Genomic DNA, 56758 nt, shown 5'->3' on the forward strand with positions numbered 1-56758 from the left:
GGGTTGCGGTCTCTGGAACTGGCTCGGGCCTTGTCTCAGCCATCGGGGCTTGGTACACCCCAATGGTAGACATTAGCGGGCTAGACACAAGATGGCTTGCCCCATTCACAAAGAAAATAGCCCCCCAAACAAGGTCTTCTCCCAGGCATACACAGTCAGGGCCCAAACACCGCAAGCTTGTGATCCCATCAGTGAGTACATCCAGGAAACCTTCTGGCAGCGAGTAATAGGCAAAGTCCATATCGCCTGCTCTTACTTTATGTATACACGGGCACAAAAGAAAGGGGTAACTCACTCCTCTGGCCCGCCATGTTCCATCAGTCTGAGGTTGCGGAAGCTCGCATCCAGCTCCTCCTTCAGTTTGGGTAAAGCTCTGGGATTGTCTCTCATTGTGCCCCCTCCCTCTGGTGGAGATTAGAGGAGGGGCACTCGGTAGTAAGGCGTGACTCTGGCTTTCACTGTGACCCCTCCCTCTGGTGGAGATTAGAGGAGGGTCACTGGGTGTTACCTCATGACGTGGATTCTTTGCTGAGCCAGTCACAGGACAGGGGGTCGCGGCTCCTGCTTTCGTGCCACTTCCTGCACATAGGCGGGGCTCTAGCTTTCGCGCCAGACCCGGCCAAATCTCTGCAATTACTCTGCTCACAGTCTTTTTGCACGCAGCACGTGCGCCATCCAGACTCGGCGGGAACCGCCATTTTAGCTTCTTCGCACCGCGCGGTGCACTATCGCATATAGCAGCCGCCATCTTAGGTGAACCCACAATTTTCACTGTAGTGCAACCCTCACTGCTTGGCAGGGAACTCGCTCTCTTGTGAATACTGCAATACATGTAGCTTCTGGCAAGTGGTAAAATCAGCATACCCCAGGCTAGGCAAAACTCTTTCTTTGTATACTGCACACGATGACAGTCCATACACGTGCTCTGCGGTTCATAGTCTGGCTACTGGCTAGTAGTACTCTGGGCTCTTCCCTGTGCAGTACTCGTGTCTCCCCCTCTTGGCTGCCAGTATCGTGGATCCTATCCAGGGGTCCCTCTTAACTGCGTTAACCAGGCCACCCCCTAGGCATCCTGACTACCCACCTCAGGTTTGACTAGAACAGCAATAGCCTTGTCTCCAGACCTATTCACCCTTTAGGGCAGTCTAGGGCGTTCTTTGCGAGGTTTGTCGTTCTCCTGACTACCCCTAGACTTCCCCCTTTCAGCAGCACTTGTTCTGGAAGCATACTTTCAATCTTTCTGTTTTGCGTCGCTGAAAGCCTGTCCTGATTATCTCAGCAGTGCCTCCAATTGTAACGGGTATTCCCCCACCCAATCGCAAATAGGGTCTCCTAGGGGAAATGCTGCTCTGGTTACAAGGCATAATAGTGTGGCGCACCTGCTGGCTTACAGGACTCCTGAGTCTCCCGCTTGATGGTATTATGGGGAAGGTCAGGACAGGCTTCTGGGGACATACCCAGTACGTACTCATGGTGACAGTGCCTCCATCTATTGCAGGCCCCAGGATATTGGGTGGAATCCCTGGAATAGAACGTCCCACTCAGGGATGAGAGATTCCAGTCTCACAACCGCTTCTTTATAAATCAGGAACACTTTATTGCACCACCAGCATTCACTGGAACAGCATACACAGCAGTACAGGAACACAGCAGTACAGGAACACAGGAACACAGCAGTACAGGAACACAGTAACACAGCAGTACTTCTCAGAATGACCCTGGCCTTTCACTCCCAGTCAGGGCCCTGGAAGCAGGCCTAGCTCTTCCACTACCCCCTATCAGAGTAGTGGGAACAGTCTACCAGCCTCTCCCAGGGGGAGGGCCTCAAGTCTGCCAGGTTCCTGACAGCTCGGTTAGGTAAGACTCAGCTCCTCTCAGGGTAGGAGCAACTGACTCAATACAGGAAATGCAGATCATTAAGACAGATACAACAAGAGCCCGCCCCTGTCCCTTATTGGACACAGGCCTGACTGCACTGCTTTCTCTGCCTCACTGATCTGCAGTGAGTGGGAAGAACCCATCTTAACTCCTGGTAAACCTGCCCTTACCAGGGATTATTGCACAGAAGGAGGACAGAATAATAGCCCAAACCTACCAGGGCTATACAAGAGAAAACCGATAGCATAAGCTCTCCCCCGATAGGGAATAAGTTACGCCTGGAGCTAAATGGTAACCTCGTGGAGACATAACTTTCACAGTAACATTTAGTAGGGAATTCAATAACGAAAGAGAGGACACCATACAACCAAGAAAGCCCCCCCACCCCTCCCTCCCCACGGTGTGTACCCCCCTCCTTTTTCTTGTTTTTCTTATTGCTGTAAATCTGTAATGTGTATCTGTTTGTCCATATATGTAAAATTATGCTTTCAATAAAATTTAAGTTATAAAAAAATATTCATAAAACAAAATAAACATTATAATACATGATAACATAATATATTGTAAGCCATTAAATCCATTGATTGGCACTGTGGCTACCTAAGCCCTCAACGGAGACCTCATTGCCACATTGCCAATCAATGAACACCCTTGCTGGGATGAAGGCCGTCCTCTTCATCCTCGGGGACAACTGCACATAAATCCAATGCCCAACCATACAAATAAAACCAATAAACAATCCCTGCCGATGGCCAAGAAAAATAAAAACACAAAAACCATACAAAAATAATCGTTGCCCGGTGTTGAAAAAAATAACCAAAAAATTAAAATTTGTTCAAATAGATCGAGGCCCGATGGCCTTCTTCCAATGTAATGGCATCCTGGATGAAGGTTGATGAATCCTCAACTTTACCCCGAAGAAATGAATCCTCCAATGATTGAAGAGTAGTCTCTGGTAAGTACGTGTAGTTCTTCTTTCTTCTTCTTTTCTTGATTTCTTCTTTGTTTTCTTCTTTCTTCTTCCAGATGTTGCTTCTTGCTCTTCTTCCTTTCAAATGAGATGTTCAAGGCTTTATACAAGGCCTGTGACATCACATTTGATAGTCACATGGTATTCCACCAATCACATTGTTACAAAGTGTTAATAAGAGAAATGCTGTCAAACTGCCCTTTAGAGCAGGGGTGTGCAAACTGGGGGGCTCGATTTTCCAGGGGGGGGGGGGTGCAGTGGTTACAGAGGCCACATGTACTTCCCAAAGGCATTTAACTTAAATGCCGGGGGATCGCGCAAGGCCTCTGCAACTTGACTTACGTTGTCTTTGGCTACGTGTTACCATGGGGGTGCGAACAGGGAGCGAGAGCAGACAGGGGGGCGCAGGGGGGAAAGTTTGCACACCCCTGCTTTAAAAGAGAGACTGTGAATATTCTGAACACACGATACATAAAGCTTGGCCCCCTGCAGACGCACTTACCAGAACTCCCTCCTACTGTCTCTGTACGTTCTCCCTACCTACCAATTAGTCTGTAAGCTCCTCGGGGCAGGGACTCCTCTTCCTTAATGTTACGTTTATGTCTAAAGCACTTATTCCCAAGAGCTGTTATTTATATTATCTGTTATTTATTTGATTACCACATGTATTACTGCTGTGAAGCTCTATGTACATTAATGGCGCTATATAAATAAAGACATACAATACAATACAATTTGAGGAGCCCTCCTTTACCTGGCCATCAACAGAGATTCATAAGTCTGGTTTTCTCTTTCACAGGTTTTCAAGCCATGCATTCAATATTCACTATATAATTGCCAGATAAGAGTTTCTTAAATCTGTTGGAGCAATCGAGAGCCAACAGCTGTTATATATTTACAGCATCTGAGTTCACCTTGATCGTGTGAGACAACTATGTGATTGTTTCCTGGGTAGTATAACTGTTAAGGGCTTTCTGGTGGATATCCAAGTACATCTGGGCTAGTTTTACATCTGTGTATCTAGGCACAAAAATACTCTTCTTACTGTAGAACTATTGTTTAGTAAGGAATTGTGAATATGTGTCTCCTAGCATCAATGTGCATCACTTTGCGTGCATCACTTTGCGTGCATCGCTTTGCGTGCATCGCTTTGCGTGCATCGCTTTGCGTGCATCGCTTTGCGTGCATTGCTTTGCAGTTAGTGGAGTGGGTAATAATTATGGAGGATTTAAACAACAAACAAATTCTGTTTACTGTTATTTTGAAGGGAGTCTGAAAACTGCTTGAAGAATTGCAGAATCTATATCAAATGCTTCATTCACAAGTTGTTTTCCTGTTTCTAGAGATGTAATCTTGGGAGTATTTTGATCTTACCCCTGTATGGATGGTGGAGACAATGGGCTCCATAATGTATGGCTCGTTAAGCAGCACTTAGGCAGCTGCTCGTTAGGCAGCTGGACTTCTCAACTCTAGTTTTTCCTGGGGGGGGGGGGGTTCAATTAGGATTGTCTGGCCTATTCCTAGTTAGTTTGCTTGTACAGTCCCCGTGGTATTAATAATTGAATGTCTTTGATGCCAGTCTTTGATCTTGAGATATTGGGATTAGAAGTCTATGCAAAAAGCTGGGTCACTGCCACAGCAACAAGAGAGTTTGGCCTCAGTCGCCCTCTCTGCCTCCCAGCAAATGTTTAGTTTATGATTCAAAAGTTCCATTTGGCCACCCTACTACTGCTTTGCCCGGTTACATAACGAGTCGAGTTTGTACTCTGTCCAAATATTCATCCAAGGATGAAAAAGCCAGTGTGCTCTTTCCAAGAACTCAGAAAGGAGCAGATTTATGTGTCTTGGGGCTCTACTCGTCTATGTTGTTGTGGTTTGTGCTGAATCCTTCCTTATATGTTGTTTAGGTACTAAATGGTACTGCAACATCAGTAGGGAATGGGGTGACAGTATGGAAAAAGCAGGGCGCATGGAGTCATAAGATCATAGGTTGTATCTTTGCCTCTCACATGTGATCACTGCACCACAATGTGTCTTCTTTAGCTGTGAGATATTAATGTTTGTACACTACTAGCACCATGCAAATGTTTAGGAATAAGGAAAATATCCATACCAGCCGTAACACTGGATTTTCATTCCATGGTTTTGGTGGAAATGTTTACCTTCCTTGTTGTGGAAATCAATTGTATTGACAGGTAGCAATAATGATCAAATAGTCAATTATATTGACAATCCCACAATAATGTGGAAATACTCTGTTGGATAGATGGGTTTCTACGATGTGTGTTCTATCATTTCATTGAGGAAATGCAGGAAGTGTGACATCAATTCCATGCAGTTTAACCAGCCGTAGGCTAAAATTATAGTAGGTGTGCGACGAAGCGCATGGTATCGAGCACGCCTGTCGCCCGTGCGCTGGGTGACCTGAGCTTCCAGTGATTGGGGAGGCGATAGGGAGGCGTGTCGGACGTGTCACCAGGCTGGTTTGCCCTCATTGGCTGAACCACTCAAGTGACGCTGCTGTGCGAAAAATCAAAATTATTTGTCTTTTGCAAAATCTGCCGCACGGTGCTCTGCATCACTAGCGCAGTCACGCGCACTATGGCCGGCGCCTACTATAATTGCAGCCTAAGCAAAAGGATAATCTATTACACGGTGGGTGGTGACCATAATAAACTAATGTAACTAATATCTCAGATCTGGGGGGGGCGGGAGGGGGGAGAAATGCTTTGGGGGGAGAAATGCATATTTTAATTCTTTTGTAAAGGTTGTAAAGTTGTCATTCCCAACAGTAAATCCAAGGAAGATGTTCTTGTTTATCTTATTTACTCTATTGTAATCATAATAAAAAAGGATTTGTGCGTGCTTTGTCCTTGTAACATAACCAAACAGAATAAAGGATGGTGCACTAATGAACGCAGAGACAGATAAAAGGCAGACAGAACGGGAACTAAAAGCACATTCCAAGTCTCACTTTACTAACCGATCCAATTCTTTCAAGGCGCCAGTCACTTCGAATTAACTCATTTGGTCCAAAGTAATATATATATATATATATATATATATATATATATATATATATATATATAAATGTAAATACAACTGTATGCTCATCTGCATGTCTTAGGCAGGTGTGCAACCCCGCCTTTCCCCATTATCACCCAGCACATAGTACTTCCACTGCAGCAAGGGATTCTGGGAAATGACATGCAAATGAGCACACAGTGCCACTTTTTGCTTCAAAAACCATTTTTAACATGGTTCCCTATAGGCTTAAGCTTGCTGCATGGTCACAGCTTTGAGCACAGCCAGGGTTAAGGTGCATACCCCGAAAATCACCCACAGACAGCTTTTTTTTTTTTTTTTCCTCCCGAGAGGGTTGCCCCTCTCGCTCATCGGGTCCCAGTCCACTTCAGTGGATAGGGAGCTTGCCCTTGGACTGTCCAAACGAAGTCAAACCCGCCCTCAGTGCACAGTTTCCCTGAAGGTTTCAGCCCGAAAGCCTAGGTCTCCAGGGACATTGATGCCTTCCTCCGTTAGGATTCAGGACATCCGTCTCTTCCTCCCTCTGGCCCGAGGCCCGCAAGGGAGTTCGCATCATCTCCCCTCTTTCGAGGGTTGTGCGGGTGCACCCCAGCCCCGAAGGGCTGGTTGTTCGAATGCCGTCCCCCCTTACCCCGAAGGCTCAGGGGTTCTGTGGTCCGGGGTCTGGACACCACCTCTCAAAGAGCTAGAGGGCCAAATGCTTGCCACAGACCTTTCCTACTGAAGCCCCAGATAGGATGGTACTGCATTTGGTCATAGCTGTGCAGGCAGAGAGGAGCATTCATATCGCCTTGATCTAAGCCAAAGGGCCAAGGCACCCACAGACAGCTGTTTCGACCTCAATGGGTCTCATCAGTGTGGGGTTGATTAACTGGGTATGCAAAGAAGCTAAAGGATGGGCCAACCATAATACTGAGTTAAGTTATGGTGAGTAAAAAAAGTGACAGAAACCCTCCACAGCAAAGCAAATATGCAAATGTAAATACAACTGTATGCTCATCTGCATGTCTTAGGCAGGTCTGCAACCCCCCTTTTCCCCATTATCACCCAGCACACAGCACTTCCACTGCAGCAAGGGATTCTGGGAAATGACATGCAAATGAGCACACAGTGCCACTTTTTGCTTCAAAAACCATTTTTAACATGGTTCCCTATAGGATATATATATATATATATATATATATATATATATATATATATATATATATATAGCATGCAAATGAGCACACACGGTCACCTTTTGCCTGAAATCCATTTTTACATGGAACCCTTTTAAACTAATGCTCGCTGTTCACACAGTTTTTAAGCACAGCATGGGATTATTTGCACTGTATGCTACAGCAGGTGATAATGGTGAAAGGCAGGGTTGCAGACCTGTCTAAGACATGTGAATGTGCTCACAAGTGATATTTTTATTTGCTATATGCAACACGGTGGAGATTTTTTTGTTGTTTTTTTTCACCCACCATAACTCATATGATATCGCTTATTCATTTTTTATTTTATATATATATATATATATATATCCTTTCTGGTAAAATGGCTTATTAAAAAAAGTGGGACTTCAGTTTAGACAAAAATTGTGATGACTCGCCCACATATTAAATGTAATATGGATCAGGATATCATACAGTTAACAATGCATACAAATGCAAGTCACTGGATTCCCAAATTCTCCCCATATTGGAGGGAGGCCTCTGTGTGATTTCTTTAGTTTAAGGGATCAATTAGGCACTCTCATGATACATTAGTGTATTGAATTCCTTGTGTTATAAAATAGGCTGTATAAATAACACATAGTTATTGCAGTGTTGCATAGTGTTGCAGGCACCATCCAGTGTTCATTGGATTACAGGAGGTATTTAGCAGTCAGATTTTAGCTTCTGGACTTTTTTTTTTTTGGTCTCTTTACAGTGAACTGTCAAGAGCAAATGTATCCCCTCCTGCTGCTGAGCCAGTCAGCTGGAAGAACACTGTACTGCTTACCCCTGACCCCCCCCCCCCCCCCCCCACTCTCGCCCCAACTCACTCCCAGCCCACTCCCAGCCCAAACTCCCAGACTGAAAGATGAGAACATTTGGCTCGGATTAGGCGGATACTTGGCACTCCTAAACTAATGTAAAGCCTGGAGTTCTGAAAGTAAAGAGAAAGAGAGGAGGCTGAGGAGAGGGACACAGTGCAGAGACAGAAAGGAGGAGAAGGAGAGAAGAGCAGAGCTCACATTTAAAACACTGTGTTGTTAATGCAGGGAGGCAGGGTTATATACAGTAAGACAATCCAGGAGGGGCGTGGGAGAAACCAATTAGTGCAAAAGAGAAATACAATAAGAAAGAGGGAAAAGATTACTTTGCACGAAGATATTGCACCAAGATGTGAGAGAGGGGTAGAGAGATACAGAAAAGGAGGAGAAAGACAAAAAGGGAGAGCATAGTACAGGGAGGTGTGTGAGAGGAGTGAATATGCAGTGCATGTTTCTGTTCTCAGGGCTCAGGTTAACAAACTGCTGGTTGTGAGATACAGACACAGTGTCCATACTCAGGACACATTGGCTTCTGCACTCTGGCAGGTACCTCCTCTAGCAGACTTTTTCCTAGAGGGGTTTGAAGTTCCCTCTGGGAGGCACACCATGGATCTGAAAGGAGAGGATGACACTTGCAACAGGAGGACTAAATGCACATGGTGGCTTCTTGGACTGTTTGCTGGGGTGGTTTTGGTGGCTGGACTTTTCACTACTTCTGCATTAGAGGCTTGGAAGACACAGGTAAGAGTCAGAACCAGGTCAGATTCGTGCTCAGTCTGGGTTTGGGAGCAGGAACTGGAATCTTTATGTAAGCAGATCCTCGCCTGGCTTATTCTGCTATTAGTTTGTAAAGTGCTATGAACACTCCCAGCGTTGTAATTTATAAACGTGACTCTTGGAGGGCTCTTTTGTGGCAGTGCAGACAAATAAAAGAGGATTTGTGTCATAAAATGCAGAAAACCAAAATAACTCTGTAAAGTGAATTCCTAATCAGAGTAATTTCAAATGCTTTAAAAAAAACTGTATCCAGAACGTAATGCAATTAAACAAATGTTAGCAAATAAATAGGTTTTAATTAATAAGATGTATTTTGAGCTTAGCTATTACGAACCCATATATTTACTGTTACAAAAGTAGAAACATTTATGATAAAACATTTTGCTTCTTAGAGGGGCCTGAAATACATTGATCTGCAATGCATTGAAAGGGTTAAGTGAAATAAGTGCCTAATAGCTACAATCACGGGTGTCTGCTTCCTGCTGGTACATTATGTAATATCAGAGCTGGACAAATCCAGGCCGTTGATGAAAAGTTTATTCTAGAGTTGCTCTGCTGTGTAATGACTCCAATTTTGTATCAGTGTTTTCCCCTCTGAATGGAATCTGACTATGTGGCTGAGGGATCCGGCCGCTCCGTGGCCCCAACTGCAATACTGCAGTAAAACTCCAACAAAGGGATCTACAAATGAGACTTCGCTACATGTGGCTGGGCCATTTTACATGTATTTTGCCGACAGAAGCTGCTGAGCTTTAACATATACATGGCATTATTTAATAAGCAGGGCTAAGCTGTTGTGTCCCTTTGGGTCAATTTACTTGAATGGCTGTTAGGTGCCCTCTGGCTTAGCACTGCTCACTCATTGTAGCAGTATCTGCCACATTCATCATTCACCAATACAACAAGCTCTGGCAGACATGGAAGAAGTGGGCCACCTGATATTTAATCAGTTCCTTCAGATCAGCACACGCTTTTCTTGCTTCTTCTGCAGTGGTGGAACAGACTTGGTGCTGAGTCATGGGTCCTTTCATAACAATTCAGAATCTAATATCACAATTACAGAAATCTTGCAATCATTATGAATCCCCCAGATTAAATCAGGGTCTACTAAGCTTTTTTTTTTTTTTAATTATTACTATTATTATTATTATTATTATTTTAGAGGTAGAAACCACCCCAGAGAGAGAAGATTTTATCACTGGCTGCTCTATTAAACAAACATGTGTTTTGAGTTGCCCCAATAGACATGAATAGCAGTCATATTCATGTGTTTATTTGTCTACATACACCAAATAACCCAGTGTCTGTCTTTCATCGCACTGCTTGAGTCTGACTTGTGGCTCCAATGATTTATTTTTATTATCTCTAAGGTAGACTCTGTGGTGACTCCAAGCTCCATTCTCCAGCTGCCTCCTCACCTGAGGGCAAAGCGTTACACATTGACTCCCGGCCAGCTGAAATGGGACCATTTTAACATGACATACAGGTATGTGAAGGGAATCGGGCTGGGGGCAAAGGGAAGTCGTTTTAGTGAACCAGTGACATAAAGATGGACCTTCTTTTCCAGCTTGAAGAGGTACAGATGGTAGCAACCAAAAGTAACCAGTCTGTAATTGGCAACTTGAGTTATTGGTCTCTGCACATTACCAGTAATATTATTTATTAGTTACCCAAATCTTTTGCTCCTGTATGACATTAAAAAGAAGTATCTACAAGAATGTTAAATGTTCTTATACGTTTTACGTTGGCTGTTTCCATTGCAGACAACATTATCAAACACCAAAGGTAACTTTGTCCTCAACTTGGTAGACCAGTTACACACTGATGAATTTACTATACCAAAAACAAATCTTTCTTAGATATTGGTGATGGAAGCAATACTAGAAGCTGTGATCTTTTAACTCCAGCTTCTGTGCTTTGATAACCAAAACATTATTTACAAAAATGAGGACATGTAACATTTTCAAGATTGTCCCTAAATATATTAATATAGAATTCCTCAAACCTATGTCTGTATCCATGGCCCACTGATGCCACTGTACAATAAGTTTGTCACATTCTAGGCTAGAAGTTCCACGGCACATTGGCTTTGTGGATTTCTCCGTTTTCCCGACAGAATAGGATCCACTGCGCAAACATTTGATGATCTTTGATGATCATCGTGGACTCTTATTTCTTAATTCTTAACCATGGACAATGAGATATCACATGTAAATATAATTGTGATATTTTCCTATGGGTAATATTGTTAATTGTAGCTGTAACTGATGTGCATTGTTTACTATCATTCAAAGATGGGTAATGTACTCAAACCTGGTGGTATACCAAAATCTAAATTAAATAAACATTTTGGAATTACACGAAACAAGTATGATGATGGTAAAAATTCAGAATCCGTTAAAAATATTAATGTAAGCTAAATAAGATATACAAATATTATATGAGGTTTTTTTTTTTGTTTTGTTTATTTTAGCAATTCTGGGCAGTGATAACATCTCACGTAAAACCAGACAGACTCAGTTGTTGAACATGCAGATAGTCAGCATTGACATTATCAGATGAGGGTGACATGCCCAAACATGCAAAGGACTCAGGAGCTGAAATGTTAATAGCTCAACTGCATATCAAGATACATCTGAGGCTGGCTTGGGTTTTCAATGTAATTTGACTGCAGAATTGAAATAAATCCCATGAAACATTTAATTTTGAATGCCAGTGGGTTGCAAGTCACTCTAGAACAGTGTTTTTCAACCAGGGTTTCTAGGTACTCTTGGGTTCCCCGCACATCCCTAAAGGGTTCCCTGTCATTTTCAGATCATTTTAAAAATGTACCAAATACAGAAGAATGTACAATGCACCTGATCTCAGATGCGATATTAGAGAGGGTTGGGGGTCCTTACAATGCATCTGATCTCAGACACGCTGTTAGAGAGGGTTGGGGTTCCTTACAATGTAACTGCTCTAGAAGCATTGGGTCTAGTTATACTATAATGAAGACAGCAGCAGTTTTCAATTTGTGTGTCCATTTTAATTTTAGCTAAGAAACCTGATTTTCCACGATATGTGTCTCTTTCACATCTCAAAGACATTGGACACACTGGTTCCAACTGTTTTCATGGATAAGCAGATCTCCATCCACATCTGTCAAAACAGTGCTAAAATGTTAATCCCATCAACAGATAACAGATAATCCCATCAACAGATGATCTTATTTAAAATAAATTCCTAGTGCAAATGCCCCTTATCCCTTATGCAATGAGAGGGTGTTTCCCTTCCATGAATTCAGTGGGTAAGGTTCCCCCTTATTGCATAGTAAACAGGTACCACTTACAGTCACAGTTACTGTTATCCACACTCCCCAGCAAGCAATTCAGACCTAATTCTTTGTGGTTCTCAGCATGACATGGTTCTTGAATTTACAAAAGTTCACTAATTACAAAGGGAATTCGATCTTTCCTCTATGCAAACCCCAGCACCCTTATGACAGATACATATTATCTTAAATAAACCCGACTACTAATATTTTACTCTTCCTACTAATTCCTGAATTTTTGTATTCTTAACTCTATATTCTCCATTAATGAAATAAATATTGGGGGCTCTGAGACGAGGTGACAAGCGCACATGCAGGAGCTGCACTCTATGCATATACACATGGTAAACCCCATGACATTAAGCCAGAGATTGAATCTAGTGATCTACTCTTGATCACAAAGAACAGCTCTACACAAAAATACTGGGACACTCCATTTGGTTCCTTGCAGGATTGTCTCTTTCCCAAGGAATTTGATCAATGAAAGTGACACAAGGAAGGGCATTGCTGCAGCTTTCCACATGTGGAGTGAAGTCACGCCTTTCCACTTCAAGGAAGTCCCTGCAGACCAAGACAGTGACCTAAAGATTGGTAGGTGGCCCGGTTTGGCAGTGAACAGATGAAATAACTGGTTCCTTTGGGCCACAAGACACTTGTGCTGAGACACTTCTTGGGTGGTGGTGTGCATAACTTTTACAGTTCATAGTGATACTTGGGAGAAATAATGCCAGCATAAAGCATGTTACTGTAAGTTGGATTGGTTCATCGCTGTATTTCTGCTAAATGCTACATTTCTTATATTGAGTCTGTGTATACAGTGGTGTGAAATAGAAAGTACACCCTCTTTAAATTCTATGGTTTAACATATCAGGACATAATAACAATCATCTGTTCCTTAGCAGGTCTAACAATTAGGTAAATACAACCTCAGATGAACAACAACACATGACATATTACACCGTGTCATGATTTATTTAACAAAAATAAAGCCAACATGGAGAAGCTATGTGTGAAAAACTAAGTACACCCTTACTGCTTCCATAGGAATTAAGACGCTAAGTAGCAGACAGGTGCTGCTAATCAAATGCCCTTGATTAATTGATCATCAGCAAGTGTGACCACCTCTATAAAAGCTGAAGTTTTAGCAGTTTGGTGGTCTGGGGCATTCAGGTGGGTGTTAACACAATGCCAAGGAGGAAAGACATCAGCAATGATCTTAAGCAATTGTTGCTGCCCATCAATCTGGGAAGGGTTATAAGGCCATTTCCAAACAATTTAAAGTCCATCATTCAACAGTGAGAAAGATTATTCAAAAGTGGAAAACATTCAAGACAGTTGCCAATCTTCCCAGGAGTGGACGTCCCAGCAAATTCACCTCAAAGTCAGACCGTGCAATGCTCAGGGAAATTGCAAAAAAAACAAGAGTTACATCTCAGGCTCTACAGGCCTCTTTTAGCATGTCAAATGTTAAAGTTCATGACAGTACAAATAGAAAAAGACTGAACAAGTATGGTTTGTTTGGAAGGGTTGCCAGGTGAAAGCCTCTTCTCTAAAAAGAACATGGCAGCACGGCTTAGGTTTGCAAAGTTGCATCTGAACAAACCACAAGACTTCTGGAACAATGTCCTTTGGAGAATTTCGCCATAATGCACAGCGCCACGTTTGGCGAAAACCAAACACAGCATATCAGCACAAACACCTCATACCAACTGTCAAGCACGGTGGTGGAGGGGTGATGATTTGGGCTTGTTTTGCAGCCACAGGGCCTGGGAACCTTGCAGTCATTGAGTCGACCATGAATTCCTCTGTATACCAAAGTATTCTAGAGTCAAATGTGAGGGCATCTGTCCGACAGCTAAAGCTTGGCCGAAATTGGGTCATGCAACAGGACAATGATCCCAAGCACACCAGTAAATCTACAACAGAATGGCTGAAAAATAAAAGAATCAAGGTGTTGCAATGGCCCAGTCAAAGTCCAGACCTAAACCCGATTGAAATGCTGTGGCGGGACCTTAAGAGAGCTGTGCATAAACAAATGCCCGCAAACCTCAATCAACTGAAGCAACGTTCTAAAGAAGAATGGGCAAAAATTCCGCCACAATGATGTGAGCGACTGATAAAGTCATACAGAACATGATTACTTCAAGTTATTGCTGCTGAAGGTGGTTCTACAAGCTATTGAATCATATGGTATACTTAGTTTTTCACACATGGCTTCTTCATTTTGGCTTTATTTTTGTTAAATAAATCATGACACGGTGTAATATGTCATGTGTTGTTGTTCATCTGTGGTTGTATTTACCTAATTTTTAAACCTGCTAAGGAACAGATAATTGTTATTATGTCCTGATATGTAAAACCATAGAATTCATAGAATTCAAAGAGGGTGTGCTTTCTTTTTCACACAACTGTGTGTGTGTGTGTATATATATATATATGTATGTGTGTGTGTGTGTATATATATATATATATATATATATATATATATATATATATATATATATATATATAGCAAGATACATACAGCGCTACTTCAAACAATAATCCAACACAGTAATTAATATAAAAACTGTACCTGGCCAATTATAAAATAAACGAGAGGTATTAACCCTTAATAAACTGACTGACCCTAATCAATCTGCTGCCACTAACGCCCACGGCTCCACAATCGCCGATAGTAAATGTACAAAGAAGAATGACCTAGGCGCAAAAAAAAACAGGGAGAGAAAGAGAAAAAGAGAAAAAATACCATCATGGGGTAGTATATCAATTAATTAGAATCGCAGTATAGGTGAGATATGCACTTACAGCAAGCTTGGTTAATATACGCCTTTTATCCACTCTGGGATAAGGAACTCAGCTTGAAGATTTCTTGTATCTCTGCCAGGGACTCTCTGTACTTCCAAGCAGCTGACTTCGCAGTGCTTCACAGTGGTCGCGGTGTGCCTGAGTGTATAGATTCCGTCTTACAGACGGATCCCATACAGGGATAAGGTAGGGGAAAGGAACAGCATAGCATAAAACCTTTTATTAAAACAATGGTAAAACAACCTAAATAAGTAATCAACTCACACTTTGTGAGTTGTGTAAAAGCAGTTGAGAGCTTTGTATATGATACTACCCTATGATGTTTCTTTTTCTCTTTTTCTCTTTCTCTCCCTGTTTTTTTTGCGCCTAGGTCATTGTTCTTTTTATATATATATATATATATATATATATATATATATATATATTTTTTTTTTTATTATTATTATTTTTTTCATGTAGAGGTATCAGTATATATATATATATATATATAGTAATTCTGCACATTTTACATACATGCCAAGACATATATTTTACTCCTTTGAATATTATTGCTATTATATAGTACAGCGCTACATAGTGTCACAGTGCCAGATCATTGTAGGGGAGCATTACACAAGTGAATACCTAGACAGAGTATTACATTGAAGAGAGCTACTGGACATTTTGATTGTCTTATGTTACCAGGGTTCTATGGTATAAATCACACAGACTGCTTGGAGTCACGCATCCATCACTGCTTTGATGGAACGACTGGAGAGCTTGCACATGCCTACTTCCCGCAAACAGGAGAGATCCACTTTGATGACAGTGAATATTGGATCGTGGGGAACACAAGGTTCAGTTGGAAGAAAGGTACCATACTATGGGGTCTGTATTCAGTCTTTAGGGTTTATGTATCAAAAGAAAGTGCTGCAATTCTGGGACCAAAAAAATCTGCACTGTATGAAGCAAAGATGTCTTTCTTTAATAAATCTGGAGTATTTTTTTTGCTCCAGAATGTCACCACTTTTATCTTGATACACTACTGTTCCTAAAGGGGGGTTGCCCAATATTTCCTATATTTACTTATGAGCTTTAGATTGTTGGGGGCTGTGTTCCACTGTGTGATAATACCTTATATTCATGAAGATTCTTTTATTGCTTATACATTTTGCAGAATGTCAAGAATGTGTGATACACATCTACAGCCATATTATCATCTCCCTGTTTGAGCTCTGATAGCTTTAACCATTGATGACAATATACAATCGTATGACCTCACTTGCCTTCTGTTACAGAAGCTGTCTAGAAGACATTCATGCATGTCCCATCCTGCACACTACCTTTGTTTTCATTACATCTAATGTATGTTGAGGCCATACCAGGTCTCAAAGGTGTGATAAAATCACCAGCACACAGTACATATCGTGCCCAGATGACTGAAACATCTTTGCCGAACAATGTAGCGTCTCATATCACAGGAAACAGTTCTCCTCTGAGCAATACTAGAACAAGAACAGAACGTCCAAGCGTTATTAACCTGGCCCACATTAAACCATTAGCGCGCCAACCTGCTGCTGTTGTGGCATTTTGTTTGCTAGATTGGGTCACCTTCCTCATTCCTACAGCTGTTCACCAAAGCCGGTGCTAAGTAGCCAGATGCTGTGGAGCTGAGGACACTGCAAGACAGATGTATATTCAGCAGATGTCCTGTGCACACTTAATGTTGTACCTGGCCTCATCTTTTTAATGGCATTTTATGAGCACACAGCTGTTTATTTGATACAGACTATCTCTGAGGTTTCCCCTTTAATCATTAGCTTGCACACATTTGAACGTTGTAGCTGTGGCTCAGTGAAGGAAGTGGGTGACCGCCATCTTTGTTTAGTAGCAATTTTTCATCAGTCGAAATGATATATATAATATAGATTACTCACGATAACTTATTTAAGGTGTGGTTGAAACTGCCTTCACATTACAAAGCCAGTATAAGCATCCTCTCACTAATGAGACTCGAAAGGTTGAAACAGCTGTCTGTGAGTAGGGTTACTGGCTATGCATTTCTTTAACCCAGGCTGTGCTTAAAAGCTGTGTAATATGGCAGGCATAAGACTACTGCTTCTCTGCTTCCCAGCAAGACCTTTTAAGATCCATAATGAAATGAAGGGCCTTATTCTATAGCTACCCAAGCTGCTGGTTTGTACTCCAATGGGTTTTTTTGGCTGAAAACTGCCTGAACTGGTGCTCTGATATATAGAATTACATGCTAAATATATTGATTTTTGCGATCGGCCTGTTGCTAACCAAAATGTAATTATATGAGGGAATACAAGGTAAAACTACCTTTTAACAAAAAGGGGGAACAAAGACGTGAGTAGGATTGCCATTTGCCTTGTAAATGAGCGTTCTCCTTCTGTTCTCATAGCACAAATACAACATAATTACTAAATAAAATCATCCCACAAAAAGGATGTTTCCTTCCACATAAAACATGGGCCAAACAGGATTTCTCCATCCTGCAGCAGAATGGTTCTCTCCTGAACTTACCACATGACTCTGTACCTTTCCCCTCAAACCTCTTAGATTGTAAGCTCTTCGGGGCAGGGATTTCCTTTCTATTGTTTGATTTTGCTGCACTTACTGTATTCTTTGTGAAGCGCGGAGTATATTTTTGGCGCTATATAATATATATGCTCCCCCTGGGTTGTGAGAGTGCTATATAAATAAAGACACTGACCTCTGCTATGTCATGTAGCTGATCCTTTACCTGTCTTCATATTGATCAGATGAGACTTGTCTTTCTTAGGAGTCTGGCTCACAGACTTGGTTCACGTGGCAGCCCACGAGATTGGACATGCCCTGGGGCTCATGCATTCCCTCAATGGTAATGCCCTGATGCACATCAACGCCACGCTGACAGGGAAAAAGATCATCTCACAGGACGACATATGGGGAATCTACAGTCTGTATGGTGGGTCAGGATCACCTAGAGTGTTGGCCCTTCCTTTCTTTTATTGTCCCCCTGTTATATAATCAGTCTTCCTCTTTCATTGTGTCTGTATTGTTATTCTGAAACAAATGGATACATCTTCGCAGTTATTGATATATTTCCTCTCCTAAGTAATTCAGTTATTACCATTGAATTTACTAATTTCTCTCTATATATAGCAAATGCCTATAAATCGATTTTATACTATTTGTTTCTACAGAGGCGTTAAAATGTAGTATACAGAGAACATACATTTCAATTGCGCCTGTTTGGCTTCCACTGCACTACACTACCCCTACCCCTACACGTCACTACACTACCCCTACCCCTACACGTCACTACACTACCCCTACCCCTACACGTCACTACACTACCCCTACCCCTACATGTCACTAAACTACCCCTACCCCTACATGTCACTACACTACCCCTACACGTCACTACACTACCCCTACCCCTACACATCACTACACTACCCCTACCCCTACACGTCACTACCCCTACCCCTACACTACCCCTACCCCTACATGTCACTACACTACCACTACATGTCACTACACTACCACTACCCCTACATGCTACTACACTACCACTACCCCTACATGTCACTACACTACCACTACCCCTACCCCTACATGTCACTACACTACCACTACCCCTACCCCTACATGTCACTACACTACCACTACCACTACCCCTACATGTCACTACACTACCACTACCCCTACATGTCACTACACTACCCCTACCCCTACATGTCACTACACTACCACGACCACTACCCCTACATGTCACTACACTACCACTACCCCTACATGTCGCTACACTACCACTACCCCTACATGTCACTACACTACCCCTACCCCTACATGTCACTACACTACCACTACCCCTACCCCTACATGTCACTACACTACCCCTACCCTACATGTCACTACACTACCCCTACCCCTACATGTCACTACACTACCACTACCCCTACATGTCACTACACTACCACTACCCCTACATGTCACTACACTACCCCTACATGTCACTACACTACCCCTACCCCTACATGTCACTACACTACCCCTACCCCTACATGTCACTACACTACCACTACCCCTACATGTCACTACACTACCCCTACCCCTACATGTCACTACACTACCACTACCCCTACATGTCACTACACTACCACTACCCCTACATGTCACTACACTACCCCTACATGTCACTACACTACCACTACCCCTACATGTCACTACACTACCACTACCCCTACATGTCACTACACTACCACTACTCCTACATGTCACTACACTACCACTACCCCTACCCCTACATGTCACTACACTACCACTACCCCTACATGTCACTACACTACCACTACTCCTACATGTCACTACACTACCACTACCCCTACATGTCACTACACTACCACTACCCCTACATGTCACTACACTACCACTACCACTACCCCTACATGTCACTACACTACCACTACCCCTACATGTCACTACACTACCACTACCACTACCCCTACATGTCACTACACTACCCCTACCCCTACATGTCACTACACTACCACTACCCCTACATGTCACTACACTACCACTACCCCTACCCCTACATGTCACTACACTACCACTACCCCTACCCCTACATGTCACTACACTACCACTACCACTACCACTACCACTACATGTCACTACACTACCACTACCCCTACATGTCACTACACTACCACTACCACTACCCCTACATGTCACTACACTACCCCTACCCCTACATGTCACTACACTACCACTACCCCTACATGTCACTACACTACCACTACCCCTACATGTCACTACACTACCACTACCACTACCCCTACATGTCACTACACTACCCCTACATGTCACTACACTACCACTACCCCTACCCCTACATGTCACTACACTACCACTACCCCTACCCCTACCCCTACATGTCACTACACTACCCCTACCCCTACATGTCACTACACTACCACTACCCCTACATGTCACTACACTACCCCTACATGTCACTACACTACCACTACCCCTACATGTCACTACACTACCACTACCCCTACCCCTACATGTCACTACACTACCACTACCACTACATGTCACTACACTACCACTACCCCTACATGTCACTACACTACCACTACCACTACCCCTACATGTCACTACACTACCCCTACCCCTACATGTCACTACACTACCACTACCCCTACATGTCACTACACTACCACTACCCCTACATGTCACTACACTACCACTACCACTACCCCTACATGTCACTACACTACCCCTACATGTCACTACACTACCACTACCCCTACCCCTACATGTCACTACACTACCACTACCCCTACCCCTACATGTCACTACACTACCCCTACCCCTACATGTCACTACACTACCACTACCCCTACATGTCACTACACTATCACTACCCCTACATGTCACTACACTACCACTACCCCTACATGTCACTACACTACCACTACATGTCACTACACTACCACTACCCCTACCCCTACATGTCACTACACTACCACTACCCCTACCCCTACATGTCACTACACTACCCCTACCCCTACATGTCACTACACTATCACTACCCCTACCCCTACATGTCACTACACTACCCCTACCCCTACATGTCACTACACTACCCCTACCCCTACATGTCACTACACTACCCCTACCCCTACATGTCACTACACTACCACTACCCCTACCCCTACATGTCACTACACTATCACTACCCCTACCCCTACATGTCACTACACTACCACTACCCCTACATGTCACTACACTACCACTACCCCTACATGTCACTACACTACCACTACCCCTACATGTCACTACACTACCACTACCCCTACATGTCACTACACTACCACTACCCCTACCCCTACATGTCACTACACTACCACTACCCTTACATGTCACTACACTACCACTACCCCTACATGTCACTACACTACCACTACCCCTACATGTCACTACACTACCACTACCCCTACATGTCACTACACTACCACTACTCCTACATGTCACTACACTACCCCTACCCCTACATGTCACTACACTACCACTACCCCTACCCCTACATGTCACTACACTACCACTACCCCTACCACTACATGTCGCTACACTACCACTACCACTACATGTCACTACACTACCACTACCCCTACATGTCACTACACTACCCCTACATGTCACTACACTACCACTACCCCTACATGTCACTACACTACCACTACCACTACATGTCACTACACTACCACTACCCCTACATGTCACTACACTACCACTACCACTACCCCTACATGTCACTACACTATCACTACCCCTACATGTCACTACACTACCACTACCCCTACCCCTACATGTCACTACACTACCACTACCCCTACATGTCACTACACTATCACTACCCCTACATGTCACTACACTACCACTACTCCTATATGTCACTACACTACCACTACCCCTACATGTCACTACACTACCACTACCGCTACATGTCACTACACTACCACTACCCCTACATGTCACTACACTACCACTACTCCTACATGTCACTACACTACCCCTACCCCTACATGTCACTACACTACCCCTACCCCTACATGTCACTACACTACCACTACCCCTACCCCTACATGTCACTACACTACCACTACCCCTACCCCTACATGTCACTACACTACCACTACCCCTACATGTCACTACACTACCACTACCCCTACATGTCACTACACTACCACTACCCCTACATGTCACTACACTACCACTACATGTCACTACACTACCACTACCCCTACATGTCACTACACTACCACTACATGTCACTACACTACCACTACCCCTACCCCTACATGTCACTACACTACCACTACCACTACATGTCACTACACTACCACTACCCCTACATGTCACTACACTACCACTACCCCTACCCCTACATGTCACTACACTACCACTACCCCTACATGTCACTACACTACCACTACCCCTACATGTCACTACACTACCACTACCCCTACATGTCACTACACTACCACTACCCCTACATGTCACTACATTACCACTACACTACATGTCACTACACTACCACTACCCCTACATGTCACTACACTACCACTACCCCTACATGTCACTACACTACCACTACCCCTACCCCTACATGTCACTACACTACCCCTACCCCTACATGTCACTACACTACCCCTACCCCTACATGTCACTACACTACCACTACCACTACATGTCACTACACTACCACTACCACTACCCATACATGTCACTACACTACCCCTACCCCTACATGTCACTACACTACCACTACCCCTACATGTCACTACACTACCACTACCCCTACATGTCACTACACTACCCCTACCCCTACATGTCACTACACTACCACTACCCCTACATGTCACTACACTACCACTACCACTACCCCTACATGTCACTACACTACCCCTACCCCTACATGTCACTACACTACCACTACCCCTACATGTCACTACACTACCACTACCCCTACATGTCACTACACTACCACTACCCCTACATGTCACTACACTACCACTACCACTACATGTCACTACACTACCACTACCCCTACATGTCACTACACTACCCCTACCCCTACATGTCACTACACTACCCCTACCCCTACATGTCACTACACTACCCCTACCCCTACATGTCACTACACTATCACTACCACTACCCCTACATGTCACTACACTACCATTACCCCTACATGTCACTACACTACCACTACCCCTACATGTCACTACACTACCCCTACCCCTACATGTCACTACACTACCACTACCCCTACATGTCACTACACTACCCCTACCCCTACATGTCACTACACTACCACTACCCCTACATGTCACTACACTACCACTACCCCTACATGTCACTACACTACCACTACCACTACATGTCACTACACTACCACTACCCCTACATGTCACTACACTACCCCTACCCCTACATGTCACTACACTACCCCTACCCCTACATGTCACTACACTACCCCTACCCCTACATGTCACTACACTACCCCTACCCCTACATATCACTACACTATCACTACCACTACCCCTACATGTCACTACACTACCACTACCCCTACATGTCACTACACTACCACTACCACTACATGTCACTACACTACCACTACCCCTACATGTCACTACACTACCCCTACCCCTACATGTCACTACACTACCCCTACCCCTACATGTCACTACACTACCACTACCCCTACATGTCACTACACTACCACTACCCCTACATGTCACTACACTACCCCTACCCCTACATGTCACTACATTACCACTACCCCTACATGTCACTACACTACCACTACCCCTACCCCTACATGTCACTACACTACCCCTACATGTCACTACACTACCACTACCCCTACATGTCACTACACTACCACTACCCCTACCCCTACATGTCACTACACTACCACTACCCCTACATGTCACTACACTACCCCTACCCCTACATGTCACTACACTACCCCTACCCCTACATGTCACTACACTACCCCTACCCCTACACCTACATGTCACTACACTACCCCTACCCCTACATGTCACTACACTACCACTACCCCTACATGTCACTACACTACCACTACCCCTACATGTCACTACACTACCACTACCCCTACATGTCACTACACTACCACTACCCCTACATGTCACTACACTACCACTACCCCTACATGTCACTACACTACCACTACCCCTACCCCTACATGTCACTACACTATCACTACCACTACCCCTACATGTCACTACACTACCATTACCCCTACATGTCACTACACTACCACTACCCCTACATGTCACTACACTACCACTACCACTACCCCTACATGTCACTACACTACCACTACCACTACATGTCACTACACTACCACTACATGTCACTACACTACCACTACCCCTACATGTCACTACATTACCACTACCCCTACATGTCACTACACTACCACTACCCCTACCCCTACATGTCACTACACTACCACTACCCCTACATGTCACTACACTACCACTACCCCTACATGTCACTACACTACCACTACCCCTACATGTCACTACACTACCACTACCCCTACATGTCACTACACTACCACTACCACTACATGTCACTACACTACCACTACCACTACCCCTACATGTCACTACACTACCACTACCACTACTTGTCACTACACTACCACTACCCCTACATGTCACTACACTACCACTACCACTACATGTCACTACACTACCACTACCCCTACATGTCACTACACTACCACTACCACTACCCCTACATCTCACTACACTACCACTACCCCTACATGTCACTACACTACCACTACCCCTACATGTCACTACACTATCACTACCCCTACATGTCACTACACTACCACTACCCCTACATGTCACTACACTACCACTACTCCTACATGTCACTACACTACCACTACCCCTACATGTCACTACACTACCACTACTCCTACATGTCACTACACTACCACTACCCCTACCCCTACATGTCACTACACTACCCCTACATGTCACTACACTACCACTACTCCTACATGTCACTACACTACCACTACCCCTACATGTCACTACACTACCACTACCCCTACCCCTACATGTCACTACACTACCACTACTCCTACATGTCACTACACTACCACTACATGTCACTACACTACCACTACCCCTACCCCTACATGTCACTACACTACCCCTACATGTCACTACACTACCACTACTCCTACATGTCACTACACTACCACTACCCCTACATGTCACTACACTACCACTACCCCTACCCCTACATGTCACTACACTACCACTACCCCTACATGTCACTACACTACCACTACCCCTACATCTCACTACACTACCACTACATGTCACTACACTACCACTACCCCTACATGTCACTACACTACCACTACTCCTACATGTCACTACACTACCACTACCCCTACATGTCACTACACTACCACTACATGTCACTACACTACCACTACCCCTACCCCTACATGTCACTACACTACCCCTACCCCTACATGTCACTACACTACCACTACCCCTACCCCTACATGTCACTACACTACCCCTACCCCTACATGTCACTACACTACCACTACCCCTACCACTACATGTCACTACACTACCACTACCCCTACATGTCACTACACTACCCCTACATGTCACTACACTACCCCTACATGTCACTACACTACCACTACCCCTACATGTCACTACACTACCACTACCACTACATGTCACTACACTACCACTACCCCTACATGTCACTACACTACCACTACCACTACATGTCACTACACTACCACTACCCCTACATGTCACTACACTACCACTACCCCTACATGTCACTACACTATCACTACCCCTACATGTCACTACACTACCCCTACATGTCACTACACTACCACTACCCCTACCCCTACAAGTCACTACACTACCACTACCCCTACATGTCACTACACTACCCCTACATGTCACTACACTACCACTACCACTACATGTCACTACACTACCACTACCACTACACCTACATGTCACTACACTACCACTACCCCTACATGTCACTACACTACCACTACATGTCACTACACTACCACTACCACTACATGTCACTACACTACCACTACCCCTACATGTCACTACACTACCACTACCCCTACATGTCACTACACTACCCCTACCCCTACATGTCACTACACTACCACTACCCCTACATGTCACTACACTACCACTACATGTCACTACACTACCACTACCCCTACATGTCACTACACTACCACTACTCCTACATGTCACTACACTACCACTACCCCTACATGTCACTACACTACCACTACTCCTACATGTCACTACACTACCACTACCCCTACCCCTACATGTCACTACACTACCCCTACATGTCACTACACTACCACTACTCCTACATGTCACTACACTACCACTACCCCTACATGTCACTACACTACCACTACCCCTACCCCTACATGTCACTACACTACCACTACTCCTACATGTCACTACACTACCACTACATGTCATTACACTACCACTACCCCTACCCCTACATGTCACTACACTACCCCTACATGTCACTACACTACCACTACTCCTACATGTCACTACACTACCACTACCCCTACATGTCACTACACTACCACTACCCCTACCCCTACATGTCACTACACTACCACTACCCCTACATGTCACTACACTACCACTACCCCTACATCTCACTACACTACCACTACATGTCACTACACTACCACTACCCCTACATGTCACTACACTACCACTACTCCTACATGTCACTACACTACCACTACCCCTACATGTCACTACACTACCACTACTCCTACATGTCACTACACTACCACTACCCCTACCCCTACATGTCACTACACTACCCCTACATGTCACTACACTACCACTACCCCTACCCCTACATGTCACTACACTACCCCTACATGTCACTACACTACCACTACCCCTACCACTACATGTCACTACACTACCACTACCCCTACATGTCACTACACTACCCCTACATGTCACTACACTACCCCTACATGTCACTACACTACCACTACCCCTACATGTCACTACACTACCACTACCACTACATGTCACTACACTACCACTACCCCTACATGTCACTACACTACCACTACCCCTACATGTCACTACACTACCACTACCCCTACATGTCACTACACTATCACTACCACTACCCCTACATGTCACTACACTACCACTACCCCTACATGTCACTACACTATCACTACCACTACCCCTACATGTCACTACACTACCACTACCCCTACATGTCACTACACTACCACTACCCCTACATGTCACTACACTACCCCTACATGTCACTACACTACCACTACCCCTACCCCTACAAGTCACTACACTACCACTACCCCTACATGTCACTACACAACCCCTACATGTCACTACACTACCACTACCACTACATGTCACTACACTACCACTACCACTACACCTACATGTCACTACACTACCACTACCCCTACATGTCACTACACTACCACTACATGTCACTACACTACCACTACCACTACATGTCACTACACTACCACTACCCCTACATGTCACTACACTACCACTACTCCTACATGTCACTACACTACCACTACCCCTACATGTCACTACACTACCACTACTCCTACATGTCACTACACTACCACTACCCCTACCCCTACATGTCACTACACTACCCCTACCCCTACATGTCACTACACTACCACTACCCCTACCCCTACATGTCACTACACTACCCCTACATGTCACTACACTACCACTACCCCTACCACTACATGTCACTACACTACCACTACCCCTACATGTCACTACACTACCCCTACATGTCACTACACTACCACTACCCCTACATGTCACTACACTACCACTACCACTACATGTCACTACACTACCACTACCCCTACATGTCACTACACTACCACTACCACTACATGTCACTACACTACCACTACCCCTACATGTCACTACACTACCACTACCCCTACATGTCACTACACTATCACTACCACTACCCCTACATGTCACTACACTACCACTACCCCTACATGTCACTACACTATCACTACCACTACCCCTACATGTCACTACACTACCACTACCCCTACATGTCACTACACTACCACTACCCCTACATGTCACTACACTACCCCTACATGTTACTACACTACCACTACCCCTACCCCTACAAGTCACTACACTACCACTACCCCTACATGTCACTACACTACCCCTACATGTCACTACACTACCACTACCACTACATGTCACTACACTACCACTACCTCTACACCTACATGTCACTACACTACCACTACCCCTACATGTCACTACACTACCACTACATGTCACTACACTACCACTACCACTACATGTCACTACACTACCACTACCCCTACATGTCACTACACTACCACTACCCCTACATGTCACTACACTACCACTACCCCTACATGTCACTACACTACCACTACCCCTACATGTCACTACACTACCACTACCCCTACATGTCACTACACTACCACTACCACTACATGTCACTACACTACCACTACACTACCCTACCACTGGCTTCGCTATGCATTATAGCCTTTATAATTACTAAATGGTGCGATTCCATGACACCTTGTAGCGCCAGAAGACACCATACAGCCCATTCGCCTTGTACATCTTTGTCCTAGCAGTGGTTTGCCATTCATATTGTAAATAATGACCATGTGGATAGATAGAGGCTATAGAACACGTATAAAACAGTGCTGTTTATCTGATCAAAAATGATCAAACTGAAAAGTTATCCACATGGTCTCTACATGTGACCTTCAAACTGCAGGGTTATCCCTTTAAATACGGTGCTGTTTCATCATTTCACCAATGTGTTGTCATTAAAATAAAATAAAAAAATAAAGAAGATTCAAGAGTCCAAAATGAAATGGCTTTTAACAGTTATAGCAAATGATTGTTGGATCTCCTTTGTTTTAGGTTGCAAGGATAGGTACTTAATATGTGCAACATGGGCTCAGAAAGGATTCTGTGACTCCAGGAGAAGGCCGATGAAGAAGTATTGCCCTTACAGCTGTGATTTCTGCTACGGTACAGTGTCTGTGCTAAGAGGCTAACTCTGACTGCATTTCATTCTGTAGCATTTGCAAGCAATACATTCTACTGTCTTAATCTACTGATGTCTTATACAGTGTTGCTGTTGTTTCTCAACAGCATTTCCATTTCCAACCAAATTGCCCACCCCAGCACCACCCAGAACTAAAATCCGGATGGTCCCTGAAGGCAGGAATGTTACCTTCAGATGCGGGAAAAAAATTATACATAAGAAAGGCAAAGTTTAGTAAGTATCTTTAAGTGCTTTTATTTTGCCTTTTGATAACCCGCCACCGGTGGTAACCTGGTATGTTCTAAGTAAGAGGTTTCGTTATAAAGGGGTCTCCTGGAGCGGTTGTACATTTCTGCCAAGATTATGACCTTTTTGACTTTCTGGTGCCGATTTCCATTTCTGTAGCATATAAAAGAGACAGAGCTTGAACTGGGCATGAAAATGGTCCTGCACACTTTCTACTGAACGTTCTACAGCTTCCCCACTGCCACAATGCAGTAACGCAAAAATCCTCTATTGTGGACATATGATATTGTTAAAAGCTCTGGTGTGATAAATTAATTAATTGATTACGGGATTGTTTAATAATTGTTTTTAGAAATAAAAGGCCCAATTGCCACTGAGGAAATTTCTATGTCGGTTAAACCATAGAGGTCCAAACTAATTTATCTGCTTCATCTTGACCACATCAGTAACAGCGCAGTTCTGTGCGGCATATTAAATACACAATGGAAGACAATACACAAATTGTTGATAATCCAACAGTTTTGCTCTATCCAGGTTATATATTTGTGATCGCAATACTGGACTAATAAATGACAAGCCCTGTGTGTACTACATTATAGCTTAGATGGCCTGGGTTTATACACTTGCTGTACAAGTCAATCATTACATTAACCACTAAACTTCTCCCAGTCTCTTTGCTGCTTAAAGAGGACTTTGTTGCATTGTCTATGAAGCGTGAGTCCATCTCCAGTATAGGTTAAACCTATACTGTGTCAGTGGTTTAACTATTCCCGCAGTGCTGTAAATCAGTGGCACTAATTATACTCCCAATCAGATTTTATACACTACAAATGAATGCTGTATTGTACTGTATTGGTACAATGTTAACCTCTCTCTCCTCTCGTCGACTCTGTCCTCCACTTTCAACTCTCTTCTCTGTCCACCCTCTCGACCTCCCCCCAACTGCCTTCACAGCTCAAGAAATTGACATTATAAGGCCGAGTCCATAGAAGGACAGGCCGTGCTGAGGCGTGCGGACGCTCAGCGCTGAGTCCCTGCATCCTCAATGAGGATGCCTTCAGAGGGGGCTCGCGCGAGCGTCCGCAGGCGTGCTCAGGCTTTGGAGTTTTCAGCCGAGCGCCAAGCTGTTTTTCAGCGCGCTGTCGGCTGAAAACCTCCAATGAGAGCGGGGCTGCGTCAACGTCACTGCGCCGTGACGTTGACGTCAGTGCGTCGCGGGCGATTGGCCCAGCGACGTCACTGCCCCGCCTCCCTCAGTCTCCCCCCACCTCCGATCGCGGACGCTGGCTCGCCTGTATGTGCATGGAATCGCACAGCTTCTGCAGGCGAGCCTCAGCGCGGTGCAGCACGGCTCCCCCCCTCTATGGCCCGGGCCTTTGGAATAATGTATCACAGTCTACCCTCAACCATGCAGACATGTCCCCTATTTGCCTGAAAGCTACATAATTGTCTGGTTACTGAAGAGGAAGTGTCCCAACTACTCCACTCCTCCCCCCTCTACAACTACTCGCCGTGATACTATTCCTTCACATCTTCTTCGATCCCTCTCCACCACAATAATTTCCACTTTGAGTCACCTTTAATCTCTCTCTCAGCACAGGATCATTTCCTTGAACTTTTGAAAATGCCTGTCACACTCATCTGAGGCCCATTCTTGCCCAAACCTCACCTAACTATCAACCAATCACTTTTCCAATTCGATTTCAAATTACTTGAACATCTAATGTTTATAATCGCATGATACATTTTATGTCCCTCCAACTTCCTCATTGATACACTTTAATCTGCCATATGTACTCCACGGAGACTGATCTAACAAAAGCGGTCATTTAAGTTCTCAAAGCAAAAACACAGGACTATTTTCCTTCCTGTTGCCCATCCTCTCCTATTCCATACTCATTCCATTGAACTTTGTGGCACTCTCCACTCTTGGTTCTCTTCCCATCTAGCTGAGGGCTCCTTCAGGGTTTGCTCACACCTCCTGCTCTTCTACACACAATGTTGGTGTTCCCAGGGCAAACTAATATGTTTGGATTTTACACACATCTGTCTTCTTCACAACTCCCTCCCTCCAGACGAACTATCTTCTATTTCGGCCTGAATGTCCCACTGCTACCTTAAACTCAACAGGCCTAAAGTAGAACGAATACTTTCCCCTCCCTCTAAAACTAACCTTACACTTAACTTCTCACTGACAATAGATAACTTCACTATCCTCTAGATAACACAAGCCAGATGTCTAGGTATCACACTTGATTTCTCTCTCTCTTTCATAGCACACATCCAGTATCTCACCAATTCCTGCCACTTCCATCTCTGAAACATTGCAAAACAAAAATATGCCCCTTTCTCACCACGCTATGTGCCAACATTCTAATTCATGAGCTTTTAATATCCCAACTTCACTACTGCAACCTACTTCTAATCGGTCTCCCACTCTTCTGACTGTCCTCACTCGTCCACCCGAAATGCTCTGCCAGGCTTATCTACCTCATCAACCGTTCTATGTCTGCTAATTCTACTTCACAGAGCTAATCTTTATACTGGCACCCATACCCAGCAAATTCAAGATTCTGGTTCTCACGACAAAATAAAAGCTCTGTGACACAGCCCCTCTGTTTATTTTCAATCTAATTATTCAACTCATGAACTACGGCTTTTCTCCTCCCTCATTCCCACATCCAGGGCTTCACCCCAATTGTGGAACCACTTACCCTGCAGCATCACTCATTACAGCATTCACACTTTCAAAAGTTCCCTCTTCAAAGAGGCCTACTTAGCACCCTTCTGACAAGCCTACGGTTAATACAATACCATGTGGCCATATTACCCACTCCTATCAGTCATCTCTCCCCCATTCTTTTTAGATTGAGCTTCTCACAGCAGGGACTTAATTACCTATGGTTTCAATGTTTTAACTGACAATGTATTTTGTTTTGCCCTTGTCCCTACCCCAATAATGTACGACACGGCAGAATATGTTGGCACCATACAAATAAAATCTAATAACTATTCCTCCCCTCACAGCTGGTACAAAGACAAAGAGCTCCTGGAATACGCATACCCTGGATACCTTTCTCTCAATGACGACCACATGAGTATAATTGCCAATGCCATTAACGAAGGCCTCTACACCTGCATAGTGAAGAAGCGGGATCGAGTGCTCACAACCTATTCATGGAATATAAGAGTCCAACAGTGAGGGAACCTATAGTTCATCATCACTTCCCTCATATTGAAGACTGGGTGGAGGTGTGTGGATTCATACACCTAGGATCAGTACATAGCGCTCACCCACCTGTGTCTGGACATTGTCAATCCTCAACAGCTGGCGATATCATATAGCTACTCAGAGACAAATGGACCTATTGTTTCCCAAGACTGCCCATGCCACTGCATGGTGGTTACTATTACAGCAGCAGTGCATGCACTAAAGCTATTACTACATAACTAAGCTTTGCACATTAATCCCTCACAAAATAAAATTGCTAGGGAGGGACAATACCCCTCATGGGGGTAGCATTTGGTACAATAATAATCTTCCCATTCAGGAGTACAGGGCTTTTCCGTCTCATTGTTACATCCCTCAACTAAATTGGCCACTCAAATTAAAGCTGAAGGTGCCATTACTCATCACTGCAGATGCTTACCCTTCTCAGTTGTCTTAGCACATGTTCTGCCAATATGGATGTGATTAGTTCCAGCATTAAGACTGATAACTCCCCAGTTATTTATATAGCTTCATGTCCCGCAGAAGTCAGTGACTTTTAGCATCTTTTCCATCGAGTTCTACAAATGAAAGAATATAGGGCATGTTCAAGTCAATCAGATGAGTGAGAGAATGTCTATGGCCGCCTCTTTGCACACAAACTAGATCAACCACGTTTCTTGTTGTATTTACTCCAAGAACATTTAAAAAAAAAAAAAAAATATTTCTTACACGTTTTTCTGCAGGTTTGTAGCATTTGTATTATTTTCAGGGAGACGGCTTATTTGCAGATTACAGCACATTATATTGGGGAATCATAAAAGGATTTCTAGACCATTGTATGATCACCACACCTACTCTTCGTTGTCACCAAGAATGACGAATTCATTTTTTTAAATGTTGGTCCAGGAAAAAAGCAGTACCATTTTTAGATCTGAAACCAGAGAGTCTGGTATGAATGACACTTTACCTGTGTCTCACGTCATCAAATGTGGTCCTGGTTGTCTAGTAACATCTGCGCCTTATGATTTTACTCTATCTATATTCAATGTCATTTGCAGGAAAAAAAGCTATATTTCAACACTGTAAAACATCTACAATCTGAGCATTGCTTAAGCGCATATCACATACAACGTAGTGACTTCACATGAAAAATTGCCTACTGTTCTCAACACATCCAAATTCATATGAATCCAATTTAACGCACATCCTTAGCCAGCACAGGGGAGTGTTGTATAGATGGGGTTATTACTGATTAGACAGAGATGCACACAAATGGCTGAGTGTCAGGCACAATAACATATGCTAGCATAAATGTTAAAGTGATATGCAATGCATTTCTAATAGTTGCGGCAAGTAAGGCGATTCTTCTAAATATTAATACTCTATAAATAAACTCCTAGATAACTGGTCCTATTGAAAAAATGATCGATCAGCAGAAAATTAACCATAGATGAGACTACAGAGCTACTTTTTTTCTCCAACTGAAATGTGCTTAACGTTGAACATGCAAACGGCAGCACGTTTCCAGGATATTACCTACAAGGGATTGTGTGTCACCTTATTCCAGCTATTTGGAGCTATCCAGACTCCTTACAAAGGATTTGTCATCAAGTGGGAGACTGCTTAACCTTCCTGTATCCAAACACATTAACGCTATAAATGAGCCAAATGTATGGAGGCCGATTGCTATTATGATCCACAGACATGCTTAACAGGAGTGATCTTTTAAAGAACCAGGTGCTCCTGCTGTGCTATACTTTACCCTATCGTAAAGGAGTGTAAAGCATATTTGAAGATTTGGATTATATCAGGAGGTGCTCAACTCTAGTCACACAACCCCCCCCCCCAGTCAGATTTTCAGGATACCCCAGCTTTAGCACAGGTGGCTCAATCAGAGGCTCAGTCAAAGACCTGTTGGGGGGGCTTGAGGACTGGAGTTTAGCACCTGTGCATTATAGAACAATGTATCTATAATAACCACATATAGATTTAATGGTAGAAATGGGACTTAAAGGCAAAATGTATAGCAATAAATGTGTGTAAGGCACGCTTCTTAACTAGACCAAATAAACATTTGTTTTTAGGTACACAGAAATGTTTTAGATGCTTAGGAACTGGGTCATGATAAAATAATGATATGGGGCAAACTGGAAAAAATGGGCAGGTGATATTAGACTTGCCATCCGTTTCTTGTGAAGCAGTCATTTATAAATCACATACATGCACTCAAAGCATCATTTTCTATCAAAGCTCAAATATAGCTTGATAGAATACTTGCTGGTGCTGAGGATATAGCAAAATTATGGAAATAAAAGAGTAGCATTCGCACAAAGGTTTAACAGCGGTCTGACATTCCTTTTCCAAAGTTTAGGTCCAACTCTGCGAACCTCTCAAGGTCTTGAGAAAGGGCCCCTGCGTTGGAAAATAATTGCTGGAATTATTGGGGGGAGGGGGGATGCATCTGAGAGTGCTGCTCTCAATTATCTTGTGCTGTCATGACTGCTTAGTTTTGCGTTCCTAGAGAAATGCTCGAGTTGCCATGGCAACAAGGAAAAGGTAACGTCAATTTTTGCTGCTAAAGGGGTTAAACAGTTATAGGCCAACTAGACCAGTGGTGGCCAACTCCAGTCCTCAAGGGCCACCAACAGGTCAGGTATTAGGGATATCCCTGCTTCAGCAGAGGCAGCTCAATCATTGACCTGTGCTGAAGCAGGGATATCCTTTAAACCGGACCTGTTGGTGGCCCTTTAGGACTGAAGTTTGGCCACCCCTGACCTAGACTACACACATACCCCGGTTTAAGGACACTCACTTTAAGTACACTCGCGAGTAAGTACATCTCGCTCAATAGGCAAACGGCAGCTCACGCATGCGCCAGTCAGCACGTCCTGAACAGCAGTACCGGCGCCCTACCTGTACCGAAGCTGTGCACAAGCGGGGAGACTATAGAGCCTGTTACAAATGCCTTATTTACATCAGTTATGCACGTATATGACGATTGCAGTACAGTACATGCATCGATAAGTGGGAAAAAGGGAGTGCTTCACTTTAAGTACATTTTCGCTTTACATACATGCTCCGGTCCCATTGCGTACGTTAATGTGGGGTATGCCTGTACATGCTCAATACAATGGACTAATGATTTCAGTGGAAGTTAGATGTGTCCTAATGATATTGTGGGGTAGGGGGGTAGGGAGTAGCTTGTTGTCATGCAGTTGGAGACAGAGCCTGCAGTCTAGCAGACATTAGACATTATCGCATTTGAAGTTTGATTGGAGTTTTTGCAAGTGTTTCATTCTTTTAGACTGTTCCCCAGAACTTTGCGGTTTAAAATTGAGACTGTCTGATGAATGGCAGAACACAAAGCCTTCCGTGGATTTTACAATAATTCAGTCTACAAGTGTTAAAGCAGATCTAGGAAAACTGCAATAGAGACATATCAAAAAGTAAGCCGCAAAAAAAAAGTTAAACAATTAAAAATTAATTTTAATTCTACAAATATACAACAGTGAAAAATAAATAAGCCAAAGACTGCACTTTAGAATATTTGTTTCAGTCCTTGCTCATTTCCTCAGGCCTCCCCCCACTTGGAATGAAACATTTTTTTCCACCATAGCGAAAGTACGGTCGTAACAGTATTTTGCTGGGGCTTTGAGTGTGTGATTAAAAGTCTGATCCATGATTCTCACAAGTCCGAAAAAAATGGTCATGTGTTTGTTTTTTCTCCTTTGGGCAAGTTTAAAACTTGAGGCTGAATCCAGGCCCAGCTGCAGAAGCGCCTTGATTGGTGGTGGTCAGGTGAAAGCCAGTGTCTTTCAGATCATCATCCCCCTGAGAGAAAAAAGACAATAAATACACATATATTACGCACAGAAAAAGGCACTGCTCCACCACCCAAAAAATAAAAAAGTTATACATGTAATGAATTCATAGCTTTAAAGTCAAAATGATCAGACTTCCTGTAGTAAATTGATGTCTGGATTAAAACATCTGTTCCTGATTTAGTTATTCACTATTTTTCCATGTCCATTTACTGGAGGGAGAACACTACATTTTAATAGGGAGGTTATGAATCCTACACCATTATTCCAGTTTAACACAAGCAGTTGATGTATTGTTTAACACCAGTATTTGTCTGCATTTTGTTGGTGCTCCTCGTTCTAATTCCATGGATTGGTAAGTCAGACAAAGCCATGTTTAGATTTCTTGGGAAACTGCGTGGAAAGTAATACTCACCAGCTGGCTGTACCCAAGTCCTCCCTCTGGTGGCCGGGGACTAGTGCTACGCTTAACTCTCTGCTGCTCACTTTTAGCTGGCCAGGTTGGGAACATGGATGGGTCGATGGGCAAAGGAGTCTCCCGGAAGTACTCGTGCTTTAAGCCGTCTTCTGAGCTGATTCTTTTGGCTGGGCAGTAAGTCAAGAACCTGATGAGAAGGGTAGGGAAAAAGAGTTTGGGCCAGCAGAGGAAGGCACAATGGTAGATCTTACATACTGGGAAACTCGAGCATGCATTCTGTCACTAAACTTGAAATGTTTGACATACTTGTTCATGAGGTCAAATCCTTGGTCTGACAGAAGAGCTCCAAATCTCTTGCGGAGGTTGTTGTAAGGATATTCTGTGAAGGTCATTTTCTTTATTGCCGGAAGCTCATTGTACCCAGGCCAGATCTTCTCACTTGGGGTTCCAAGATCCTGGAGTATATTAAAAACGTGTCACCCAGTATCTTTTACAACACTACTAATGAGCTATCCCAAATAAAAGCTGCTCATTTAAACCATTTATGCCTCGATTTTCCCTCTATTTTTTTATACAGGCATTTAAGGAGGTTCTCAATCTTTCCTTTTAGCTCATAAAAATGAACATTCTTTCCCCCTATCAAGGTCAAAAGAAAAAAAATACTATATACACTTTTAAATATTTACCATTCCAACTGGATTGTCTTCCAAAAGATAATTTAAGGAACAATTACATTTCTTTACATTTTATCTTAAGAGCCCCTGCACAAACATGGATAATACTAGCTTCATTTGCAGCTACACAATATATTTTACGCTACAAAGCATCTATGATGCACTCCAAAAAATATACGAAAAGAAAAAACATCCCAAGAAAATATTGCTGGGACAGCTAGGGCTTCACTTTCATAGCAACTTAGCCATTCTATGGACTGGACATGTCGCAACACCTTGGGAAGCCATGTACCAAAACACTGTGGATTTCTGTACTAGACATCTGCAACACATTGTACATTATTCTCAGGCACAATGACTTTACCTTAAAAATTTTATTGATCTGATCAATCTCAGACTTTCCAGGGAATAGAGGCTTCTGGGTCAAAAGTTCTCCAAATATACAACCCACGGACCACATGTCTATGGCGGTTGAATATTCCTGCAAACACAAAACAATGTACAAGAAGAGCATGGATGGAAGATCAATATACTGTATAGAGTACTCCAAGGGTTTTACCAATGAATGGATCAATGTGTAAACATATTGAAAAATGCACCTACCTTAGCCCCAAGTAATAGCTCTGGTGCTCGATACCATAGGGTGACCACTATGGGCGTGTAAGGCTTCAGGGGGGATCCATACTCACGAGCCAAACCAAAGTCTCCAACCTGAAACAAATGAACTCATTACTAGATGTAACAGGTATCACCGACTCACTGCTTAGATGGGCTATGCACTGCATCTCAGGGGGCCTAAAACGTACAAACTCCACGTTATGGGTATGTTATTGTAATTAAGGGCACATACAGCAAAAAGAACTATAAAATAACTACTGTAAATGTTGCAAACATGCAGTATTTTGTACATATATTGTACTGACAGTAATAAGTGTTCAATGGTATTTAATCACCATTATATCAAACAAGACTACATGCTGCAGCAAGATACTATCCTACGGTATCCCTTATATAAAATGAGCTATATACAGATATATAGCAAAACCTTGTGACAAGCTAGCAGAGGGAAGACTTTGTGCTTCTAACAGCTCCACTCTGTGCTGACATTTTTGTAATTAGTCTTTAAGCACAGAATTGTGTGCCAGACTTAAATACAGAAGTTAAAATCACCAACAACATTACAGTTGGTGCTTTGGCTATTATGACTGAACTCTACATTTCCTATTACACGAACATTTCCCCTACCAACGGGACCTGCAACCCAAAACACGAACATTTCCCCTACCAACGGGATCTGCAACCCAAAACACGAACATTTCCCCTACCAACGGGACCTGCAACCCAAAACACGAACATTTCCCCTACCAACGGGACCTGCAACCCAAAACACGAACATTTCCCCAACCAACGGGACCTGCAACCCAAAACATGAACATTTCCCCTACCAACGGGACCTGCAACCCAAAACATGAACATTTCCCCTACCAACGGGACCTGCAACCCAAAACACGAACATTTCCCCAACCAACGGGACCTGCAACCCAAAACATGAACATTTCCCCTACCAACGGGACCTGCAACCCAAAACATGAACATTTCCCCTACCAACGTGGGACCTGCAACCCAAAACATGAACATTTCCCCAACCAACGGGACCTGCAACCCAAAACATGAACATTTCCCCTACCAACGGGACCTGCAACCCAAAACACGAACATTTCCCCTACCAACGGGACCTGCAACCCAAAACACGAACATTTCCCCTACCAACGGGACCTGCAACCCAAAACACGAACATTTCCCCTACCAACGGGACCTGCAACCCAAAACACGAACATTTCCCCAACCAACGTGGGACCTGCAACCCAAAACACGAACATTTCCCCTACCAACGGGACCTGCAACCCAAAACACGAACATTTCCCCAACCAACGTGGGACCTGCAACCCAAAACACGAACATTTCCCCTACCAACGGGACCTGCAACCCAAAACACGAACATTTCCCCTACCAACGGGACCTGCAACCCAAAACATGAACATTTCCCCTACCAACGGGACCTGCAACCCAAAACACGAACATTTCCCCTACCAACGGGACCTGCAACCCAAAACACGAACATTTCCCCTACCAACGGGACCTGCAACCCAAAACACGAACATTTCCCCTACCAACGGGACCTGCAACCCAAAACACGAACATTTCCCCAACCAACGGGACCTGCAACCCAAAACACGAACATTTCCCCTACCAACGGGACCTGCAACCCAAAACACGAACATTTCCCCTACCAACGGGACCTGCAACCCAAAACACGAACATTTCCCCAACCAACGGGACCTGCAACCCAAAACACGAACATTTCCCCTACCAACGGGACCTGCAACCCAAAGCACTAAATTTAATATTCCTCATTATACAGAATGGATGCTAGGATATATAAGGTTTATTCTGCCTAACTTGTTCTGCTCAAAATACTCTGGACACGTTATGTGCAGTGAATCCAAGTGGGGTCCTTGCCTTTAAAATACCAGCATGACTGAGCAGCAAATTGGAGGTCTTGAGGTCTCTATGAAGGATCCAGTTATCATGGAGGTGTTTGACTCCCCTACACAGCTGAATCATGAGTGTCTTCACCTCACCTGTGGGGAAGTGACAAGACAATTATTGCAAGAGTGCAAGCTGACAGACCACTAGCCACATACTCATAGAGTATGAGGGCTTTATGAGGTGTCCCATAAGCTTTTGTCCACAAGCACAAAATGTTCATTATTTCTTCTGGATCTGCTAGTTTAGACCTTCTCCCATTTCCTCACACTCGGGGTTTCAGAAAAACCATGCTTGCAGGACTGCAATAATTGGCAATACCGGTTATCTGCTGTTATAATTACCAACACATGTAGGTAGAAACTTTTATTTAACTAAAGAAAACATGTTTTGTCACAAAACGACACCTCTTTAGTTCTGAGCCATTTGAGGACAGTCATAAATCTTCATACGATAGTCGGGGAACAAAAACATGGAACATAAAATAACACTGGTGAATAGTGGTAGCTCTGTAAAAGTTTTATTTGTTAATCTTCTCACACAGTATAGGAAAAGACCATGTTTTAGAAAGAGCGGGGGTTATTACCGTGAGTCAGTGCAGATTGCCAGGCACAGTATAATCAATGTGGCAAGCCTAGCAATGGCATGTGCGTTGGGACAACATTATTGGGGTAGGAATTAAATATCTGCGTTACTATTACGAAGTGTACTGTGTTTATTTTCCATGGTGGTGTAAAAAAAGATCAGGCCCCACGCACTTATATGAACTAATTTAAGAGAAGAGATCTATAAAATGGCAATGAATGGAATTATTGGTCATATTAAACACTCACCTGGTAAAAATGGCTGTTTCATGGTCTCCATTAAACTTTTTAGGTCATGTTCCACATAGTTCATGACAATATAGATCTTATCCATGTTGCTGCCTACCACAATTTCCTGAAAAAGGAATCCATATGAAACAAAAATTAATATTGACAGAAAAAAAAAAAATCTTTTATGTCCCAACATTCACAATTATATTTCTGATCGCATTATTCCATCTTCAGTGTCGCATTACTCCATAAACTGCAAACAGACCAGATCTCAACTAACCCTCCCAGTGTTCATTTTCTCGGACACAAATAGTACTTTGTCTGTAAACTGCTGCCACTTCTGAACAAAAGGCAACCATAAGGTTTTCAAAAACCCATGTACATCCCAGTAACATTTTTATTTCAGTCCAGTACAAATATAGCACAGCTTGCAAAGAATGCAAATGATAAATGGTAATTTCAAATCTAGTACAGATTATAATTGTAAGGTTCAGTTTGCAAGAGCATAAACAGGAAAAGGTGGGGACTATGGTTGTATAAAAACAAACTCGACAGAGAATCAGTAGGAAGCACTTATATATCGAAGCAACAAAGAAAAAAAGCTTGTTCGGCGCTATAATAACCATCTGAAGAATTGACTCTGAACAAGGTTTAAATCAGATGTGTATGGGCGTTTTTCTCCAAATGTTTGCAGATTGCATTTTTCATTTTTTTGTCTTGCAATATAATATTCTTTAAAACCTTTTTTCCCCACTCACTTCTGTTTTTTTGTGATATCCATCATCTATTTACTACTTTTTTGTATATAATAAATGAGGCTATATTCATGACTTACAAAAAAACTTGAGTGCACCTACTTTGGGGGGCAGGGGAGGGTATATGTGGACGGGAGATTATGTGTGTGTTGGGGGGGGGGGGGAGATTTATGTAGTGGAGGGGGGTATAGGGGGATATACTGTATGTAGGGGTGGAGGTGAACGAAATGGCTGCACACACTAGATAAATGCAGGCATCTCATCTTCCATTGGGTGCCTTACCCTTACGGTGACAATATTTGGGTGCTGGGCTTTCAGGATGGTGTTGATTTCACGAAGGGAGGTTATTGGGAACCCTTCCTTCTCTTTTTCCATTTTGAGACGCTTCAGAGCGACAATTTCATCTATATAAAAAAAACAAAACATAAATGCCTTTGCCCATTGCCAAGCTCTGGGATGAAACCGTGCTATTTGTTAAGCCATCTTTGGTCTGAATAAATAGCAAGTAGAAGGCAGTAAATATGTGGACATTTTGAACATTTGGGGCTTTACTCTCACACCCCACTACCACAGGTTATAATGAAAGGGACTAGCAAAAACAATGGTTTTAAAAGCAGTGTGTTCGTTAAGTCGCACCTTTTATTAGAGACTTAAAACAAAAAAATCTTGTATATTATGCAGTTTGATAAAACCACATTATCCACCTTTTAGTCTGCGCCTACTCAAAATCTTCAGTATTTAAGGCCTGAAACTGCTCTCACCGGCCCCGCGCACCTCTGCAATGCCCCGCGCACCTCTGCAATGCCCCGCGCACCTCTGCAATGCCCCGCGCACCTCTGCAATGCCCCGCGCACCTCTGCAATGCCCCGCGCACCTCTGCAATGCCCCACGCACCTCTGCAATGTCCCACGCACCTCTGCAATGTCCCACGCACCTCTGCAATGTCCCACGCACCTCTGCAATGTCCTCCTCAATACCCGCCAGGTACCTTCTCTCCACCTTTAAGGCTCATGTCAAAACACACTAGACATGTGCAAAGCTTTTGCCAGCGTTTGCAAAACATTGGTCCGCCCTCCCCTCACTCCCCTCCAAAATGCCAAGCATTTCCATTAATGATGCCAACTCCCAAAAGGGGGCTGCAACATGGGTTTGGCTGGGGGCAGGGGGAAAGGATTGGCGAATCAATTGTGATTAAGCTGCGGCTCATTGGCAAAACAACCAATTGATAACGGAAATGTGTGATTTCTGAGAAACCATTAGCCTTTCACAGTTCTGCGAACTGGATCGCCAGTTATTTCAGTGAGAAACGGCAAATAAGTTCACAAATGCATCTTGCAAAGTTTTGCACATCTCTAAAAACTTACCTTTTTAATGAAGCATGTGAGTAGCTCCACAGAGCTCACTGTTACATAGACACTTACAGATGTAGCAAGACTTGCTGTCCCCAGCGCCGTGGACGAGCAACACAACTCTGCGGTGCTGAGGACAGTGACTGCCGCTGCAGGGGGTCCATGCTTCTGAATGGGAGCCCTGCAGCGCTAATCCTTTGGTGTCGCCACATGACTGCAGTGCTGAAGACATTAAGTTCTGCTACATCCATACCAAACCACATTCCTACAGTCATTCATTTCTCCCTACTTACCACTTAGGAGTGTAAGCTCCTTCAGGGCAGGGACTCCTTTTCCTATTGACACTTATTCACATCATGCATTACAACCCATGTTATTTGTTTGCATCTAACACTGCTGTGAAAGTGCTATATACACTAATAGTGCTATACAAATAAAGATGCAAGGCGGCAGGTGAAAATACAAGTGCATGTTTTGTAAAAAAAAAAAAACAAAAAAAAAATGAATTTCAATATTTTTCATTAAATTATTCCCAACATAGGTGCTTTCATCACAAGTTCTATTTTCCGAGTCGAAAACCAACACACACATTGCGACCCAACCCAAGTTTGTAAAATAAGCTGTCCGCACGACTGTCTTCCCAAGTCAGGTCTGGTACGCACCGGTTTTCCGGTCCTTCGCTCTGTACACAACACCATACGTCCCTTCTTCAATGCGATTCAAGCACTGAAATTCCTCCACACTACGACAGCCCTGAAAACAAAGATCACAGAGTGTTACAGGAGTAAAAACTAAAAGAAAGGGGGCAAGGAGCTCGTTACATTTCAATTATATTCCATCATATCCTATTCCTTTCTATCAGATGAACATGACACCTAAAAGAACAATGATCAGTATGGCATTTACCCTGAACACCAACCTCTCCTCTCCCTCTGAACCAGACAATCTTCTCCTCTCGATTTACATGCTGCCCATTCTCGGCTCCGGAACACCCGCTCCTCTAACCCACACTGACGGCTAAATTCACAAACCCTTTCTCTTTGCACTTGCTCCTCTGAACGCCTAGAGGAAATATCTCATACTTGCGGATTTCCTGCAATATACATTTCTCCTCTCCTGTTTTAACTGTGCTCTTTAAGGACAAACACTACTACTCCTCACTCATCAACACTCAGAAATATAATCCATGCCGTCTTCTCTGTATGTGACTCCCTCCTCCGACCTTCAATTCCCACTTTCCATCCTTCCCTTCTCCTCTAGCATTTGCCGACCACTTTAAAAGACAAGATTTATTCTGTCACTCCCACCTTCTCTGCTTCTACCGCTGGACTCCTTTTCTCCTGTTAGAGTTGGAAGTTTAAGCCGATTTTTTTCTTCTCCCTCTACCATATGTCCTCTCAATCCTATCCCCTCACACCTTATCAGAACTCTTACTCCTGCCTTAATCCCCATTCACCTCAATCTTCACTTCCTCCCTGTCCTCTAGCACTTTCCCCTGCTCCTTTAAGCATGCGGCGGTCATATCTATTCTCAAACACACCCTAGACCAGGGCTGCACAACATACGGCCCACGGCACCCCGTGCCGGACCCCCTTCAACCCCCCCCATCCCTGGTAGGGAAAGGAAGCGTTCCAGTAGGAGCGCGCACCAGCACTGTCTGTGCGCGCTCTCACGTAAAAACCTCCTCCCTCCTCCAGCACGGGGACGTGCTCTAGCAGTGTAGCGCAACCCGGAACTTCCGGGTCTGCTGCTAGAGCGCGCATCCCTGCCGCCGCCGCAGGTATACGGGGTACGCGGGGCGCCGTCATCTGGGCGAGCCGGCCGCTGATTGGCCTCTCGGGCGCATGACGCAGCGAAAGAGACAGACAGCGGGGAGGGTGATCTCGCTGTCGCCGTCATCGTAGCCTGGGTGGTTGGTGAAGCTTCAGCAGGAGCCGCAGCACAGAGGGAGCGCGAGGTGAGGGAGGACGTGTGCGAGGCTTAATCAGAGGTTGCTGACATGGGAGGGGGGTGGGGGCTGCTGACATGGAATGGGCTGGGGGGGACTGCTGAAATGGGATGGGGGGGGCTGCTGAAATGGAATGAGCTGGAGGGGCTGCTGAAATGGGCTGAGGGGCTGCTGCTATGGGCTGTGGGGCCCGACTCTGTTTTCCTTGTGAGGGGGGAGAGTGGTGTGAGTTGCAGGGGAGGGTGTGGGGAGGGTGTGGGGAAGAGTGGTGTGAGGTGGGGGGAAAGTGATGTGAGGTGGGGGGGGGGGAAGAGTGATGTGAGTTGCAGGGGGGGGAAGAGTGATGTGAGTTGCAGGGGGGGGAGTGATGTGAGGTGCAGGGGGTTATTGTGTGTTTGATGTGGAGGGGGAGTATTATGTGTGTGTGTGAGGGGGAGAGTTGGGGGTATGAGAGATAGATGGGGAGTATCGCAAAGGTTGATAGTAAGGGGTTCTGGGGGAGATATGAGGATGATAATTAAGGGTGCTGGTGGTGATATGAGGATGATGATGAGGGGTGCTGGGGGAGATATCTGAGGATGATGAGAGGTGCTGGAGGAGAGATGATGATGATAGGTGCTGGAGGAGAAATGATGATGATGATGATTATTTTACCCGTGCGGCCCAATTTTTTTTTCCTTGGAGCAGTTCGGCCCTTCTCACTTTACGAGTTGTGCAGGCCTGCTCTAGACCCTACACGCCTTACCAATTACCGCCTGGTATCCCTCCTGCCTCCAAACTGCTAGAATGTTTCATGTTCTCCCATTTGATCACGTCTTAATTCCCATGCGTTCCCAGACCTTTAACAATCTGTTTTTCTTACAGCTACTCTACAGACTGTGCTCACTAAAATAACCAATGGTCTACATGAAAATTCCATGGTCATTGTTCCCTACTCCATCTCTCTGCTGCCTTCGATACTTTTGATCACTCTTCCTCATATGCTAAGCTCACACATTTTGCCTGTCATTTGAATGTCTGTTGCCAACATGTCTTAGTCTTTCGGTGTACCTCAAGCCTTTGTTCTGGGATCTCCTTTTCTCTCTACCCACTATCACTTGGTGACCTCATCAACTCTTTTGGCTTTAGGTATCATCTCTATGCAGATGATACCCAGATATATTACACCCTCCTTATTGCAATTTACTGCTAACAGGCCATCATGCCTCATAACTTTCTACTTTGCAATGTATTCAACATTCTGGTGCTAGAATAATGTCACTTTCTCCCAAAACAGTCCCTGCCTATCTCCTCCTTAAAGCCCTCTCCCGGCTTCCATCAAGTTTCTCATCACTCTCAAAGTTCTCCTCCTTACCTTCAAGGTTCTCCACTCATCTGCTCATCCCAATATATGAACTTTAAATTGTATCTCTCGATACGCCCCTGCTCCCCACCTACGCTCTACTAATCAACTGTCTCCTTTCGACCTCTACTGCTCTCTCGCTTTAAACCTTTTCCCCTCATTGCCCCTTACCTGTGGGATGCCCTCACACTCTGTATACGTCAAGCACCTTCTAACTCCACCTTTAAATCAAACCTTAAAACTCACCTGTTAAATGTAGCATTTCAATAGCCTAGACTCATGGCTACTGTCCCACACCCACTCATACCAACCATTGTAGCCAAGCACTGCAATCTACTACACTTATTCTCTCATCTGGTGTCTCCAAGTCTCCCAATATACCACTTAGACTGTAAACTCTCCGGACAGGACTTTCCTATGGTCTGATTTGGTTTGTTGCACTTATTGTATTATAACTCCCTGTACTGTCTCTTTTGTAGAGCGCTGAGTACATTGTGGGCTGCAAGCCTGAATCCAGCATATTACCTGGAGGGCAGGAAGGTATTTGGGCAACTCTTGCTTCAGCTCAATGGGGGACATGACTGGTGAGTCTGGAACGTATTCTCCATCTGTTAGGGCATTGGAAAGAGGGCTAACCTCCCCCATTTCGTCATCATCCTCGTCGTCGTCATCCTCTTCCTCACTCTCAGCTGAGTCATGGTCAAACCTTGATTCTGTGACTTCAAACGTTAAAGCAAAAGATGAGGACACAGTTATGCTTGACAACACTGTTTCTATAGCAGTGAGGAAATAGACTGAACACTTTGGGCTAGAAGTACCTTTGTATCAAAGGGCTGTATCCAATATATTTTAAAATGCATTGACCTCTAGTACGTGAACAACAAAGCCAGTTGCATCTATATATACATATGCTACTGTTTCAAAATGGTTACCCTAGTGAGGTTAAACAGAATGATCATATTATGCACGGCATGGCAGACTAATAATTAACATCACATATGATGCACATAAGTGGAGCAAACCACTACCAAAACTGTGGTTAACATGAAGATTCACAACAGAACGGTACTGGAAACCAAATATACCTTGTAGGTTTTTGTAATTGCTTCTAGTGATATCACTGCAGAAATCAATGAAACAATACTTACAATTACATAGATTGGTGTAGTTATAACGGCTATGTGTGGATAGAATTAACGCATCACTTGCTGCTCTTTTCAAATTTCAATAGGACACCCATAAAATGCATTTGCCTAAATTAACCAAACAGGCCACAAAAGTACTTCAGCCTTCAGGAAAGCTTCCCTAAAACCACCGACTGTATAAATAACTTTCCTCCTTCTTACCAATTGGAATATGGTTTCCATTCTCTCGCTCATCCTCTTCACTCATCTCTTCTTCACTGACTTCTTCTGCAAAGGATAACCAAGGAAAGAAAGGTTATCCATGAACGACAAACATTCTCACAGAAAACAGATCCCCTTACAAGTTAATTATTCCCACACTATGGTATATAAAAACATTTCATAATGTAACCCAGTCATTGCATGTAATTATAATCATCCTTAAAACAAAAGCTACATCTTAAATCAAGCTCAGGTCATCCATAGTCTCAACTATCATGATTGGACTTCAAAAGGCTGCGTGACCTCAAGATCATAACACTTAAAATATGTACAACAGCTCTGAGCAGCTCTATATAATGATTGTCCAATAAATGATGGGTGTATACTTCCAGTGTCAGCCCTTACCAGCCGTGTGTTCAGAAACTTCCTCGGAATTGCTTCCTGTATCGTCTTCGTCGTCTTCTTCTTCTTCCTCCCCCTCTTCTTCCTCCCCTTCTTCTCCCTCTTCCTCGGATTCTTCGGTACTGGTTTCCTCTTCCTCCTCTGAACCAGTCCCAGTGCCTGCTGGGGTTGCAAGTTTTTATCAAAAGACTGCACATGTATTGCCATACGCACTACCTTCCAGTAAGCATAAAAGCAGTTTTTTTATTTCAGAATTACGACCAATGCAATGTTCTTTATAGTAACACAAACCGCTGTCACTAAACATGTCACTGTATTATAACGTGGCCTTTTTGTTCCATTTATAGTTTAAGTTCACTGGCTTTTTCTACTCCATTTCAGAGATATATATAAATAAATAAAAACTACTTTATGTACAGTAAGCTTCAAATGCAAAAACAGCAGCCACAGCCAAGGGAGCCAGGGTCAAAGTTGTAATAAAAATATATTTATTGAATCATCACAAAGGAAGTACACAGACCCTCCTATGCGTTTCGCACCTTATGGGTACTTTATGTAAAGTTAATTGTTCTATTCCCAGGGTGGCAACTGTTTAGATTACCAGAAATCTCATGGACCAAAATAGGCTTAAAATTAAAGTTTAACTGCACAAACAAGACTGTGGAGAGACGGGATTACAGTCACTTACTTGCACACCCATGGCAGTTACCGGTGGGCAAACACTCTAATAGTGATGTGGTGTGCTGAATTGCATCAGGTCACTTCAAGTTTGAACTGTTTTCACAAAAATTGTGAAGTAAAAAGATCACCAGCTTTTACACGATCGTGGCCATTATGGAATTCTTGCGAAAAAGCAATTATCTAAACTAGTTTTGTTGATTTGTTTCCTTCTTTTAAACTTAGCGTTCGGAGCAGAGCTAACAAATTCCATTTAGCTATTCATACACTGTTTGCCAGCCCAAAAAAAATAATCTCTGTTTTAATGGATTTTTTTTTCAAAGGGCCGGCTACACCTCACAAAATAGTAGTCTTAATCTTTTTCAATTCATTTGTTTTAAGCATATTGAAGTTATAAACACATATACACACACATACATAGCTTCAATATGCTTAAAACAAATTAATTGAAAAAGAATAAGACTACTATTTTGTACACACCTCTCTCTCTCTCTCTCTCTCTCTCTCTCGTGTAAAATATCAATTTGTAATGTCACACAGCTTTCAGCTCTCCACATGCGACAAGAATATACATGACTACATTATCTAGCAGCATAGATATTTCTAACACTGGTAGATAAATAACTGCTAAACCCACCTCCCCCCACAATTCAATAAATGTTTCAGGTAAAAACCAAACTACCTTCCTCTTTTCTGTTACCAAATTGTCCCTCATTAATGACATCACTAAATGTGACAGTTGGACAGCAGAGAGGCAGAACACTGAACATGGCAGCACACCAAGGAAAACTATCCAGCTCATACATACATACATACCTTTGATGTTTCATATTTAGGGCTTTCTTAGTTTATTTAAAACACACAAAAGGTATATTTTGCATTCAGATTCATGTTTCTAATTGGGGGGGGGGGGGGGGGTAGCATGCCTTTAACAGATTTCACTCAATTGTATTTTTTCATAGTTGACCAAATTGAAGACTACACATATTGGACAATAGATGTCTTCAGTTTTCCTTGGCAAGTAGTAGCAAAATGCAAAGGAAAACCAAGCAGTAACATCTGAATAATGCTATTTTAGGCACAATGCTAGCGTTATGAAGAGACACTGTTCATATAATTTTCCAGGAGGTGGCACTATGGGGATCTTCTGGGGCAGCTTGGAAACAAAGACCTGGTGAACACACCACAAAAATTGCTGGTCGGTTAAATATTGGCTTAGGATTCCTAGTTACCGGAGGAAGATTCTGCAGAACTTGTTTTCCTCTCACTGTCACTGATATCTTGCAGGTCTGACAACGGGTCTCTCTCGTCTGGTCTGTCGTCTTTCTCTAAGAAAAGCAACAATTAAACCACAATGGTTTGAACCATGAGCTGAATTGGGTCCGTCTCATGACAGCTGAGCTACTGCAAATCAAAACATCGCGGCTTCGTTGCCGAGCAAAAAACAGTTTAAAGGTCACGGAATGAAGCCACTGCTCATTCTATTTCTGTTGGAGAGATGCTCGTATGGTGAATAAGTGGGTAGCTAAACCCACAGAATCATTTAGTAAAGGAAAAAAATAAATATTTTGTGCATACTGCAATGTTTCAGTCAGTTAACTACTGTAAAGTAAAAGGTGAGGCGATGTGTTGTATTTCATCTACAAATTACTGGTCATCAAAATGGAGACCAGCGTCTTAATTAGAATGACATTCTGCTCGGTCAAATAATGAATGGAGACTCACCTTGCTTCCTCCCGTCTCCGGCCTCTAACCTCTGCTGCCGTAGAGGACTGCGACTGCGGTAATTTGCTTTGTTTTTTTCTCCGTGTTCTTCCTTGGCCGTTCTGTGGTGAGCAGCTACTGGTGATGGAAAACCAACAGAAAAAAAAAATAAGTGTGTAAATAGTTAAAGATAAAATGACAAGCCTAACCTATTTGCTGCCTTTGCTTTGCAATGCCTTTCAGCCCCCCCCCCCCCCCCCCCAGGCTGCATGGGTTAATGACTAGATAAGATTTTTACAGATTCCCATGGCAAGTCTCCTTCACCATTTCAGATCAATTCTGCAGTGTGTTGCACATTATTGGCAATGATGTGTTTTCAAAGGTTGGAGCCTTATATTACCTCCGACATCGTAATTAGAAGTCGTTTAATGCCCCCAGACTCCACTAGGTTCCTACAAGCCGGTTTATTATTTTATCCTTCAGATTTCTGTAGACTTTGCAAAATGTATCTCAGCGCCCATAGAGAAAAAGTCTTCGATCTGTGATAGTCCATTTTAAAGAACTTATTTCGGTTAATGTGCCTTCTAATAAAGCCTATTTCGTTTCTACAGAGGTTATTTCTTGTTTTTCTTAAGTGGTAGTTCCACACACAGATTTGCCAACACTTGTAATAGTTTAAAAATTGGCAGTTAATGCCAAATGTGCATGATTGCCAAGAGTATATATATATATAAAAACATGAACATTTTATATATATGTGTGTGTGTGTGTGTCAAGCTTAATAATCAAAACGAATAGACTACACCGTTCTGTGGCTAACAAAATGCTTTTGTGCGCGCTTTCGAGATACACTGATCTCTTCTTCCGACGGTGCCATCGCCTTTACCCGGGGGGAGGGGGAGCGCATGCTGGCAGGGTTGGCACTTAGCAGGGTTTGTGTAAATAAAGCCGTGGCCTTTTTACCGCCAGACCTTTGCTGTTTGTTTATTTATATGTGGGTTGGGGAGGGACGGGGAGCTTCCTCGTGAGATATAGATAGAGAGATATAGAGAGACATAGATAGAGAAAGGATTGCACCTTTATATTAGCTTAAAATTATTCATTTTATTTATATGTTCCTCTAACGGTTTGGAAAGCAATATGCTGGAGTAAAAATGCCTGAAAGCAGCAAGAGGGGCCATGCAACTATAATAATGCAGGTCACTTCGTCATGAATTGGTTAATAAAAATGTTGCTCATTCATATCTAGTTATGCCCAATCATGTGGGCTCAATTGCGTTAATAAGCAAGTCAGTTTCCCAAGACCAGAATTCGAGCATTTAGACAGACCTCCCCACCTTTATAAAGTGCTCTGCGTACTCACAACTACATCATTGAAATGGAACATTTTTAGTACACTGATTAAACTGATGTTATTTTGGGCTGTTGAAACAGAAAGCAGAGTGAGGCTGTAACAATACACTGCAGATATCCACTTGGCGAGGCGGTGCCAGGGCCATGTGTACTTGTACCGCTACAAAAGACACGGCATAGCAGGAACACAAACTTCAGGTGCGGAGCATTATTTATTCCAAACTTTCCTAACATGCTCCTCCTCACCACGAAATCTCAGTTCTAGAGCGCGTAGGAACTGGGGGAGCACATCCATCCCAGACACAAGACTAATTAAGACCTAATCCAATTAAGACCGGCTTGCAAGTAGCAAGACTTCATATCCCCCAAATAATAACCGCTTCTGCCCTTATTTGGTCTTCCCTCATGTTTCCTGGGCCAGCAGTGTATTGTAGCTCCTGGGACAGTATATGGGGTTTAGTTTTTGCACAGTGGAATAACTTTCGAGGAAACAACCATTAACTCGAGGAAACAACCATTAACTCGAGCAATGGGTTTGCTGGTTCCTCTGGCACTGAAAGGGCTTATCGGCTGCTTTAAAGCACTTGAAAGTACAAATCTCTGGTGTTTTAATGTTGCAAAGCTTTCAATTTTAGATTTAAAAAGAACACTGACAAATTCCAGGAAATGTTAGAAATAAGCAGACTCCGCTGAAGCAGGTGCGGATGCAGCGGTGAGAGCAGTTATAAAGCGACTGAGAAAAACAGAATTCATCTGGCAAACATTATCTCACTTCACAAAATAAGGGTGGGGGGGAAACCGGATGAAAAAAAAGCCACATTTAGGGGAATTTGTTATACCAGATTCAAAAATAATCAAGGCCTCATGTCTTATGTCTTATGCAACGCACATAAGCACAGCATTAAGGGTGGCTTTTACAGCTGCATATATAAAGGAATAAACACTGGTTAAAAGGAGTAATTATGAAACCAGTTTGATGGTGCAATGTATAATGGCGATGAGCTATATTCGCGTCAAGCATCACACGCCTAAGAGCAAATATTCAGGACAAGATCTTTGCCATCCCTCTGTTCTCATCGTTAAACATGTATTCAAGCAAAGGTGGGGAAACTTTGGGGCAAACAAATCGGTACCATATGGATCCCATTCAAATCAAAAAGGACTTTTTTTTTTTTTATCTTGATACATAGCCGTCACTATTTTATTTATTGGCGCTTGGAGAGTGGTAGAAGGGATTAAGATCATTCTTGGAGAAGCTCCCAATAAGATTGTTTGTGTTACTGGTCACTAAGCAGCAGTTTTAGCAGGTCTGACCTAAAGGTAGAAACAACTTTAAAGTATTGGATTGAATCTTGAGTAAACTAAAAACCGTTAAAGCGAAGTAACCATTTGTTAGCAGAAGTCCTTAGTAAGTTACCATGCAACCCACAGAACCAGAAAGGTGTTGCAGACTTCCAACCAAGGGATGACTGCATTGTAAAGCGCTTTAGAAGCTCAGAAATTAAATGAAAACATTGATTCAATCCCCCAAAAATGCAAAGCAGCTTTCTGTTTGTAAAGTCTCCTAAACACGTTTAAATTAATGCTTTTAGGCCCCCCTCTCCCCCGACCCCCCAAAATAACCAAAACAAAGACAAACCCCCCAAAAAAGGAAGTTAGGACAGGAATAGAATGTTTGAAAGCATTAGCAGAAAATGGATATGGGAGTAGGGAATAGGAAAACAGTCATGAAAGGAACATATTTCTATAAGTTTCTGCTGTTGTGCTAACCTTGCTACGCCTTTGCTGGCTGTGGTGTGTTGCTGGCACCTCTAGCAGTGACGAGGTTAAGACAGTACAATGCAGTACAGAATTGCTACAAGGTTATTGCCATGAAAATGGTTTAAAAAGCCAAAACTTACTTTGCGTGCTAAACTCTACAAGTATTCTTGCATCCGCAAAGTGTGCACTGTACTGCATTTTCTCACTCTCTTGCAAGAGCTCTGGCTTCCTGCGCATAGGAATCGTAGTTCCTGCGAGCCCTGGAAGGCATGTTGTACAGATTGGTACACTAAACTGGCATGTGCAATGCAGGCTAGGATTGTACACTCTTAGAACTACAAATTCATAAAACGGCATTCACCGTGCAAACACAACAGTGCTTTGTGCCATTGCAGACTGTTGTGGTGTAGACGGTAAATTCCTTTCTACATGGGAAACGTCACATTGCTCCTTTATATAAATCGGGCTGAAGTGGTTCACATAATTGCTCATTATGCAAAACAGCCTCAAATTGAGTCGGCAGTCCCACTTGGTCTAATACTCTGCATGATAACCACCAGTCAGTTCACTAACCTCATTGGCTGAACTATGCATCAATTCCTTGGTTTCCTTCACAGCTGTCTCGGGGGATCAAACGTCCCAATTTTGGCAGATAAACAGTCACCAACAATTTTATAAATCAATCATCAGGACGTCAAATATTTTTTCAAACGGCATACCAGTTGTCAGGCCAGTTTAGAGTTTCACCTCCCCCCAGAATTTTTTGATCCACCAAAACCCCATCTTTGTTCATGATTTTCTGTTCATATGCTCAGAGAGAACTGGGGAGGTGGTAAATCAGCTTAGCCTTCAAATGACTTAAATTATCCTGCCATGAGCAGACTGCAGACTCCGGAGATATTTAGTTACTCATATTATTGCACAAATGCACACAGAAAAATTATATACATATATAGCAGGCTTCGTTGTTTTTTGGTGTATATTTTGGTATGTTGTGGTTTTGCCACTAAATCTCATTAAAAAAAAAACTTTAATATTGTGCATTATACTGTACTGAGATGTGTTATCTGGGGGAACAATGTCATGAGCTACATCTGTATACTCTCTCCTTAACATACAGTATAAAAACAGTCAACATATGCTCTATAATGACTGCCAACGAGAACTGAAAGTTCATTTAAAGGCTTTAGTGGGACAAGAGAACTAGTAGTTATCCTGAAAAGTAAGAGGCCAAGCGGGACAGAATATAACGCAGTGATAAATTGTAAGCCCTTCAATACAAATTCCATTTAAAGGAGCGCTGCACCTACCTAAAAGTAGAAGGCAATTTATCCTTGGCTCTCCCATGTAAGACTTGCAGTCATAGCCAGGACAGTTGCACATACAACCAAGAAGAGTCCTAGAACTATCCTGGGCAATGGAGGGCTGATCTATCATTTGCCAGGTCTGAGACAGCAAGGTGAGTATATCCCAGTGCCTATCAATCCTCACTCTACTGGTGAGACCGTTAATATCTTTACAACACTACGGTCATGAAGCTTTATGGGCTTCAGGTAACTTGATGGTAAATGGTTTAGCTGGGAGCAACTACAGGGTTTGATGTATACATCTCCTCAGATACGTTTTGCCATGCTTGATCATTGAAGTGATCCAAAAAACTTTAATCTAAATATCAGCTCGGCATAGAGGTATAGACCATAAGAACCCTTCCGGCACTGGAAGACACCTTAAAGCCAATATAACAGAGTTGTAAGGTATATCCCCATTTAGTAAATATGGGCCACAAATGTTAGAAAAACCTGGTATCCAGTTAATCCATTGCCAAGTTTTGTGCACTACTAGCTGGTACTGTACATAGATCGTCAAAGTAGATGTGTAAAACTCACAAAGTCCAATATAGATGTGTCTGTCAGTGGACGGATATTCTATTGGCACAAGGAATGCTGTAAGCTCACGGGAACAGGAAAATAAGTCTTGCCCTATGTTGTATGTACCAAGTGTAAATGTGCAGGGCTAGTTACCTTCTCGTCTGATGTCCCGTTCCTTGCGTCTCTCCTCTGCTCGCCTCTCTCTTTCCTTAAGCTCCCTTTGCTCTTTCTGTTGTTCCCTAATCTTCCTATCGCGCTCCCGTTTACGTTCCAACTGTTCCAGACGGTCCCTGCAAACATTAAAGTTCCCCCTAAAATTTCACATTTAAAGTCAGGTCAGGTTAAAAGGGAAAAAAAATAAATATATATCAATATATACACATAATTCTATTACCCAGCCCATTTAATTTCTAGAGAGGCCTGCAACTCATTAATCATCTAAAAGGCAAGAGGATTAACATGCAAAACAATCTGTTTCAAGGCACCTGGGCATACGAATCTGGAATTTACCATCTGTTCTATACAATGATGGTACTATGCCATGTTTCTACCGAAGGAAAAAGTTCATAAAAATATAGCAAAGATGTATATGGTACTTGTACCATCTTCTAATGGTCCACGGAGAATGTCCTTCAGAGAGTACATGGTCTTTTTTTGTACATATTTTCCAGGTGTAGCCTTATCACCTGGTGATTCTGTCAGACAACCACATCTACTGATGTCTACGTCTGACATGAAAACTCATCTATACTGGTTTGAGGTTGGTCCAAAAAGGCATCACCACCTGCGGACTTATGTACACAAAGAAGGAAACAATTACATTTGAATACTGCAAATTATTCACTTTATTTCCAAAGGTGCCTACAACACATTGTTCTGCAAGCTTCTCTGTGCATCTACTTTTTGATATATTCATACTTTGAATGCCTAACAATGGACATGCCACGTTAAATTATTAGTTAGTGATGTGTTAAGAATGAAAAACCTAAACATTTCATAATGGCAGCTGAAATAGAATTTAATAAGGATTATGCTTTTTACTCATTCTGCCTGCTGAATTATTACGTTACCAACCATTCCGTATTACATTTTTAAAAAAAAGTATACGGATGTGAGGTTTATGCCAATGAGTACTTTTAGTTTATTGCTTCATGGCAGTGTTTCCCAACTCCAGTCCTCAGGAAACACCAACAGGTCAGGTCTTAAGGATATCCCTGCTCCAGCACAGGTGGGTCAATCAGCGGCTCAGTCATTTTTACTGAGCCACATGTGCTGGAGCAGGGATATCCTTAAGACCTGACCTGTTGGGGATCCCTGAGGACTGGAGTTGGAAAACACTGCTTAATGGTGTCATTCTAGCACTAGGGCGGCCAACTTCAGTCCTCAAAGGCCACCAACAGGTCAGGTTTTAAGAATATCCCTGCTTTAGCACGTGGCTCACCTGTGCTGAAGCAGGGATGTCCCTAACACCTGGTCTGTTGGTGACCCTTGAGGAATGGCGCTGGCCGTCTCTATTCTAGCACAACCTCAACCTCTGCTCAATAAGTATGGCGAAACACACATTAGCCGAGCTATTAAAGAATGCGATCACTGGGAATGGGCGTGTAAACAATGGCGATCACTGGGAATGGGCGTGTAAACAATGCCGATCACTGGGAATGGGCGTGTAAACAATGCCGATCACTGGGAATGGGCGTGTAAACAATGGCGATCACTGGGAATGGGCGTGTAAACAATGGCGATCACTGGGAATGGGCGTGTAAACAATGGCGATCACTGGGAATGGGCGTGTAAACAATGGCAATCACTGGGAATGGGCGTGTAAACAATGCCGATCACTGGGAATGGGCGTGTAAACAATGCCGATCACTGGGAATGGGCGTGTAAACAATGCCGATCACTGGGAATGGGCGTGTAAACAATGCCGATCACTGGGAATGGGCGTGTAAACAATGCCGATCACTGG

General features: G+C 43.4%; 2 protein-coding genes across 5 annotated transcripts; one reads left to right on the forward strand and one right to left on the reverse strand.

Annotated features, from left to right (window-relative positions):
* Positions 1 to 7943: 7943 nt before the first annotated feature.
* On the forward strand, positions 7944 to 36707 carry MMP23B (matrix metallopeptidase 23B). Of its 2 annotated transcripts, none has more exons than XM_075604822.1 (8): positions 7944 to 8654; positions 10065 to 10176; positions 12455 to 12594; positions 15496 to 15663; positions 17597 to 17761; positions 28428 to 28538; positions 28662 to 28788; positions 31828 to 36707. In XM_075604822.1, exons 1-8 carry the CDS (start codon positions 8564 to 8566, stop codon positions 32000 to 32002), a joined length of 1089 nt encoding a protein of 362 aa, XP_075460937.1. In that variant the 5' UTR covers positions 7944 to 8563; the 3' UTR covers positions 32003 to 36707. The 2 variants fall into 2 exon arrangements, with proteins under 2 accessions (XP_075460937.1, XP_075460935.1); XM_075604820.1 differs by having other exon boundaries at positions 7945 to 8654; positions 10061 to 10176.
* LOC142497272 (cyclin-dependent kinase 11B-like) lies at positions 35477 to 55079 on the reverse strand. Of its 3 annotated transcripts, none has more exons than XM_075604818.1 (16): positions 54946 to 55079; positions 53065 to 53184; positions 49832 to 49945; positions 49339 to 49434; positions 47432 to 47590; positions 47027 to 47092; positions 46206 to 46399; positions 43053 to 43143; positions 41324 to 41445; positions 40305 to 40410; positions 39445 to 39566; positions 37528 to 37635; positions 37289 to 37405; positions 36557 to 36705; positions 36248 to 36437; positions 35477 to 35842 (listed from the first exon to the last, which is right to left on the reverse strand). In XM_075604818.1, exons 2-16 carry the CDS (start codon positions 53159 to 53161, stop codon positions 35750 to 35752), a joined length of 1824 nt encoding a protein of 607 aa, XP_075460933.1. In that variant the 5' UTR covers positions 53162 to 53184; positions 54946 to 55079; the 3' UTR covers positions 35477 to 35749. The 3 variants fall into 3 exon arrangements, with proteins under 3 accessions (XP_075460933.1, XP_075460934.1, XP_075460932.1); XM_075604819.1 differs by having other exon boundaries at positions 47432 to 47587; positions 49832 to 49948; XM_075604817.1 differs by having other exon boundaries at positions 49832 to 49948.
* Between the last annotated feature and the right edge of the window lie 1679 nt (positions 55080 to 56758).

The sequence above is a fragment of the Ascaphus truei genome, chromosome 6, assembly GCF_040206685.1.
Source record: "Ascaphus truei isolate aAscTru1 chromosome 6, aAscTru1.hap1, whole genome shotgun sequence".
NCBI classification, from domain to species: domain Eukaryota; kingdom Metazoa; phylum Chordata; class Amphibia; order Anura; family Ascaphidae; genus Ascaphus; species Ascaphus truei.

What these genes read in the sequence shown, in the direction of transcription:
- MMP23B (XM_075604820.1), top strand. Translation starts at nt 8,520, where the DNA reads ATGGATCTGAAAGGAGAGGATGACACTTGCAACAGGAGGACTAAATGC. An exon ending in CATTTTAACATGACATACAG is followed by an intron (nt 10,177 to 12,454) that starts GTATGTGAAGGG and finishes GGTTCCTTGCAG; the next exon opens with GATTGTCTCTTTCCCAAGGA. An exon ending in CAGCTGTGATTTCTGCTACG is followed by an intron (nt 28,539 to 28,661) that starts GTACAGTGTCTG and finishes GTTTCTCAACAG; the next exon opens with CATTTCCATTTCCAACCAAA.
- LOC142497272 (XM_075604817.1), bottom strand. Translation starts at nt 53,161, where the DNA reads ATGCGCAGGAAGCCAGAGCTCTTGCAAGAGAGTGAGAAAATGCAGTAC. An exon ending in TTCTGCAGAATCTTCCTCCG is followed by an intron (nt 47,591 to 49,338) that starts GTAACTAGGAAT and finishes TTGCAACCCCAG; the next exon opens with CAGGCACTGGGACTGGTTCA. An exon ending in AGATCAATAAAATTTTTAAG is followed by an intron (nt 36,706 to 37,288) that starts GTAAAGTCATTG and finishes AATATACTCCAG; the next exon opens with GATCTTGGAACCCCAAGTGA.